This window comes from Sitodiplosis mosellana, unplaced genomic scaffold (genome assembly GCF_009176505.1).
Source record: "Sitodiplosis mosellana isolate CC-2019 unplaced genomic scaffold, AAFC_SMos_1.0 Smas_scaffold_6197, whole genome shotgun sequence".
Taxonomy (NCBI): Eukaryota; Metazoa; Arthropoda; class Insecta; order Diptera; family Cecidomyiidae; genus Sitodiplosis; species Sitodiplosis mosellana.
This window is the reverse complement of record NW_022601438.1, coordinates 5,634,968-5,702,529: the sequence shown is the minus strand read 5'-3', so window position 1 is coordinate 5,702,529 and position 67,562 is coordinate 5,634,968. Positions and strand designations below refer to the sequence as shown.

The 67,562-nt window shown below is 36.5% G+C and overlaps 5 protein-coding genes across 12 annotated transcripts; all 5 read right to left on the bottom strand.

Moving 5' to 3' along the window:
* Positions 1 to 22,619: 22,619 nt before the first annotated feature.
* Positions 22,620 to 28,083, bottom strand: LOC129577654 (uncharacterized). Of its 2 annotated transcripts, XR_008689029.1 has the most exons (4): positions 26,485 to 28,002; positions 26,135 to 26,410; positions 23,464 to 25,938; positions 22,620 to 23,348 (listed from the first exon to the last, which is right to left on the bottom strand). XR_008689029.1 is itself a non-coding variant. In XM_055465069.1 (3 exons), exons 1-3 carry the CDS (start codon positions 27,070 to 27,072, stop codon positions 25,618 to 25,620), a joined length of 1,185 nt encoding a protein of 394 aa, XP_055321044.1. In that variant the 5' UTR covers positions 27,073 to 28,083; the 3' UTR covers positions 22,620 to 25,617. The 2 variants fall into 2 exon arrangements, 1 of the variants encoding a protein (XP_055321044.1); XM_055465069.1 differs by having other exon boundaries at positions 22,620 to 25,938; positions 26,485 to 28,083.
* Positions 28,084 to 28,128: 45 nt separating this feature from the next.
* LOC129577653 (uncharacterized) lies at positions 28,129 to 32,065 on the bottom strand. Its single transcript, XM_055465068.1, has 2 exons — positions 30,213 to 32,065; positions 28,129 to 29,358 (listed from the first exon to the last, which is right to left on the bottom strand). The coding sequence occupies exons 1-2, from the start codon at positions 31,059 to 31,061 to the stop codon at positions 28,828 to 28,830; spliced, it is 1,380 nt and encodes a 459-aa protein (XP_055321043.1). The 5' UTR covers positions 31,062 to 32,065; the 3' UTR covers positions 28,129 to 28,827.
* Positions 32,066 to 32,196: 131 nt separating this feature from the next.
* Positions 32,197 to 33,912, bottom strand: LOC129577652 (antigen 5 like allergen Cul n 1-like). Its single transcript, XM_055465067.1, has 7 exons — positions 33,752 to 33,912; positions 33,584 to 33,681; positions 33,355 to 33,507; positions 33,198 to 33,279; positions 32,866 to 33,019; positions 32,696 to 32,802; positions 32,197 to 32,581 (listed from the first exon to the last, which is right to left on the bottom strand). Exons 1-7 carry the CDS (start codon positions 33,768 to 33,770, stop codon positions 32,433 to 32,435), a joined length of 762 nt encoding a protein of 253 aa, XP_055321042.1. The 5' UTR covers positions 33,771 to 33,912; the 3' UTR covers positions 32,197 to 32,432.
* A 439-nt stretch (positions 33,913 to 34,351) lies between these two features.
* On the bottom strand, positions 34,352 to 55,502 carry LOC129577651 (proton-coupled amino acid transporter-like protein pathetic). Of its 4 annotated transcripts, none has more exons than XM_055465063.1 (6): positions 54,722 to 55,502; positions 38,814 to 38,890; positions 38,586 to 38,726; positions 37,602 to 38,417; positions 37,420 to 37,498; positions 34,352 to 37,348 (listed from the first exon to the last, which is right to left on the bottom strand). In XM_055465063.1, the coding sequence occupies exons 1-6, from the start codon at positions 54,767 to 54,769 to the stop codon at positions 37,004 to 37,006; spliced, it is 1,506 nt and encodes a 501-aa protein (XP_055321038.1). In that variant the 5' UTR covers positions 54,770 to 55,502; the 3' UTR covers positions 34,352 to 37,003. The 4 variants fall into 4 exon arrangements, with proteins under 4 accessions (XP_055321038.1, XP_055321039.1, XP_055321040.1 ...); XM_055465064.1 differs by having other exon boundaries at positions 38,814 to 38,887; XM_055465065.1 differs by lacking the exon at positions 54,722 to 55,502 and adding an exon at positions 41,346 to 41,453.
* Positions 55,503 to 59,963: 4,461 nt separating this feature from the next.
* Positions 59,964 to 64,842, bottom strand: LOC129577135 (uncharacterized). Of its 4 annotated transcripts, XM_055463625.1 has the most exons (6): positions 64,286 to 64,842; positions 62,643 to 64,141; positions 62,246 to 62,545; positions 61,572 to 62,178; positions 61,231 to 61,502; positions 59,964 to 61,024 (listed from the first exon to the last, which is right to left on the bottom strand). In XM_055463625.1, the coding sequence occupies exons 3-5, from the start codon at positions 62,543 to 62,545 to the stop codon at positions 61,405 to 61,407; spliced, it is 1,005 nt and encodes a 334-aa protein (XP_055319600.1). In that variant the 5' UTR covers positions 62,643 to 64,141; positions 64,286 to 64,842; the 3' UTR covers positions 59,964 to 61,024; positions 61,231 to 61,404. The 4 variants fall into 4 exon arrangements, with proteins under 4 accessions (XP_055319600.1, XP_055319596.1, XP_055319597.1 ...); XM_055463621.1 differs by having other exon boundaries at positions 62,246 to 64,842; XM_055463622.1 differs by lacking the exon at positions 59,964 to 61,024 and having other exon boundaries at positions 61,230 to 61,502; positions 62,246 to 64,842.
* Between the last annotated feature and the right edge of the window lie 2,720 nt (positions 64,843 to 67,562).

Genomic DNA, 67,562 nt, shown 5'->3' with positions numbered 1-67,562 from the left:
CTCTCTCTCTCTCTCTCTCTCTCTCTCTCTCTCTCTCTCTCTCTCTCTGTGTGTGTGTGCTGTTGCTGCTTTCTATGCTGTTATGTTGCGTTGTTTGTGTGCTGGCCGCCGTCACTTATCTTTCGAAGAAAAAAAAATGGTTTGAAAGAATCTGCTGAGAGAGAGTCGGCAACAGTCGAGTGAACGAGCGAATGCGAATGGCCCAACCTAAGCAATGTACATTGTACATGGCATGGCAAAATGTGTTTGCGGCGCAAGGGGTGAAGTCATCAAATATGTCGTTTATATGTCGTCAAATGTGTTTCTCTATTGCTGCCATATTACGTCGTTATAATCACTATGGCTTACGACCAATTGATGAACCGTTGAATGAATAAACCAAGCACTTCACGACGTTCATAATTTATAGAAGAAAAATAAAATCGCGTAATTTCTAGTCTCGGATAAGTTTGCTCTAGCGCGCATCGTATCGTTTGTTTAACGGTATTTATTTATTCATTTTGAACCATTTTTTTTTTGTCCGTTCGTTTTGTTTTATTCGGTCGTTGCCGACAACGATGTAGTCGTCGTCGTTATGTTTTTGTTGTTGCTGCTGCTGTTGCCTCATTCTCAAAGCCATACCACTCCTTTGCTAGCGCAACGCACCAAATAAGAGTGGATTTGCCTCATTTCATTAATGAGGCAGAACATCTGACATGTTTTCGACAATGTTTAATGACATATCCAAAGCAACATCAACTCATATTTTAAATATTATTCCTTTATTTCACACTGGATGGGTAAAATCGTAAATTTTCTTGGCAATTTGATTCGCTTCGATCCAAAACCCAAACTTAATCAAGCATCCGATCGACACTGTTTACCATTGCTCACACTCATCCAGGCCCCGAAAATATTCAATGCGTATGTAAACGCGATACAAAATAAACTTGGACTCACGACTAAAAATTCTTCAGTTCATTTTCATTAATTTTGTTTGCATTGCGTTCATTCCACTTAGTTCAACGCGAAACAAAGAAAATGCCAATGAAATGACATCTCTCTTTTTCGATGCGTTGTGCGTTTATTACGTCTTAGCTTTTTGTTTCTTTTTTTTCCGACCCAATCCCATAGCAATGAAAAAAAAATAACCACTAACCAGTTTCTTTTATTGTTTTGATATTTTTTTTTCTCTTCACATTTTGCGTTTCGCTATCGATAATAATTTTGAGATACAGAGAGAGAGAGAGAGAGATAGAGTTTACATTTCATAAATGTTTGTTTACAGATGCCAAGACAAGTTGCACGCAGTTTGTATGGAGAAAAAGAAGAAGAAAAAAACAATCGTAGTATTTTTTGTTGTTTTTTTTTCTCGTGTGAAATATCACGTCATAGCCCATTCTTGGAGTGTTGTATGCGTTTCAAGTGAATCGATGGAATTTATTACGACAGTTTATGCGAATGAATAACAGAGAGCGAGAGCGCTAGATCGATATAGGGAGACTTACGGTACAATTTCACTATACGATGTGTTACATGTTAAAATCGTTGTCAGTTTGCATTATACACAAATATGCGAATCCCCTAAGCGCTCACCAAATTTCGCTGCACCGAAAAAGAAAAAGAGAGCAAAAACTAGCAGCCAGACATTTTCATAAAAACACAAACTATTGTTGGCACACAGTGAGTACTTCTGCAAAATTTCGTATAAATTTTCCCAGTCGTCCGTTATTGCGAACGGTGAGTCTTGGTGTTGCGGATGTCCCGACCGACACACATCCGAAATAGAAAGAACGAACATACGAACGGAAAGAGAGAATGGGAAAAAGAAAGAGCGCACATTTCAGTGCAAATGCTCGCACAATTTTCCGTGAATGGGTTGGCATTTTATATATGTAGCCATCATTTAAATATTTTCACAGTTTTCATAAAGTATCGTGATGAAAGCACAGATCGCGTCGACAGCAATTTAAGCACGAAAAGATTGGGAGAAGCAGTAGCAGCAGCATCAGTAGTAGAGAGCAAAGCAGTAACAGCACAAATACGCTCTGTGCAGCGCACAATGATGAAACAACACACATCCAAACATGTATAAATATTTTAGTAAAAATTTGTGTGCAGATATAGTTTTTCGAGAATCGTTATGAGTCAAAATGACTGAAAGCACGTCAATATTCCAAAAGTTTTTAATATTTAAAAAGGCGAATAGACAATTTATAGTGTGTAGAGAATGCGGGCGAGAAAAGTGCCAGAGCGTCAACGAGATCGAGAGTCAGGGCTGTTTTCTGCATACAGCAAACATATCTAACACACCATGTAGATGTACCAAAAGAGAAGAGCCACGCTTGATGTTTTGTACACACAAAACCGTAAAGTAACAAAATGCAAAACTATATTCGTCGAATGCACACCCGTTGCTTATTTATTCAGCACACTCTCTTTCGACATATCATCCGTTCGGGTGAGCCGAAGGCAACACGCAGTAAAAGAGAGAGAGAGAGAGAGAAATTGAACGAGCATGCAAACAGTACACCGAGGGGCAAATCACTCTTAGGTATTACTTTTACATAAATGGTATTACTTGGTATTACTTGGTATTACTTTCCGTACAAATCAAAAGTAATACCAGGTGTATTACTTCTATTGATCAGTATTACTTGGTATTACTTGGATATTACTTTTTTTCGGTATTACTTTTTTCATAGAAATATCAAAAGTAATACCAGAGGTATTACTAGAAATAACTGAGGTATTACTTTTCTATTTGGTATTACTTTTGAGTGATTTCCCCCTTGCAGTACACACAAAGTGGTATTGCATAAGACCTAATTTTTTTTTATTTCATTTAGTATATTGTTTTTTATAACATTTATTTATTTTTTCTTCTCTCTGTGCTGGCTTTTATACCATTTAAACGATAGCTCTCAGTTTTGCAGGCAACAAACACACTACGTTATGTATGTGTGTGTGTGTGCGTGTATATAAATGTACGCGCTCTGGCGAATATGGCGCAAACGCTCATCGCTCATAATTTTTCACACATGGCGTGTGTAAATTAAATTGAACGGGTAATTATGTTTTCTTTGCTTTTGCTTTTGCTGTTGCTTTGCTTTATGCGCGCGAGTGCTGATTTCCTCGCGCTTTTGGTTTTGCATAATTTCCACACACACCTAAGACGAACATTTTCCAATTGAATGCGTTATTGTGGGCTCGTTCTGTGATTTATGGCTATTTATTTATTTATTTATGATTTTTCGGTTCGTTCGTTCTTGGTCTTTGAATTAAAGAAAGAAAAAAAAAGCAGCAACAACAATAATAATGTAACGAGAACATCGCCGAGTGCTCAAAATAATAATAATAATAATAAAGAGGGAAAAAAACGAATTGAATGACGCAATAAAATTGTATTGCTTGGCATTTCTTCGCATCAAATCGAATGTATTTGTTATGCGGTGTGTTTCTTGAACCCAAAGTCAATTGTTGAATCCACACAATGAATTTCTTCTTCTTCACAACTTTCTGGGCCCGAAAAAAATAACAACAACAACGCGCTTTGTGAATGTAGCATTTGATTGTAAGGGGTGTGTGTGTGTGTGTTCGTTCGAGAAAGAAAGAGTGAGTGAGCCGAGAAATGTATGCATCGTTAATGGACACAGTACGGCATGACACAAGTGTTGAAAACTATTCCAATGCATACATTACATACCGAGCAAACAAACAAAAAGAATAGTGTTACTTGCATGGCCTGGCCTGGCCAACCACAAAACACCACACTATCAACTATGCGATAAGGAACATACACACTTAATTAAAATGATTTACGAGCATTTGAGCCTCAAAATTTGTGCCCATTTGTCCCTCCCCAAAAAAAAACACCAAAATCACCGAACCGGGAGCCACTGAAACGATATCGAGCTGCCAAAGGAACCGAACGCTTGCTAAACACATGGATAATGGAATGCAGCCGTTTTTGTTTTCCCTCCATATATGCCATTTATTTATCTATGACTATTACGCTTAAATAACTTAACACGACACATGACTGACACTCTTCATTCCATTTAGCCATCTTTTTCTCTTTATCTCTCTCTCTCTCTCTCTCTCTCTCTCTCTCTCTGTGTGTGTGTGTGTTTGGTTTTTGGACGATACATTCCGACAAAAACAAAGAGAAAAAAAAGTTGAACTGAAAAATCCCAGATGTGTAACCTGCGCCACATCGAATGTTATATCATTTTTGAAAAATGCCAACAGTTCATATCAATAAAATGCCATTAAGTTTGAGAAAGGAAAAGGGAAAAAAGCCGTTCAGCTGTTGCTACCCAAAATAAATGGGATAATGCCCGATATAAGAACACTCACTTTGCCATTTACTATGGAGCATTCAAATTTACAAAACACCTTCCAATTAATTTGTCAAGAGTTGAGACGTTGTGTTCCCCTTCTCTCTTCCTCTCGCATTCACTTCTCGAAAACGTTTTTTTTTTTTGCCCTCTTGACTTGGCTGATCCATTTTGGGTGGCTGATGGAGGATATCAAAAGGAAGTGCTGGCAAAGGATTGCGACAATCCTTTTAAAGCACATTATTCAAATTGTAAACTTTTGCTTAATTAATTAAGATAAAAAGCAACGCTATTATTTACACGATATACCGGAATATGGTGCAAAATAATTTTGCATAGTAATGAGAGACGGCGCGCTGGAAAATAGAACCGAATACAGAATCATTTGCTGCGAAATGTGGAGATAAAAAGAGCTAAATGAACAAGCTATGGGCGCTAAGTATTTCCGAATGAAAATGAACGTGAAAGATCCCTTCATCTGTCATTTCGACATCAAGCAACAAAGCGAATAAGATAAAATAAACTCGGGGAATTACGGCGTTTCATTCGTTTTTCTTGTTTTTCCTTCCGATTTTCTTTTTTCTCGCTGGCTTGTGCTCGAACACACAAACACAACATAGTCCTTAATCATGTTTTGATACATTTTAACGCGTCGATTGGTTTCAGTGAATTGAACCATACATAGCACAATATTTGGATAGTCATATAGAGAGATACATGTCAATTCAAACCAACCACTTTGTTTAGTTATCATACCAAATTGCATGTTGATACTCTTCTTACTTGCTATCGCATCCACTTTTGTCTAAAGGTAATGATGTTCCCATCGGAAAATGGTCCGGATTTCGAGATGATTTGTTCGTTCGTTCGGCACAGGAAAATAACAACGATGTAGCGGAATCTAGTATACATATCTGTGTAGTGTATTTGTTCCGATTTCGAAGTGATAAACAATTTGAGAGCTGCTCTGAGCACCGTGCTGTCTGTTAAGGATTGTCGAGGCTTGTATGTGTCGCATCGTTCGCAACGACATTCTTTTCTCACTCATCCATCTTTCTCTTTCATACAAACTTGCTCACTCTTGGCCTCAGTTCCTCCCTCTCTCTTTCGCCTTCTCTCTCTCTCTCTCTCTCTCTGCCATGGCCCAAGCACAATTGACAATGAGCTGGCATTCTGACAAACGCAATACAATTTTATCACTCATTTGTGCGTAAATAATTTTATTTTTCGGTAGCAAATATCTCTCTCTCTGTGTGTATAGGAAATTCGTATGCGTTTTTTGTTGTTGTTGCTGTTGATGGTGTAGCGAGCGTATCTAAGGAATGAATTGCGTTGGATCAGTGGGCAAACAGGCGAAAAACGAAACTTCTTGTGCTGCCGAAATGAAAAGTTTTGTTTGCTGTTATGTATTTTGTGTCGATGCCATTCAGTTTTTGCACAGGCAACTCAATGCGAACGCACTTGAATATTTTCGCCACTGATATCAAATTAAATGTAACGGAAAACACCATGAATAAACAATATTTTATCAAAATCCAAAATTGCAGGCAAACTCGGGAAATTGTGCTATCTCACCATGAAACGATCCAAAGGAACATTGCATTACACACATTTCTTGTTCCATCTCTCTCTCTCTCACTCTCTCTCTCTCTCTTCTGCGCACGGAGCATGGGCTCCATACGAGAAATCTTTTTTTTCCTGTTTTTCCTTCTATATAACTAGCGCTGCTGCTTTTGCTGTTTGGAAAATCACTTCAGTTTCGTGCTACCATTCGCATTTTATTACTTTTTTTCTCTTCTTTCTCTTTCAATGATTTCATCCACTGAATTTTCAAGAGTACAATTTATCAAATCTTATTCATCTTAATGGGAGCCACATTCAATTCAAATGCAAAAATGAGTGTATGTTAGTTAGTTGGTGTATGCCTATGTGTGTGTATGCAGGGGTTTCTTTTCTTTCTAGGTCTCAATACGTGAAACTTTAACGACATCAACCACTCTTTTCCTACGAAAATTAAATTAACTGAACTCTTACATTTAATTCGAAATGACGGATTTCAAATGATAGTTCAAATGTATGAAAAAAAACGAATTAAACAAATGGGGAATGCCCACATTCACTGTTATTCAACAGAAATCGAAAAAAAGAACAGTTAGAAAGTCTTTATTTTAAAACAAACCATTATCGTAATGTGTGTGTGTGTGTGTGTGTGTTGATGTATTTTATCGTTTTCTTTTTTTCTCTGCTTTCAGTGTTTTTGGTTTTTTTGGCTTGAATTAATTCAGATTACTGTGTGTTTGATGGTGCGTGGGCTCTGTGGCGCTCAGCGATAATATTTTAGGCAATGTCTTGTTACGATTTCAATGAATGCTGTCGAAAGCACATCATTTGAATCAGCGTTACAATGGCTTTACGTATTCCATAGAAAAGAATTTCAATTATTTCTCTTTTTTGTTGTTATTTCAATTGAATAACATACTAACGAAACATAGAGCTAGCAAATAGGGAGAGAGAGAGAGAGAGAGAGAGAGAGCAAAAACGAGAGAGCGTGAATAAGAACAAAAGAACGGTCCATGTTAAGTTTTGCGTGTGTTGTGTATGTATGCTGAAGAAATCAATGTGAACAGCGAACACACACTGGAAGTCCATTTGGTGCCGGAAAAGAGAACGAAAGCGAATGAACAAGCAAACAAGAGCTTTAAATGGATCTACTTTGTTGAAAATCGGAATACGCATTATGCTTGTCAACTGTTCGTCGTTCATGCCGATTAGCTAAGAGAAAAGAAGAAAAAACAACCAAACGACTCTCCAAACGATTTGAATCTAGAACAACGTTGCAACGCATTCTCAACAACCGTATACGAATGAACGAATGAATGGAACGGAATGGAACGGAACGTGTGCAGCGTGTGCTGCTGGTACATATACTAAAGCTCGGCCATTTTGGAAAATTAGTATTGATTAGATGCGCACGCACAATCTCCCAAAAAGTAGGTCACAAACATACGGTCACATGTTCTCTCTTTCTCTCTCTCTCGCTCGCTCGTTCGCTCGTTTTCTTTTTCTCCATTCCTGTCTCTCTTGTGAATTTGTGCACAAGATACGTTATATCAAAACGGGAGTGTGTCAGCCGTTCGTTCTAAGTTGAATATGGAAAGATATATCCACTGTTTGGTTATACCATTAAAATTGGTGAGTGAGTGTGTACGTGTGTGTGCTTTTTATTTTGTACCTCTGCCATCATTCTCGGCCATCCATATGAAACGCACACACATGTATATATAGATAGATAGATAGATAGATAGATAGAGGAATAGCGAGTGGCTAAACGGTATTACTAAGTCACACACAGCATGGTTAAAGCGAACATTTGACTTATACATCGGTATACATCGGTCACCAGTGTTTTGGCAGCTCCGTCGTTGCTATTATTTTTCCCGATTTCGATGTCGCTTCATATTTATGGTTCATTAAGTCGCCTGTGGCCTGTTCTCTTTGTCGACGATGGATGTCGAATATGTAATTTCATGCGATTGAATGAACATACCTCCACATACTACACCCATGCAGATTTGCCGATCATCTTGAGTCCAGCCACTTACATCACCTCATCCTTCTCCTTTTGCTCCGCTGGACGAGTTGGGGACACTCTGATTGAAATGACTTTCCAACTTTCAAGTACATTGATTTTGTTCATTATAACTCTCTCTCTCTCTCCTTCTCTCTCTCTCCACCCCCTTTATCTCTCCAATCGATGTGAGCTTATCAACTTAACAAAGTGGCCAATTTTTATTTTGATCAGCACACGAGAAAAACAAGTGGAGGTTTTTTTTAGGACGTTGCGATGGAAATGCGTGTGCGAACTCTGGACAATATGTCCATTTAAAATATTTACGACCGAAATTTCATTAATGGCAGAAAAATCAATCGCTCGTGATGGTATTAACGGATTTTTCGTTGAATTCCAGTTTGGCATCGTCTATTTCCAAATACTCTCGCACCCGCTCCGCCATCCGAACGTGTCGCATTCGGATTCAATTCATTCGATGGCCCGTTGTTTTTAGGAGTTGTTGTTGTTGTTGCTGCTGCTGCTGCTGCTGCTGCTGCTTTTTTTCATTCCATGTGCGCACACAATACCAAATAATGGCGTGAGCTGCTGCCATGTATCGACCAGAATGAATGGATTGTGTGTATCAAATTTGTATATATATTGTTGTCTATCGTTCAAATTGACTGTAGTCAGCATAACACTCTGAGTCTCTGACTCGGTCATCGGCGAACGAACAAGCGTGCACACTTGATATGTTCAGTTCGGTTGAATTCTGTTCACGCTTCGACATGTTCATTGTTTATCTCTCGCCAATATGTAGGCTATTACTTCATTAGTGCGATGAACTGACTGATTTATTTTGTTTGACGAATGCCAACCAATTGAATGCAAGATCAATTCCGATGGGGAACAACAGCAAAAAAAAATGAGAAAAAAAAGAAGAATAGAATGTAGCCAATATTCAATGGCTGTACAACCGTAGCGGATCGCGCTAGTGTTTTTGTTTGCGCTGTAACTGTGTTGTTGTTTTTCTGTCTCTTCTGTAAAATGAAAAGAGTGGAAGCGCGTGGTGACGCACTGCGAGATGGAATTGAATTAATTGAAATGGTCAGTGTGTCATCAACACTTCGATGATTATCGCCATTGTTGCCAGCATATATCGATCAAAGCTTTTAAAACAATATTATCCAATTAATTTGAGCACTCAGCGCTTGTCCTCTCTCTCTCTCTCTCTCTTTCTCGCTCTCACACACATACATGTCATCAACTTGCAAAAGAAAACATAGAAAATCTAAAACAAAGTGTCCATTCTCGAATGAATGGCACAGTCAGAGAGAGATAGAAGAAAAAGAGAGGAAGAATAAAATCGTGGGAATGAATACAGCGGAGAGAGAGACAAGAAAAAGAGGCAACGACTACGTGCCTAATTGAGTCAGGAGACCCATTGTTTCGCATAAACTGTTCGAAAACTGGACGAGAGAGAAAAGTGAACGCGACAATTGATTCTAGCATTTGGTTTCCGATCACATATTCAATGCTACAACATTGTAGGCAACTTGATATTTTAACGACGAAAACAACAACAGCAGCACATCATGCTTGAGCTACTCAATAAAATCCATTGTAAATCGCCAAATATATGCTGTAAAATACAATGGATATATGCTATGTGTGTCGTCCTCTCTTACACTCGCTCGCTCTATCTCATTGTATGCGTACATTCGAGTGGATCAATTGAACATTATAATTAAAACAATAGTGTCAAAAAGCTTTAAGTACATGTAGGTTTCCTCATACACTTTCTATCGCTATACTCCGAGTGGTTATACTACTACTGGCTATCTTGTCGTATGAATTTTATGCACACATCGAAAGAGCATCGTCAATTTAAAGATTAATTCAAATTGTTACACTCTCATCTGTAAAGGAAACATTCGGCGAACAATCATTGGATAAAACATATATGCTGCATGCAAATAACCATAGAAATGCTTCAGATGCTTTGCTCCCTTGTACTTTCTCTCTTTCTCTCATTCGTTCTTGCTCTCCATTCGCAATGCCTCCATTTAACTAAGTGCATACAAAAATTTGCACTTTCGCAATCAAAATGCAATCATGTTCAAACAAATTCAGTGAAAGTCGCATCATCTCTTTTGGGACGTACCACTTTTGTTCCAAATTAAATGATGTAATTAACAAAATTAATGCCAGGTTTTGAGTGTATTTTTTTTTCCTTTTTCCGGTCCGGAATTTTAGTTTCATTTCAATTGAATGGATGCTAATGCTTATGTCTGAATGAAGATGGAATGAGAAATTGGAAGTGGTTAAGCACTTGATTAAGCTAAGCGAATTCATTCTTAATTGTCAGTGTTTTCGATAAGAAAAACATGAAGCACACAAAAATAAACACACTTGGAAGTGAGCTAAACAAATGTTAAAATTTTAATTAAGATTAGCCGAAAAAACCGTACTAGCATTTTCTCTTCATTTTTTTTTTCGTTATGTGTTCAAGTAAGCGGCATGAATCTAGTTAACGCCATACATTTTCGAATAGTTTATGCCGCTGCTGGCTTTTTCTTCTTTCGCGCTTACACATTCTATTTTAAAATGGTGTGTGATTGTTGTGTACTTTCTTTTCTTTTTCGTTACAGCCGCTAAACAATACAATTTTTTTTCGGGGCCATAGAAACCGTCGTTGCTTTCGAAATTTGAATAACGGGAACCATACTCGAACAGGAACTACCGAATCATCCGCCAGAAAATGTAACCTCACGAGAGCGAGAGAGATAGACCGAAATTGAAAATAGAAACAACCGGAGAAACCGTCGACTGCGAATGAGAAAGAAACGAATAGTCGAGATTAGTCGAAAGCAATGAACCTTGAGAGGGAGAGAAAATAAAACATTGAACTGGAAATCTCAATACGATCATTAGCCTATTCAAATTGGATTAAATAAAACAAAAAACAACAAATTACCTTCTTTATTCCTACTTTAGCTCAAACCAACAACTATCATTGCCATCCAATTGTTTTTTTTTTTATTGCACTCTTCTTCTTCAAAGTTGGTACCAAATAATCAAATAATCAAACAACGTCCCTGTAACTATTTGTAAATGTTCGCATTGAAAACATAACATTAAAGCACTTTTTAGAGAGAGGGAGAGAGAGAGAGGCAGATCAATTCCACGAGCAATCGAGGTTCGTTAGTGGTAATTTTTATCAAGTTTTATGATAAACTTGGCGGATTTTTTTTCGCCTGATTTTGCCGTTGTTTTTGATTCGTGATTCATGCAAGCTCAAAAGTCGCACAACCTTTAGCTACCATACCAGTCAAAGTACAGATGGTAATGGGTTTTTATGGTGTGATTTCTTTCGACAAACATTGAATTTGATGCGATGAAAATGGCTTGAATGTGCGTTTGGTTTGCAACAAATGGACTTTCAATTGACCCACTTTCATGAGCGTGGCGGCACGTGAATTGTGTCTTGTTTTTACCACCTCTTGAAAAGCGATTCATCGCAAACAAATCCATAATTTTTTTTTCTCTCTTGCTCTTTGTATGTACAGTTTTTGTTATATCGTGTTCATCCATAAATTCTAGTTATCAAAAAGTCACGTATGGTATTGGCATAACTGTACTTGACTATGGATTATTCGTTTCGATTTATGTGGGCACCGAATATTCGTCAATAAAACACAGTGAGCACGCGTTGTTGTCGTCGTTATGGGAATCAATGGGGCAAGAGCTGAAACAGAAAAGCAAACGAACGAACAAGAAAAAAAAATGCTATCGAATTGAGATCCAGAAAGATTACACAGAAAACTCATGAGCAATTCAATTCAAGCGCACTGTTACCATTGCCAAAAATATCAAAAGCGATATCGAATGCATTTATTGTACCTTCGTCAAAGAGCGCGCGCTTCTGTTCTCAAGCATTTGTTCTGTGTGATTCTCTCTGCGTCTGCCTGTGCATTCTCTATTTGTTGGCCTCGGCATAACCGTTTCTTCCGTAAATCGCTTTGATGTGAGAGCAACGGCAAAGTTAGGTTTGACGATGTGTATATGATTGTATGTGTTATATGCTACCTTTGCTGAATATTTGCAATTTGGAAAGCTGCTTAATTTTCGAAATTGCTCTCTGCGATTTCTCACATGAGCTACTCGCATACAAATGAAAAGCATACGGAGCAAAAGAGAAAAACGACAACAGAAGAAGGAAGGAAGGAACAAAAAAAAAACAAGATCCAATCTACTCTGGCAAAGGCGAAAAACGCACATGATTTTCTCCTTTGGATGAAATGAAACTTTTCAAGCAAACGCATTTAGCATGAAAATGAAAATACATTCGACAACGTGCGCGCATACACACACATAGTTGTCATGAAATGGTAATCTGTGTGACTCACGAACACAAAAACCAGTCAACAGAGAAGAAGAAAAATAATCAAACACAAATCACTGACAAATTTGACTTCTGTTCAGCCCTCTCTCCCACCTTCTATCTATTCGTTAATTGTGTGATTTTTTCTCTCTCTTCACGATGCAGTACCGTTGTGCCGATATCTGTTCGCTACAGTGCCAAAAGACCATTGTTGTTTTTTCTCGCTTAATTACTTTGGATAATGTTGGTCATGTGAGTGTGTGCGCTCAAACACTTACAATCATCGCAAATTGAATCCGAGAGTGTCTGTTGTACACAGAATACGAAATTTAGATCAGTAGCCGCGTGTTTTGGGAAACAGTCACGTTGTTCAACAAATTTCGGATCAAATGTCAAGAAAGACGCGGATTTTCAGTCGTTTTTCTCCACGATTGTTCGGAACGAATGCGAACAGTGAACCCGTTACAATAAACCATTCGCGACTAAAATCTTAAATAAATCACGGTGCTTAGTGATTAGTATTCTGTTCAAAAGGTTTTGAAATGAATGGAATTGATGGAAATTTACTGGCATTTCACGAAAGTTAATGTAAAATTTCAAAGAACGAGTATGGATATCAAGTGCATCATTTTTAGTCCAATTAAAATTTGAAGCTCGCTTCCATTTTCATCCCATGAAGAAGAAAACCCAATATGATGGGGGCAACATGAATGTGAATGCGACTGGATGTATTTACAGGAAATTTTCCGAATGCATCACACACAGACTTTTTTTTTTATCGATTTACACGTTTACCGATTTGGAACACTGCGCGCTTTTTCATCGTCCTCGGGCACCAGCGATATACACAACACGAGGAAGAGGGAGAAAGAAAGAGAAGAAAAAAATGGGAACGAGAAAGAAATCCATGTCGGGAAATCATCTGTCACGGCGCGTGACGGTGAAATTGCTTTCATTTTCAGCATTCGGCTGGTGTGTGTGTGTGTTCTCTTTTTATTATTCTTTCACTCAGCCTTGCTTATGTAGTTGATGTTTTGGTTCATAGGATACATAATACGACGCAGACACATTTCATAAATCAAAAATGGAATACGAAAAAAAATACAAGAAAAAAAGAACCGACAAACAGAATTGAAAGAAACAAACAAATAAAAATTGCGACCAGTAACAAATCGATAAGCGAAAGCGTTTGAATCGAACTGAGAATGTAACAATTTTTCGGTGACCTTTGCAATGCACATAATCACAATTTAATGGAAATGGAATTATTTATATTAATTTCCACTTCATGTTGTTATTGAGAGAAGGAGGGCGAGCGAGCGAGCGAGCGATAGTTTATGGGCATGTTAGGAAATTGCCGTCATTTCATCAAGATATATATCATTTAAATTACGGCCAATTAGCCAGAATCAATTGAAAGGAAATAGCAACAACAACAACGGACAATCGAACGCCGAGCTCCACTTTGCAAGGAAAATGTAAAGTTCTCCAAACAAGAATTTTCTAACTAATTTGGTCGCCTTAAACTTTGAACGTTTCAAGCAAAAGTTTTTCATTTTGCACGACTGTTTCGCTCCAATTTTGACGTGATATATATATATATATATATACATTTGCCGACCCAATATTCCGTCTTCCATGAAAGCCATTCCAATCAATTTCAGCTTTAATGATTATGACGGGGAAAAAGTAAGTAAGACCAAGAAGAGGAAAAAAAAAACGTAGCGGTGCCAGTATTATACCAATATTTCTAAACGTTATTTCACATGGATAAAACATTTTCCTCTACTTCTTCTTTTTCTTCTTCTTGGTGGAACCAGAAAGAAAAAAAATAAGGTCGATGGAACCTTCCATTTGCAATAACTATAATTAGAGAGTAATTTTAGTAGCAATTCAAAACAGAGAAGCAAAAACAACTTTTCCGTTCGATCACACAATTAATTTGAACAATGGGGCAAACTTTGTCACTCCAACAAACATAAAATCAAAGTGTCGACCGAACAACAGCAAGGTAAGTCGAAATATTGCTAAATTAAAATATTCCAACAGCTTGAATAAGAAAAAAAACACACACATAACGAAACTAAAATGAAAACAATGGCAATATCCATTATCTATCAGAATAAGTTGACACGACCTTCTTGCTTGAATGAAGCAAGCTTGGAAATTAATTTAATCTCTGTGCTTTTTTTTACTCTCTTGCTCGCTCTTCAAAATCTGCAATTTTCCATTTCAAGTCGGATTCTTTCTTAATGCTCCTCGTGTCGCTCGTGTAAGGGTAAGAGTGTTGGATAATTTTTTTTTCTTACTTCTTCTTTTCAAAAGATTATTTTTTGTCGTCTTTCGCTCGGTGGCATGGCAAATTTTTCAAAAGATGGATTTTAATTCTTTTGTTTCGAATAGTAAATGTTCATTTCCTTTTTAGTCATTTACATAACCATTGGAACGTCGTCCATGCGAATCCTTTTTGCATTAATATTAAAGCCAAGCTTTTACACTACTTCCCTTCATTTTCTTCTTCTTATTCGTGCCAACGTTGACGGCGACAGCATGCGACCGTGAGTTGAATTGAATCCAGGCACTGAATGGCAACTAGTAGATTCCGGGCGGGAGTCGCTTTTTAATGTCTATCAAACACATTTCGAACATGCATAACAATGAAAAGCGCTGAACACAAAACTACGAATAACAAGTAGGTAGTTGATATTACGCTAGAAAACGTTCCACATTTGCTTTGAATTTCGCTCTTCAAACAGATGAAAAGTTGTGGGAATTTTTTTATTTTCAAATGCGAAAAAAATGGTCTTTAATTTGATTTTGTTTTCTTGGCTTTTTATAAATTCCATCAGAACGAAAACTTTATACTCTTTTCGAAGAGAGGCCTATTACGTACATTCGGTACACACATCGAAATGAATTAAGCTGGTGACCTCATTCGATCCGAGAGAGAGAAAAAAAAACAAAAAAAGTGGCTTAATTCGATAATTCAGTTACAGTCGACTCAATTGGATGCTTGATCGAACCTTCTGATGTTGTTGATTTGTTTATTTATCCCAAAAAAAAATAATCTCTCTTCTCTCACACCCGCTGCACGCTTCGTCGTTTGGTCGTTTGAAAATTTAGTTGGCAAATAATTTGCTCTAATAAACGGCATGATTTGCTCTGGCTCAATCAAAAATGCTGATCAATTTTTCGAGAAGAAACACACCAGAAAAAAAAACAACAACAAAGAATCGAAGCGATGCAGTCTACCAACACGATTAACTAATTCATGAGCTGGCACAAATGATTGTTGCCCAATTTTAGTGTGCGCATTTCGGAAACAAGAGAGAGAAAGAACGAGAGATATAGTGAGTGAATGAACCGTTTGCTCGGTCATGCATCACATCACTAAAAGTTCAATAAAATTCACCACAAAAACAGTTAGAGGAAATAAGCTGACAAAAAGTGCGGTAATGTTGTATTGACGAATTTACCGTTTATGGTAAACAATTTCGATTGTTTGCATAGCGCCAATTGCGAATATTGAAACATACAATTCGGCTTCAATTTCACATATTCAGCTCTCCGCATACAAACACACGTACACATAATATTCACATAAAATCATGTCATTCAGAACAAAAGCAATGAAATCATTTGCTCCCGAGCTACGACTGTAAATAATATAAATTTTTCATTGCTGCTACCGTCATCTGTCATATCCTGTTCTTTTATAGCATTGACGATTGAGTCATTCGATTGAATCGAACAAATAAACCATTTGGCCCGATTTTTCGATCGATCTTTCTCGTTCTCCCGCCACTCTCTTCACTCTGTTGCTCGTTCATTAATCGAATAAGCAAGAGTGCAAATGAAGAAGCAACAGCAACGACCAAAAAAAAAACGCACAGTATACACAAATCGTGTAATTGTAGGACTTCCATATACAAAACGCACTCCCCCGGTGTACCGTAATCATTTTCAGTGTTGGTTTTTCCATCACATTTTATGGAAAGTACTTGCTCGCAAAATTTCCGCTTTTCTCAAGAAGTCTCCAGCCACCACCACCGTCCATAAGGCAGCTAACGGAAGAAATTATCGATTGAATTTGGCAAAATTGTAGGAGCACATACTGTCTCCGGAGCCGAAGGAGTGGAGGAAAAAGAGATGTTCAGCAAAAGAGTAGAAGGCAGAGTAAATGAGCGAACGAGAGATAGACAAAGTGTATTTGGGTTAATCGAAAATTAGTCCGTTATATAGAGTTATGGAGTGATGTAAAGTGGTTTGGGCTATGCAACATTCTGAAAAATTGATACAATCCATTTGCAGAACGGATCTTCTGCCACATACGCAGCCCAGTCGTTCATTCAGCAAGCAATGCATTTCGATTTGGTTAAATCCGTAACATTTGATGCTTGCTCTTTCTATCTATCTCTCTCTCTCTCTCTCTCTCTCTCTCTCTCTCTCTCTCTCTCTCTATTTCTCACTCTCTCTCTTCCTCTCCCATACATCGCACATCATTGGACGACGGAAATTTTCAAACGGTTTGCGGTGCACCTTCCATAAGTACACTTTGTGTGCTACCGCACACACTCACGCTTCAGTTCCATCCGGTTATCTACTCGATAATCCTACAAGCAATAGCATCGTAAGATGAAAATGAAAAGAAAGAGAGAAAAAACACATAGAAGAAGATGTTGAGAAAAGAAGGAGCACATCGAAATGTCACTGTGACACAACAACATAAATAGAATATAGCAGTTTCGACGAATATACACTTCAATAGCATACGGGTGCTGTTTTATTCTGAATCGGGTGCGGGCGAATGAGAACAAGGGATCTCCCCATGTATACATTCTTCTATAGAAATGATAATAAGTTTTCTGGAGCATTTTCAATGAATTCGTTTTTCACGACCTAATTTTCAACTTACGTATACTTTGTTGTACCGCTAACGGTGTATTTCCTATCATCCATGTTCCGCACTGTAGTCGTTTTCGGTCTATTGTGTGTGGGTGTGTGTGTGTGTGTGTGGGTATGCTCTCTGCCGCATTCGATGTGTTCGTTTTGTGTATTTGATTTGATTTTACATAGAATGCACGCTAGATGAATACATTATAATGGCTGCCAGCCATTCCTGTACTTTATGAAAAGAAAAGCAAAGCAACGGAAAAAAAAGAATACGGCCAAAACTATCGAATTAATACTTGTGTTCGTTTTCCAAAATAATAAGGAAATACATTTGGCCTGCAGCTACCGCTGCTACCGTTGCTACTGCTACTGTATGCATAATTGAATTAGGTAATCGATAAATGGAAAAGATTTTCGCTTCCTTTTTGGTCGCTTCATTCAGGCGATTTAGCCTGTTGTGTGGCTAAGTAAATGAAAATAACAAGTCGAAAAGTCTCTGAAAATTACAACCAAATAAAGGCAAAACGAACAACAGAGACGACAACCAAAATAAAAACACGCACAGTTTACAAACTTCGAAATGGGACAAATAACCATGTACATGTCGACATCGTCGTCCAATTGGCTTTAGCAAAATACCAACTTCTCGCATTTAATTCATGAAGTTTTTTTTCTTCTTTTTTTTCTCCGCCAAACACAACTCGCTGAAACTTTTCGTCGAGATGGATAATCGAAATCTATTTGGTTTGAATTTCGATTGAAAATTCCGATTGACACAAACTTTTTTTTTTGTTGTATTCCTAGTTTTGTTGTGTGTGCATGTAATTTTGTTTGCTATACAATGCTGGTGAAGTAATCAAATTTAAGTGAATCGTTATAATGTCCCCTAATGTTGAGTTTCATTTTCTGAACAATCGAAAAAAAGAAGAAGAAGAAGAGAGGAAAAATTTAAATGTGTGTAATTAGCTGGGCGCTCATTGAAAATAGACACAGAGATAGAGAAAGAGAGAGCCATGGACATTGGACAAGGCATCAAATTGAATGCGCCCATTATGTCAGATTAATAAGATAAAATCGCCATTTTCCATTGTATGACTCACTGTTAGATTTTTGATTGAGTTTAGTTTGTTCGACTATCAAAATGAAATCTACGTTACTATGCTATCGCTATACGTGTGTGTTTCGAGTGAGCCAGTCCTTTCTCATTCCGGCAGAGAGAAATAAAATTCAAAAAAAAAAACAGCCAGAAAAAGTAAAATTGGAACAAGGCATGGCATGTAATTTTCAGTGAGTCGAAACTAGGTCAGATCTCACTTCGATCACGATTGGACGGCAACAGCAATGACAACAGCAACGATGGCGGCGGCAACGTCGGTACTCGTAAACACATAGTTTCGACGATTTTGTATGCTGATGCGTCATACATAATTACCCATCCGTTGAGCTTGGTGCGGTTAATTGACAAGGACTTTTAAAAAAAAATCCGTTTCGACAGAGATAGTCATTAAAAATGCGTTAAAATATTTGCTATTTGCTAAACAGCACTCAATAACACACATACAATTGCAAACACATGAACACAGCACGAAAAAACAGCACCAACAACAATGGCCAAATCCACATGAAACGAAAAAAGAGAGGAACAAAGAAGAAAAAAATTGTACGCCAACATTTGATGTTATATGATCGAGAAAAAAAAGCGTCGACGTTACAGCTTTAACAATGCATAGAAAAGCGATAAAAAAAACCAACACACAAACAAACAGCATACTAAATGACACCGAAAATATAGGTCATTGCGAGTTGATTGTAACAACATAATTTTGTTAAGCACACTTGATGCTCATTCTATGCTCGCAACACACACACACACACACACCAAATTAACATACAAAATATTTATACGTCAATTGATGGCTTTCCATTATATGGATTGCCGCGCGTCGCTATACATGGGATAGCAAAAATTGCCATTAAAAATTATGTTCTGTGAATTAGATGCATGCTCGAAAATTCACGATGCAGCCCGAAACAACAACGACAACAATGATTGCCACACTTGCTGGAACGAGAGAAAAGTCTCTCTTCACCCCATTTTTCAATGAACTAAACGAATGAGAAGAAGGGAAAACTTTTATAACACTCATAATTAGTCTAATCATTGTATGATTTGTAATCAATTTTCAAGACTATTTACTCTAATTGAATTGCATTTTACCACCCAAAACTTGGTCGTTCGAATGCATCCCATTTATTCTTCCCTTAAAACTCTTTTCTCTCTCTCTCACTTTTGAGAGAACAAATTTCGTTAAAAGATTGTCCTGTTTCTTATTAGCGTTGTGTGTTTGTATGTGTGATCGTGACAAAAAAGCGATGGAGCCATACAGCCCGAAAAACACAAGGGAAATAAAACGAAGAAGAAAAAAACCAAGAAGAAAAGAAACCATTGAGAGATAGAAACGTTTGTTGAAATGCTTATTTCATCGACTATAATTTATTTGCGTTGTTCTAGCTGTGCGCCGCTCTAACCCCAGTCATTTTCTATATGAAAAAGTATGTGGCGTTTTTTTCGGTTGTTATTGTTGTTGTTGTTATTGTTGTCGTTCAGAACGAACGGCATATTAACATGCCTATCGGACGCAGTGGCGCCATTCATTTGTACAGTTTTTGTGTATTTTCTTCTAGTATACATACCAAGTGAGAGAAAAAAATGTGTGCTCGCGCTCGTTCGCGGACCATATACACACAACAAGTAAATTGTATGACTATTTCGTCTGATATTGCTATTTATTTGGCAAGTAGAGCTCAGCAATGGAGCGAGAGAGAGAGAGAAATGGAGGAGCGTGGACAATTGCACGAAAACAAGCAAGAATGGGTCCATCTACTACTATTTCCAGTGCATAAAATGCACTTAGTAATAATTCATAAATTTAATAACAATAATGGGATAGAAAGGCAGAAAAGAGTAAGACGATTTTGAAATTAGAAAGAGAGAGAAAGCGACCAACGGAAAAGAAAGAGACACCAAGAGAAAAAATAACGTGAGTGTACGTAATGAAAATGATAAATGTGTGACATGAACTCTTAAACGAGAACGAACGAATTAAGCTTTTGTTATCGTTGCTTGTATCTCCATTACAGTTTTGTACTCGCTCATATGTGTGTCACTCATTCCGTTCGCAGATGGCAACAGTAACGTCGACAACGAAGAGTAATTTTATTTTCGTCCAATTAAAGAAATATTCGTTTACATATTTAGCTAACGTTCAAACGACAAACCATTTTACTAAATTATTATATGCATAACCATCGGGAAAAAAAGAATTGTGTGAGCGCGAGCGCATTCACCCTCGTCAGTACTCACTGCTCACTCACATTTTATCCACTTTTGAGACACACAAGATCCAATTATGCGACCAACGCATTTGGTGCAGTTGAATTTATTTAGATTTTTCCAAAAAAAAAATTAGCCCATACAAACAAATTCACTGTAATGTCATCAAAAAAAAACTGGAAATAATGTTTTCCAGCCAACGATGCCAAGCTTTATATTAGACAATGCACTTTACATGAATACACAAACGATTTCTGCTGAATTTCTTTTTCAAATTTAAACTTTTAATTCTCTGAACAGCAGATTTTGTCAACTCAATTTTCAGGTTTGAAAAATGTCATTTTCAGATCATTATCATACTTAATCTCTCTTAAAGCCGTTTCCACATGAAAGATTTAATATTCCATCAGTGAGATTGAACGCTGTTTCACATTCAGCATGTGCAAAAAAGCTTATATAGATTTGATTTACTAAATGCAGCGCTCACTTCCGAATCGACCCATCATACATGATTTTTCATGTGAGAAATGTATTACAACTGGCAAAAATATTGCTGTGTGCTTTTTTTCTTTGCTCGATTCAATGCAGAAATGATGGGTACATGAACATAAATGATTACTTTTTCACAGTTGGCATTTCAAATTTTGTGTAGAGAGAAACGGACATCAAACGATATACATACATATATTAAATTTAGGATGTACGCGCTCAATTATATGATTCACAAAATACTATATGCCATGAAGCAACGTCGTACACACACGAAAAAAAAAAATGTAATCAAATTTGACGTTTCACTCCATAAAACTAAAATATCCGAAACGAATGAAGAAAAAATATGAACACACAGAGCTAATGCAAAAAGGAATGAAGGCATAGAGATAGAGAGAGAAGAGAGTAAACGATAGTGAAAAATTTCAGTCGGAATGGATCTATGTGTTTTGCTTTTGCTTCTGCTATAATACCGAGCTTAGCTCGTAAATAATGCAATGCAACACTCGGATTTGAGCTCAATTTTCGCGAAGACAATTTTCGTTCTCTCTTTCTCGCTCTCTCTCTCTCTCTCTCTCTCTCTCTCTCATAGCCCGTCTCACTCTCTATTGTTTCTCTAAGAAACACACATTCGACTGAATGTGCGAATCAACAAATATTACGATGCCAACATAGTATGACATTAACGAAACGTGGCAGGGCGTAAGTTTAAGTTTAAGATAAATGGATTATTGCTTTTAAATTAGATAATTATTTTAGTGCTTGCTTCATTTCAGAAAACAGAAGAAATGGTTTAATTTCATCAAATTGAAACCATTTATAAATTGAGAGCGAGCAAGTAAGAGAAAGGGAAACCGACCGACACACCGACCATCTTATGAACATTTGTCTTAATAAAGTCGACAAATTTCAGTAGCGTTTTGTCTTAGGCCACAATTCTACCAAGCTAGCTTTCTCTCTCTCTCTCTCTCTCTCTCTCTCTCTCTCTCTCTCTCTCTCTTATTCGCACTCGCACTTTGGCCTGCCAACACAATTTATTCTCGAATTAAATGAATTTGAATGCAAAGAAAAAAAGTTTGCCGTTGCGTTTGCTAGTATTATAAAGCCGTCTATTTATCGTCCATTAAATAGCGTATATGCATGAAAAAGGCTGGTAACCACACAATTCTCGCTTACCATATCATTTAAGGCTGGATGAATTGAAGGTGAAAAAAAATAACAAAGCCATCCCTATGAAAGTTTTCCATGGAAGAAAATAAAAGTAGGTCAGTAGTGTTGAGAAATAGAACACCGTCATCCATTCACTTCACATGTATCATCATGTATCGTGTATTATGTATGTCAAATACACTCCCTGTATGCCAAGCTAAACCCAGCTGAAAACGGAAACTATCCGCCGAAAATTAGAACACCTAGATAAGAGTAATTGAGGTACAGAACAATTTTAGAGGCATTTCACTGGATTCTACCGAAAATTGAATCACATCAGCGTGAAATACATAATATTAGTTACAACATCGATTGCACAAGACACAGTGCGCCATCTGTGGAAATGATTTCTAATCTTGGCGCAGCCAAAAGCTTCACACCCTAAAGTTTTCGTTTAAATGAAGCGTCGAATTATGCGTTTATTTAAAGTCGATGAGGTATGGTTACAAAACCTTTAAAAATACCCTTTATTACACACATTCCTAATTTCAAATTCGTTTTCTTCAAAGTAACATAATCAAGAATGATAGCTTCTAGTGAATAAGTAAAAGAACACTCATAAAACTAAATAAAGTAAAGAAGAAATATAGTAGTAGTAGTAGTAGTAGTAAGAATATTTTTGCGATTTGCGTTTCGATCAAAGAGTTAGTTATTAGTTAATGATCATTATTGTTCTAGTAACATGTAACGATAAACTTAAATCTCTTATTTTAATTTAAAATTTTGTCATTTTTGAAGTGAAAACAGCTATCTAAACAAGATTGGCATGGTATCTTTATGTTTGAATTCAAATAAACCAAAATCCGATAATCGCAATGAATTCCGTGCATTTTTTTGGTGAATTATCAACTAAACACCGGAAAGAAACTATTCATTTTCCAATTGGTTAATCTCAAAAGTGGAGATTGTTTGTTGAATGGCTGCTTCGAGGCGTCGACGATTCACATTTTGTGTTTGCAGTTCAAGCCGATGTGCAACGTAATCACCAAATCTAGCCTCTGCTGTTCGGTTCGTATCACTGGTTTGTGCTGACATTGCTGAGAATGTAGGCGATGATGCGCTAGCTGCTCCGCCCAGGCTATAGGCTCGAGATATTCGAATTCCACTTGTGTTTGCGTTCGATTCATTTCGATTCAATTCTTCGTTTGACGATTCAGAATTCGCGCTCTAACGAAACCATATTTGGAGATATGAAGAAAAACCACAAATTATCAGCAGAGACAAAATAGAGAAATTGCAAAACAAAATTAAACAAAAAGGTAGGATTTCCATTGTAGATTACCTCACCATGAGCAGTTCTTCTGTTGTTCGATCGAGTCGATCGTTCGGGTGTAGCGTCATCATTTTGGATTTGTGCTGAGCTCTGTCTAGGTAATGGTCGGCCATAAAATTGCATCCAAACTTGGCTAGCATACCCAACGAGTTTTTCGGTTGAAATTGTTTTCCGGATTTTCCTCTGTCGATAAACCACCTCATAGCTATCACTCGGCGCTCTGGCACTACGTCTAGGAATTGCTTCTGTTCCACCATATGCAGAGCCAGAAAAACTGTGCAAAATTCTTCTCGTATATACGCCAAGATTGATTGCAAGATTTTTCAGAAAACCATAGAAGTCAGTGACAATTTCGGGTGTTAAATTGTCGCTGATCACATCAGCCATATCTGGTTTTCGTAAGTATCTCTCGTAACACGTTTGCATTGTGCCATCGTTGAAATGTTTTTTCAAATCGATTTGATTGCAGTAGGCACATTTCATCAAACCGACATGCTCATCATGATTGATGGTCATGTGTGTCAAAATCAAAACGTACGGACCGAATAGCTCGCAGAATCTACATTTCAAATATTTGCTCTCGAGTTGACCATGCCCCTGATATTCGTACTAAATAAAGGATTTGTACGATCGAAATCCCATCAAATCCAATAGCAATTTCGGGCGGTTCATTTCAGCTATACGCGCGTATAAATTCGTACTTTCCGCTTGAAAATTCAATATACACATGAGTTGAAGTGCAATCATATCAGTTTTGTCGTCATTATTGCGCAAATTGGCGAAAATATGGGCAAATGGTCGCCGCAGTAAATGTGACTTGAACTCTTCCACCATTTTTTAACACAGAAATGGCAATGCAATGGAACACTTTGAAGCCAAAAAATATTTCTCGTTGAAAGAATTCACTTGGATATGGATATTATTCTGTGACACCGTTAGCACTTTGCATGAATTTGACACCGAACTACTCCGATCGCACACTATTCTAACTCTAAATTCGCCAACCACAAAAATCGCTTCAGAACCATTTCGAACGTGATTATTAGTGTGTTTGTAAGGAATAAGAAGCAACCGGAGAATTCATGATTGCACAATGCACAAGCACATGCACTGTATACATCATTCGATTGTTTGCATAAACACTTTAACGCTGAATGACAATTGTGTGCGATGTTTATGCTTATCAACCAAATACTTAAACGCTGAATTGGCAGATAAAACGAATATATATGAATGAGTGAGTCAAAAAGTGAGACTTGGATTTGGAATATTTTCAAGTGTTCCATCTCCAAAACACATATACTTCTGTATGGAGATGTAACACTTCAAAATATTTCGAATTTTAGTCTCATTTTTGCCCTCAATCATTCATACAGTCGATAGGTTTTCATCAATTTCATTACGCTTGCATTTTTAAGTAAGATCTGCTGATTTTTTTCTTTCGTTGTTTGCTTTTTTTTATCAATTCGATATATATACAAAATTTTCTTATTATATAATAAAAATTGAATGATTCAAGTCGGATTCCAATCTTTTCTATAATAGTAGATTCTAATGTTTAAGAATAAAAGTAAATTTAATACACGTATTAATAACAGGCCATATTTCATAAATCAATCAGACAGCACTCGTGTCATAGTGTTGTCTCATGCCATAAGCTAATGCAGATCGGCTGACGTCGCTATTTTAACAAATTATTTCAGAACGATATAAAGTTTGGTCAAGAGTATGCAGAAAGAAAGCAAAGAATTTAAAATTCAATTTCGCTTCGAAACTATTTCATCAGTTGATTTTGTGTCAACTTTTTTTCTTTAACTATATACACTACCATATGATATCAGTAGTCTTCGAATTGAATAGACTTTTTCTCATCCGCTGTGATGCGATTAAAAATTAACTTCAAACATATTCGATAAATTACCCGCAAATTTTCGCTACTTTAAATTATTTTAATTAAAATATTTGAATCTGAAATGAGGCAATGCCTTGATATTAAATTTTGGTAGAGTCGATATAGTAAGTCATGATTTTCTAACAGACGATAAATTTCGTTGAATAAAAACACTAAATTTCCGCTCAGACTCCTAACATTGAGAAAACGGAACAATACGTATAAATTTAGCGGATGTAAGTAAAAAGAGCTACACATTTGTGATAATAAACTTATGTAAGGGCGTCCTTTTCTGCCTTAACTATAGCTTCTTGAATGATAATCTCCAGTTTGCGACGTTTTATATCGTCGGGCAGGCGTTGAAGGCGTTGAGCCACAAAAATGCCAAAATTTTCAGCATCATGTTCGTGTGTCCAACTGGTGCGGGTCGATGCTGTGGCAGTTGAATGTGCAGGTGATGATGCATTTGATGGCAGTCCACTGCTCGACATTTGCTCACGTTTCACCAGATTTTCGGGCATGATTTCATCGGCTGAATTGAATACCATTTCATTTACAATCGGTAATTCGTCGACTTTGTATTGTGATTCATACTGAAATCAAATGAACAAAAAAGAAAATGACGAATTCTTATTTTGATAAAGAAATGTAATTGTTTTTTTTTTGTTTTGTTGGCAAAAGTGATTTCACTGATCTTAAGACGGGAATGAATTGGAATTTATGTAATGACGATCTACATTTTTCATGCGGCTGGAAAGGGGGATTTTATGATGAAATGAAATCACTCACCGACGGTGAAGCTCGATTTTCGTCACCCGGTCGACTGGAAGTATCGTATTCACTGCGTGCATATTCCTCTTCGTCATCACTTATGACAATGATATGTTCACCGTCACCCGTGTCCACATTGTTGTTGTTGTTCATCAAACGCGAAATCCGATTGCCACCGTACATAAAACTTATAACGCGAACAAACTCTTTGCGAAGTGTTTCACCTTTGATTGGCTTTTCAAAGTTTCTCTGCTGGAATATGATGCAATCGGTTGGAAAATCTCTTCCATATTTCTGAAAATTACAAAATTTGGAGAAGAAATTAGAAGGAAAACAATTTAAAAAAAAATTTATTAGAAAACTAATACCTGTGCAATTTTCTCGATGGCAGTGTATCCTGTGCCGGCATACGCATGGTTGCGTACGGTGCAAATGTTCAATTTTTCCGATATTTCCTTCATCAATCCGTAAAATGTGGCCACAATCTCCGATACATTATCATCTTTGACCACTTGATGCTTTCGAATGTAATGATTGTAGCAATAATCGAATGAACCATCATTGAAATGCACTTTTAACTCTTCACGATTGCAGTACGCACACAATTTGAGGCCAATGTGTGCATTGTGATTCACAGCCATGTGTGTTAAGATGTATGTATATGGTCCGACTAAATCACAGAATTTGCATCGCAAAATTTTGTCACCAATCTTGCGACTGGCCCGATAATCATAGTATTTGAACGACACATACGTATGAAATTTCATCAATTGCATAAGTAATTTTGGGCATTGCATTCTAGCGATGCGAGCATACAAACGACGTTCTTCCATATAGTAATCCATGATGCACATCAGTTGCAACGCAACCGAATTAGTTTTTTCACTAGATCGTTCCAAAACTGGTGCTATCGGGCGCTTTGATAAATGTATCGCTATTGCTGTACTCGTATCCATGGCAATTATTCTGCACTTCCGTTATAAAGTCCAATGTTTTTTTTACGTTTTTAGAATTCAATCTTCTTTTTTTAATTCTAACTTGCGTTTTTAGTTCTATTTTTTATAATTAAAATGTTCACTCACTCTTGAAAACCCAAAATCGTTGAAAATTTGACAAAAATTATTTTTTTTTTTTTTCGTCGAAAATTAATATGAAACCAAAATGCAACGACTCTTGTGCAGAACTGACACCAAATATGGACGGTCTGACCGACTGACAACTGATTATTGTTGTAATTATGTATGTATTGACAACAAAAGGCTATTGTTGCTGCCACTGCTGTGTGCTGCTGATAAGTTTTGTCCGATTGAAGTACATGCTTCGCGGAAAAAACAAACGTCTTATACACAAAAAACAGGGCTGTGTAAAAAAAAATATATGCTGAATCACACTCAAAATGTTCAGCCAACTTTTTATTCGTGGTTCATTGAATTGACATTTCTTTAGGATCTGTGTGTGTGTGTGTGTATTCTTCAATGGATAATTCAATTTGAATTAATTGAATTAAGCTATGCAATAAAAAAAAAAAAAAAAAAAAAAAAATAATAATAATTTTTCATAAATTGAACAATACCACTAGCTAGCGCACCGCGTTGAATTGTTTTATTTTTTGGATGGAACTCATTCGATCCCTTGATGTTTTCTAATTGAATGACAAATTTCACAAGCCTGATTTAAACATGACACATATGTTTAGCTGACACACAGAAAGTGTTTGCAAGATATTGTACAACGGTGATCGCACCACATTCACAAAGTGCGAGTGAATAGTGTTTGTGTGTGTGTGTGTGCGTATGAATGGATAAAGCAGGAATAATGCCTAAAATAACGTTGTCGCCGGTTGTGTGCAAGTTTCGGTTTTGATATTGTTTGTTTTGTTTGCCTAGGCTACTTCAGTACATAAACAACTCTTTGCTCTTTTTATCACAATTCGATGTAATCTGTTTTCTCGTGTTTACTTTATCTAAACTGCAATTTAAATGTTTTTAAAGGAAATGAAAAAAAAACTGATCTTTACTCATTACAAAAGTTGCTGATTTACTTTATTCAAAAAGTTGTTTTTGTTTTTTTTTATCTTCATTTAACCGATTTTATTTTTTTCTTCTTCTGAATAATTCGTTTTCAATTCAACAATGTTCATTGTTTGTAGTCGGGGGATTTTTGTTCTATGTAGATGATAAACAATTAAAGGAATTGTTTTTTTTTATCCAACGTCACTTTTTCTTACTGTTTTTTCTTGTCGTTATTCATGTTGTTTGAAGTGCCGGAAAATTTGACAAAATTTCATGGAAATTCAATGTGTTATCAATGTGGTACAGTTTTGTGTTTATCTTAATCATTAGCTAAATTAGAGATGATATTTTTTTTTCGTCGACAATTTAAAATGTAAAACGGAAGTTTATAAAAATTAATGATATGAATATTACTGGTTTTCGGTGCTATTGTTGTTGTTGTTAAGTCTTTCCTCTCGTCGAGTATTCCATAGAAATACAGTGTAAAAATGTGGGAAAAAAAATGTTTGATCCAAATTGTGAGTATTCCATCGAAAATGAAATGTTTGTTTTTGCCACCGGTAATTTGTGTGCAAAGTTGGTGCACATCAGAATAACTGAATGATCTTAATCCTAATCCTAATTCTAAATGGTAATTCATTTCAAATGAATATTAATGAAATCTTAATTTTAATAGGGTAAATTATTTCCTCGATCGATTCATTCGATTGCTTCAATGTCTTCGCGTTCGATGTCAACGATATTCTGTTGAATTCGAAGCTCAAGCTTGCGACGCTTGATTGGGTTCATCAGACCAGATAGTCGATTCGCGACATAACGGCCAAAATCGTCAGCGCCTGGATCCAATTTGATGCGCATTTCGGGCACTTCCATTTTCGGTGGAACTGCGTTTGCTGGTTGTCCGGTGTTTTCTTTCTGAATATCTGCCTCCGTTACCGTGCGTTCAGCGGTGGTCGCATTGTTTGGTGGCGTTCCAATCTGTGGTAGTCCAGTGTGTGGCGTTCCAATCTGTGGTGGTGGTGGTGGTGGTGGTCCAGCTTGTGGTGGCTGTGATTCGTTTTCCAATCGTAATAATTGAGGTGATTGTTCGGCACGACGCGGTGTTTCATCACGAACTTGTACAACTATAGGCCTTATCACTGGCTCGGGCGGCAGATTTGCATCTGTCTCGTTACTTGCCAACGGCTCATTTTCGATGTCCATTTGCTCAGTTTTCACCACAATATTCGGCTATTGAAGTAAAAAAAAAACACACACGAAAAGAATTAATATTTTTCAGTTTGATTTTGACTCTGATTTCAAATATTTTCAATTTATGCTTAATAAATTTCAACAAAATTCCGTTAGAACAATTCAATTTTACAATGGAAACAAGAACGTTTAAATAACAATAACCATACAAGAACCATTGTAGAAGAATTGAACATGCGCACCGGAAGAAAAACGCAGAAGAAAGCCGAAAAAAGAGAACATAACCTCAAATCATCAATGGGTCATCGCAAAGATGGATAATAAATCACAATTGTCATAGGTGAATGGGATAAAATTTATCGCAGAAGAAGATGTCAGCTGGCATCATTGTGTACAAAACGCTATTTTCAATATCAAATAATGCGGCAACGCAAGCAGAAGAAAATCTTGCGATAATTATACGGTACTAAAAAAATGCTCTTTGAGCATATTGGTTGGCATCGAATGTTTTGTTTACCTGCATTTTCGTGTGATGACGTTTCGAGGTTAGGTTTTCGAATTAACAGAATCCTCTTTGCAACTTACTACAAACATTAATTATTCAATTTATTCCCAAACAAAATTGGGAATTGGAAAAATATATCTAAATTTTCGGAAGCTATAGCTTCTACGACTGTTAATAAATGCATTTGCGAAGAGTGCCGCAAATCGTAAAAAATATTGCCCGAATTTCAGCAAACAAAATCGTGTCCAAAGTCTCGGATTACAGTTTGTATTTGTTTACTCTTTCATTTAGATGATTACAGACGCTGATTGGTTGATAAAAATTCATTTATTTATGCATGCGAATGAATGAACTTAAGGATAAAAACCCAAACAAAATTCAAACATACCAGGATTGTATTGACAGCATGATTTGTTGGCCGTTGTGGATTGTTTCCATTTTCCTGGTTGTCGTCATCGTCATCGCTGAGAATGACAATTGTGTCATCAGCGGTGTCACCTTGGTTGCTTGTGGTATTCTGAATCAGGCGCGATATCCCGTTGCCACCGAGCATAAAACCCATCACCATTTCGAAATATTCGTCGAGTTGATCGTTATCCATAACTTTTGAGCTGTTTTTCGGCGAAAAAACTTTGCAAGTTCTTGGGAAATTTGGAATTTTTCGAATAACCGGCTCGATTCGAGCGTATCCAATGCCAGCGAATGTGTCATTTCGAGCAACAATCACGCCGAGACTTTTCGCAAGGTCTCTCAACAATTTGTAGAATTCGACGGTGACTTCGGTGATGATGGTTTCTGGTCGTAAGCCGAATGTCTTCAAATACTTGTTGTAGCAATTTTGCAGCGATTCATCTTTAACATGGGCAACAATATCTAGGCGATTGCAATACGCACAGGTTTTTGTGCTGATGTGATTATTGTGATTGATCGCCATGTGGATCAACACCAAAGCGTACGGTGCGACGAGTTCACAAAATTTACATTGTAGTAAGCGTTTGCCAATGGCGCTGTTCACTTGACAATCATAATATTTGAAGTTGGCATACGAATGAAAATCCTGTAGATGATGTTGTAATTTCGGTTGATGCGTCATTTTTGCGTACAACGTTCGCTGTTCGGTGTAATAATCGATGACACTCATCAATTTCAGCGCCCTCAAATCATCTTTTTCCGCTGAGCTTTGCAAAATCGGCGCAATCGGACGTTTGCTCAGATATCCGATCAAATTGTCAATCATTTTCACACACAACACACATTCACCGTGTTTTATTGCAGTATTTTGTTATTGCCACTACGTCAACCGAAATGATTATGGTTATTGCAACGAATTATTCACTTTAAATTTGGCATTGGTTCAATGTACAATCCGATCGAAATGTTGTATTGTCAACGAAAAGCGTTGCAAACACATGTGTATAGCGATGGAGAAGAGCGACACTGTGTCAATCGATTTTTTGGTCTGACTAACATTTCACAACAGCAACGAAATGCGATCGATTGTTGATAGCCACACAAATACATTCACGCTAACTGAGTTTTTGGAGCGTTTGTCTATCATACGGTAATCCAAAACAGCAAAAAAATCTGAACGAGACTGTGTTTGAAATGAAAAAGTGTGCGTTACTTGAATATACAAGGAGGCTTTGCGCTTGTCACACTGATTTTATAGTTGGAAGCGAAAAAAAACACAACAATATTTAGTTTTCCGTGCGGTTTATCTCACATAGAGTTCGTCTTACACAGAGCACGCAGCAGTACACGCTGAATTGAATACACAGCACAGGCACAATCACAAAATCAAAGTCAATGTTCTTGTGCGCATTTGAAATGGGACTTGAAATCTACATCGTTGATTAGCTACCAAAGAGCACACTCTCCAAATTCTCTCTCTCCCTTTCTCCCTCTTGCCCTCAATACATAATCTCATTCAATCCTTTGCTGTCTACGCTTGTATGGCCCGTAGTTTGCTGTGTTTCAAATGCACATCACAGTTAGCTACAAATTCAAAGTGTCAACTGTCTGCACATATTCTGCTGCTTGTTTTGAAACACATTCACATGGACGGACACACTTTGACGAGCAGTGAACATCGATTATGTGTTGAATGTATTGGGTCATAAAGTGTGACAAGAAATGTATGAGCAATCGAAAACGTAAAATGGAACGCAACCCAATCATAATTCGCAAGTCAAATTGTTGTGAGTGGAGGATGCATAATCAGAGACGTACACTTCGTACTGTATTACGGCTGCGCGTTTCTACTTACTCTATGAAGTCGCGCCAATATTATGGTCTACTATGATGAACTGCGTGTGTGTGTGGAATTTGCAAGTAAATTCGCGCTTTGGAATCAGAAAGCAACAGGTCAAATATCGGTTTTTTATTCAATTTATTACTCAATTTGTATTTTACTTCTTCAAAATGAATTTTGTATGCACAAATTTTGCGCAAGATTTTTTTTTAAATGAAACTAAATTTTGATGTAAGAAATTTTGAAAAAAAAAACTTCAACAAATTCTACTGCTATATTTAAATTCAATCAAAACATAGGAGAGATCTTTTTTTAGACTATTTTCATTGATTATTGCCATTTAAACCATTTTCCGAATCAATTGTAAAACAAATTATTGTTGAAAACTTCTTTGGCACTGCAAAGTCCACGGAATTCTTTGTGGGTTCCAGTTTTGCATCCCGATGCGGTTTTCGATGATTTTTCATAAATGGGATAGCCATTGATGTTTGTCAACGTATAATCGCCTGTGGTGAGGAAAAAACGGAATTTCGATTTTTAATTTTTTTTTGGAAAGATGTATGAGGAAAAAGAGTTTTTTTTCTACAGAAAAAAAAAATCAAAGTGAATCGAATAATCACAGGCATAAATGGTAGTGTGCCATCGGCCCTTTTTGAATTGCACCATTGCACATCCGACTGCATACGCTTCATCTCGTACAACTTGCGTGAAGTGTCCAATCATTTTACTAATTGAAAAAGAAAACATTAATGTTCATTGGATTAATTGTGGATTTTCTTAGGCTTTTTACTCCAAATGGCGAAATTTATCGATGACATTCATGTTGCCGTCTTTAAACTCATCGAACCAGCCCTTGGTGATGGTTTCAATGGCATCTTCTGGCGTTGGGAGTTTTTTTGAGTTTTTAATTAGGCCCAAATTCTGACCAGCATACATGAACACGGCTAGAGGTTCAAGCAACAATCACGAGGAAAAATGAAATTAAGTATAAAAACAAGCGATAGGTACTACGTTTAAAATCTTCATCAATAAAAAAACGATTGATGAAAATGAAATTCCTTGTTGTTTTGAAATGAGAGTTAATTTTGTACGAATATTTCCTTAAAAATTTCAATAATTTACCAGTATTACGACATTCATCGTGTCCAAAAATGCATCTTTTTACATTGTACTCGGCGAGCTTGGCCAATTCATCATTCCATACCTTCAACCAAGGTGTAAATGCGAAAAATGGTAAGAAAACTCTGTGGATCGAGAAAAAGAATCATAAAATACTTACAAGAGCTGCCATTCGTGCAGCCTTTTTGTAGCCGTCAATCTTTCCTCTGGCAATTTGGTCACGGTAAATATTGTGTGATCTTACAGCAAAGTCTTTTAATTTGCCATTGAAGTCGATGAGAACCGTATTTGATGGACACTCTGGGGCGAATTTCTGTTAAATCGATGAAAACAATTTGTTTTGTTTTTTTTTTGGTCAAATTTCAATATTTTTTAAATGAACCAAATACCCCTGTATTTTTGCAGGCAATGTGTGATGAGCCGTCACAGAGTGATTCGGAGCAATAATCGATGGAATACGTTGCCGCCACCATCATTAGGAGGACGACTATGATATCAAATCGACTAATCAATAGGAATGCATTAAATCAGCAAAAATTTTAGTTGAGAAACCTTACCACCAAATGTTTTTATCATCGTTTTCTTCTTGGTTTATTGCGTGAGCTCTTACAAGATACTTGCTAAACAGCTGATTTACAAGTTCCGAGTGGGCTAAACTGTCGCTTCCACAACTAATTGCCATCAGCCGTGTGAGCTGGCTTTTATAGCGAAAAAAAAACGCATGAACATTTGTGCAATTTAAACGACAACAATTAGAATAGCTTGCACGACCTCAGTGATTTAATGGCCAATTGTTCATTTTCCGCTAAATTTCTGCTCACTTCCATATGTGAACATTTTGCCATCAAATACAGCGGCTGTTGTTCACCACATTTATTTACGAGAATTTCGTTATTTTTATGCACTATATTCGCGATAAGACTTGATAATGACGTCTGGACGTGGATCAAATGTTTTCGGTCGATAAATCAACAAAAACGCGCGCAAGAGAATTAGGTTTGGATTTTTGGTAAGTAATAAAACTTTTCCAGTGAGAAATGCGCCGAATTTTGAATTCGAACCACCTTGGGCATTAAAACAAGAACTGAAATATGTAACTATTGTTATTGACGTCGATCGATTCAACAGTTTGTGGAGAGTAATTGAAAACAAAGCCATTTTTCATATTATTCAAATTTTTATTGTTTTTTTTTTTTGTGTTTGTTGGTTTGTTCAAATCAATGCAATTGTACACAATGTCTGGATCTTACATATAATTTATTGATTTTAATAATTCCACAAGAAAAAACAAAAAAATAAAAATATTCACAATAAATTCCTCGCGGTCTTGATACAATTTATTGAGCATGCAATGCATCCATTGGCAAATTTTCAAATAAAGAACAATGTCCAGAATGAGAAATAAAAATTCGTTTGTTCTGGGGATTGAAATTGTTAAATAGAAAGAAAAAAACAGAGATTGTTTGTATTTTTCCGTTTGTGTGTATGTGAGAGAGTGTTAAGGCACTTGTTTGCGGGTTGATTCACATCGTTACTTTGAAAATGACTCCAAAATAAAAATGATTTATCGTAAAAAAAAACAATACAATTTGATATATTCTTATGACACGACAAAAACAATGTCTATCTAAAAAGAAACCTGTTTCGATTCGAACTTGAGTAGTAAAATCACAATGAAAGTTTGAATTATTCGATTCTAATCGAAATTTATCATCCAGTTTCCGATTCCATGTTCGAAAACATGTTCATACAATATTCAATATTTTGTGTGTGTTTTTCTTGGATTTGTTCTCATCCATTGTACATATGCTTTGCAATTGGTTCTTTTCTCCATTTCAAATCAATCAAAGGAAATAAATTCATTTGCGTTTTTTAAATACCCCGAATTTTCATTTGAAAAAAAAGGAAGAAAAATCAACAATTGTTGAAAAATAAAAAATTAATAATTGAATTTGGACTTAGCTAAGGCACACATATATCCGTACGCTCATCAGAGGAAAACAGCTATAGAATTGGCACAAAAAAATTGCAATGTTTTTTTTTTCTTTTTTTCATTTTAATTAAACGATAAAAATGTTCTAAAAACTAAATTTAAAAAAAAAAACGAAGAAATTATGTGTGGTACAGAGGTAAGCGGAGCTAATATTTTTTCCTTATGTATTTATTTAACAAAGTCGGATCTCTTTTTCTCTCTCTTTCTCAAAAAAATATCCGCGGATAACTCAATTGATGTTCGCTGTTATCTCAGACCCGATACAAATATCTGGCATATTCACTAATTTAATTGATTCATTTGGAATAGTATCACAACGGTTCATTTCACTAATTCTCACAGTTTTATTTTCTAATCGATTGAAACCACATTTTGGACCTGTGTGTATATGTATGTTGAAAAAAGAATTGACATTAATTCGGATGTGCTATGTTTGCTTGGTTTCATTTAGTGCAAATTCAAGAGGAAAAAAGAAAAAAAAACATTCTTCTATTGTTTGACTTGTGTATAATGCACACTATGTATGCGCCTATGGCATTTGAACGGTAAAAATTGAAACAGTTGTATCGGATAAAAACACAACAACAACAAAAAACAAATTGCATTCACAAAATAGACTAATTGTGTGTTATAGCTTCAGTGTGTTACTTAATTGTTCTAATCTTTTGTTGTTTATTCTTTTTCTTTAATTACCATCTAGATAAAAATTGATCTGTTATAAATCACTTTAAGTTGCTTTAGCTTTTATTAGTTGCATAAACTTTGGTTCTATTGTAATTGGGTTGCCTGTGTGTCTGTGTAAATTAGTCCTTTTGCAAAGTCTATGAAAGACTTGCCAATTTGATTGACATACAATTTTGATATGGAACTATTTTTGTTCATAAATTTCGTAATTCTTTGATAAATTATCGTAACTATTTGCATCTGAAATGATTTTATGGTGAATTTTGTTTTATCGCATCCGAAATATTGTGTTTCATAATGATGATAACATCAATCGGCAAGAATTTGTGTGAATTTATTTAAATATTCATCACCTAAGTCAAATTGCAAGCAAATCTAGCTCATGCGTCAAACTAACTTTTGTTGTTGTTTTTTCATTCAATTTATTAGACACGACCTAAGGAATCTAATCCCTAATGAAATGTTATACTAAATATAGATTTTAAAAATACTAAATTTAATGTTGATTTTTTTATTATTATTATTTCTGTTCATTTAATTTTGAGCACGTTTAATTGAAATAGAAATGACACAGTCATTTGCTTTCCATTTAATCGCCTATCAATAAAAGCTCACAAATTGTGCATATTCAATCCAAACGAAAACGCTAACTACAGAAAATGTGTGTACAAATTCGATAAATTGTCTCTAAATTGATGGTGTTGTTTCACTTCTTTTGTCGTTCAATTTATCTTTTCTATTCATTTGTCAATCAAATGCTGTGTGCGGACAGGCCGTCGTTTGATTTTGCACTAAATTCTAAATAATAAACAAACAAAATCGAACATTTGTAAAATACAGTTTGATTTACAATTAGGAATCATTAAAATGAAGAATAATGGTCATCATCATCATGTGTGTATGTGTTTTTTGTGGTTAATTTCTCTCATTTTTTGTTTGTTTGTTTTCAAAGTTAAAATCTAAGAAAAAAAAAATGAATTGATTAGCATTTTCAATACTAAAAACTAGTGCTTTGAACATTTGTCTTTGCGTCCGCTCTATTCTCTCTGTATCGATTGATGATATATAATATATATATATATATATATATATAGGTGTGTATGTATATTTATGAATACAATGGCAAAATGAATCACACTTTCTTAAAAATTTCATCATAAATTTCGTGTAAACTAACATAGGTGCCGGTGAGAAAACCGGTGATACCGAAGCATATCAGCAGAATGTTTTTCCATAGGACCCAATTGAATTTACCGTAGCCGGGCCGTTCGTAGTATGTGATAATTTCGATGATTGATGGGAACATTAGACCCAATGTGCTTAGACATACGGCACCAATCAACGAAATGAATGGGCCAATATTTGGTATGGCAACGGTTGTTGCCACCGTTCCAAGCACCAATACAGCCCGTATCGCGTATTCGGCCCAGTTTTTATTGCTTTCCGAGAAATGGCCACGTACATTCTTCCAGATAATCTATGAATAAAATGAAGTTGTTCGTTTAGCCCGAAAGTCAAAATGATTTTTTTTTTATTATAAAGACTTACCTCCATTGGCACGTAGAATTGCAGTGCATAGGTGAAGAAAATAGCAACCGCAATGGCCAACTTGACGGATTGAGCAAGCCTGTTGTGGGGCAAAAAAACGGGGTTTTGATTGGTAAAATTTCGAAATTAGGAAATTTGTGAATAAAAACAAGTTGTTTGGCTACGAAAAAGTAAACACTTACAATTCATCCACCGGTAAATCCAGTGTGATACTAACGGAAGTCGAATCGCCATACTTCAAATAGCCCAAAAATCCAACGGAAGCATACAAAATGACAACGAACGCCATACCAAAGTTAAGTACACCAGGGCATCCAAGGAAATGTGATGGATTTTTCATGTTATTCTCCAATGACATAACCACACCGATTCCTTCAAGTGCAAAAATCACCGTGCCAAAGAACATGGGCAATTTATGCCATTCAGCAATGGCTGGCCGTTCGGTAACCGATGGTAGGTCCCGGAATATATAATACATGGTAATTGTAACGCCGATGGCCATCAGTAAATTTGCCACCACTGAAAATGGTGCTAAATGCTTGAGATTTCGAATCATATTGATTGGAAGCAATAACGGTAACAGACACAGTATATACAATCGTTGATCCATTATAAATTCCGGATAGTATTGTTCGACCACCTGTTTGACATTCGTTGCAACGAATGCATTGTATACACAGCAACAGCCAATTAAGTCGACCACCAGAAATGCATTGATTATGAAACGGGCGAAGCGTGACCATTTGTGCAACTCAGGTGGACCAGCCAAAAATGCAGTCTCAGCAATATCAGCAAACGCTAACGATGGCACTTGAGCACGACGACACAATATATGTGAACATTTCACCAGAATATGCACACAGTATGTACAAATGATACCAACTAAAAAGGTTGACACAAGTCCAAACCACAGTCCACCATTTGCGAATGCCAATGGCATTGACAAGATTCCCGAACCCAATGATCCCTTCAATAAATGGATCAATGTCTCACCATCACTGTGTGAAGAAAAAATAAATAGAGAAAAAACAGAACAAGAACAAACACGATTATGAAATTATCGATTATTTTCAAATTGTTGATTATAATTTGTTGTTGTTTTTTTTTGGAGAATTTCAAGAGGGAAAAAAAATGAAGGGAAAAAAGTGGGTTATCAATGCACTTACGTTGTTGGATGTGACACCTTTCGATGATGGAAAGGATTGTAATCGCATGACTCTTCATCACGCGGCAATTTGACCAAAGGAAAAGTTGAACCCAACGTTGACCCAGTCACCGTTTGTACATCATTCATCTCGAGCTTGTAACTGAAAAGAAGAACCAATTGAATTGTTGTTATCAATTTGATCGATTTGCATAGAATTTCGATTAGCGTTTTATTGGATTCAACTTACTTAGTAAATACGATACTCGATAGTTCAGATCTTGATAGGCCTTTCCGTTCACCGTTCGTAATAACGGGCTTAAACTTCTGAAACAAACAAAAATTACACTTGTTAGCGATACTTGAAAGAAAAGAGAAAAACTATTTCAAGTGGAAAAATAAATGTGTACACACAAGAAAACAACTGAAAATAAATCGATGCTGAAATGTGTGTGTGTGTGTGTGGCAAAAAATTCAATTGAATTTAGTATTAGCTACATGTCAAAACAAGAGGCAGGCGTATTGTGAAATGATTGACATGTGATGTTTCAATGCCATCGAATGTACAATGTTTGGCAATAAATATTACGGAAAATTCACACTTTTTCTCTTCATCTTAGATAACTGCTATCTTCTCTTCATTTAAGATAAATACTATACTTAGATAAGTGCTATCGGTCAATTAAGATAAAAATTTGATTTCTCATCGTTTATTTTTTTTCTCTCGCGCGATCGTTAAACGAAATAGTAATTTAAAAATGAAATCGTAATTGACGATTAATGAACGCGTCAATTTTAATCGTCATCACAGATTATCAAAAACCTCGTATATCATTTTTATCATTTTTGTTCTACTACAAATGACTCATTCCACCATTCAGAAACATCGTACGTCACTTTATTTTAGCCTAGTTTGATACTTTCTTGGCAACAAATCATTATTTTTGACGTCACCACCTTATTCCATATCAATCGAATAAACAAAACAAAATAACATGTTTCTACATTTACTCTCAAAATGTAGTTATCTAAAGGGGCTGGTGAGAGGTGTTCCGTTCATTTTCAAATTAAAAATTAACGGAAAAATACTTTTGAAACCAATTAAATGCCATCTGAAGATGTTATAAGATGTCAGAACGCAGGCCCGTACCGTGCTTTTTTGCCAGAAAATGGTGATTCTAGTTTACCAAGTAATAGCTTGCCCCAAGAAAACACTTATTTTGAAAAAAAAATCTAGGGGTGCTTTTGGAAGTTTGCGGAGTTATGGGGCAAAAATGCCAAAAATCACGAAAAATCACCAGTTTTAGTGCCAAATTTCTTCTATTTTCTCACTTATCCCGTGTACCAATTTTCATCGAAATCGGACCACTTTGATTTTTCGTGATTTTTGGCATTTTTGCCCCATAACTCCGTAAACTTCCAAAAGCACCCCTAGATTTTTTTTCAAAATAAGTGTTTTTTTCGGGCAAATTATCACTTGGTAAACTAGAATCACTATTTTCTGGCAAAAAAGCACGGTACGGGCCTGTCAAAACGTGAATAAATGAAAAACACGTTTTTCTTGTTGGTTTTTATGATTTCATGATTAGTTCAACGGATTTGAACTAAATGTTTTTTTTTTAATAAGAAGCATGGTTGAAGGTTAATTCAAATGATTTCAATACTCGATGAGACGGTATTGAGAATGGCTTACAACCATTTTTTTTTTAAAATCGATACGAGAACTTTCTTTCCCATTGGAATCGTATAGACAAAGTAGGTATTATTTGTCAACGAAACCGGCAGAAAACAAGAGCACAGATTTGATTTTGCATATTTCCTTTTCTTATCAAACAGACTTTTAGGTGTTTGACAACATAAACGGAACGCAAATATAAATAACGTTAATTGGTTCGCATTCGTTTATGTGTTTGGGTTCTTTTTCATTCAAATTTGAAGAATGCTCCATATCTTACTAAAGATTTCGTATAGATAACGCTTAAATTGCAGCAATTGATTAAATCGAAATTACAATTTGTTTTGCGAAAATATTTGGTTCTTTTTTTTATTTATTCGGGGTTGGTGACAAGTGGTTACGATGTATACGAGTGACGATGAACAATTTATAGCGGAACCGTTTAAAATAAAATTCGACAACAAATTTGCCGTTTAGTTATTTGCGCGAAAATAAAAAAAAATATGTTCCTTGTTTTTGTTCTTTCGATGAGAATTGCGCCATTGGGCTGAACCCATTCGGTACATCCGATAGTCAAAATGTAAATAAACAACAGTTCTTTTTTTATTCGCTCTCTATTCACATATCGAAAACAAAAAATTTCAACTAAAACGCAAAGACATAAGGTTTATATTTCCGTTTGCTTTCCGAAAAGAGTTGTTTTGTGTTTTCCATTTTAAAAATAGATCGTGGGTTCTTATATTTCGTGTTGATTGAGAAGATCGTCCGTTTTATTTTCGCTCGTCGATTATTTTCTTCTAAGTCCGTGGGTAAAAAAATTGTTTGTACCGCACCGAGTCGTCGCTTTGTCGACGACGTCATCGTTTTTTCATCGGCTACGTCATTGTTTCACTTCTATTTTTATGATATACACACTTCGGTTGTCTGACGATCTCACATTTCACGTGAGAAAGTTAAAAAAAAATGCGAAGAACATATCTGAGTCGTCGCAATTTGCGTCAAACGGTGAGCAATGCAACAATACACTAGCCTTATATATGCATACTATTTATCGAATGATTTATGTGCACATGATGATGATCAAAGTCGAAAAATTTAAACAATTACATTGTCACGTTGAAATTGAATGCCGTTTCTAAATTGAATAGATCGTTTTTTTTTAACTTTTCAATCGATGAATAGATATAACGATCAGCCAAAATATCAGGTGCTACTGTTCATTGCAAAGGACTTGATTCGACTTATAGGCAATGAGGGGCTCATCATTTGATAAGCGATTCGTTTTTTTTTGTTATCAATTCAAGGAACTGCATGCTGATAATAAACGTTTTATCAACTCAAATATGTTATCGATTTGTATCAATCGAATTGCAATCAATCAAAGTATCTCAATACTATGTGACAGACGAAGGAAAGCGGACACTTAGTGGAAAAGAAAAAAGCAGCTGATCGTCAATGCCATGCGTAACTATCTTTGAATTGAGGCAGAAGAACGAGGGAGTTGGAGAGAAAATCATAGCGAGAGTGAAGGAGACAGCAGAGGGAGTCAAAGTCAACAACAGAGACAGAGACAAAACCAATGAGAGACTTATTGAAAAAGAGAAAAGATTCCAATGAGAGTGAGTAAATGGAAAGAGAAAATTACAACCAGAATTATCCAAAACGGCGCTTGTGTTGTCCAGTTGCTTGTTTTATAGATAGCTCAATTGCTAATTTTTTTTTTCTAAATTGGGCACTTGAAATGAATTGATCATTATAGATTTACTATTGATTAGGTCTTGATTGTTCCTATTGTTTGCTGCTTTTTGTCAAGTGTTTCAATCAAAATACATGTGAAAATTGTGGTTTACATTTTGATTTAATGTCGAACACATTTAAATTTAATTTTAATTAAATTAATCGATCGGATGATGTTCAGTGATATTTTGAGTGTTTCCATGGGAATGACGTACCGAAAATCGATGAAGTCATACGATACAATAAATTCTTTTGATCTTCAAAATTAAATGGCCACATTTTTATTTTTTCATAGAAATCACACCTTCATTCTATGAAAAAGAGACACCATTCGATGTGTATAGCGGTCAAACGGTCACGGTCGAATAAAATTCTGTCGAAACACTTACTAGAAGAACGAACGTTCAATATTTTGCCTCTATCAGCGAAAAGGTATCAATTCGGCCATTGAATCAAAGTCATTGAACATCTTACGATCAAAGATTCAACACATATTTTATCTGATACTCGAAGAGATGTTGAAAAAAGTGCCCGTGTTTTCATATCTTATCAATCAAAGAATACAATAAATAAAGTGCTGAATTTGTAATGAGATTGTTTCTTCTTGTGCCTTTTTTTCTTTATCTCCATCTGTGCACAGTACACACACTCAATTAGCGAATGCACAGTCGACGCGTTTGATAGTTACTAATTAAATGACGTGACATTTGACGTGATTATAACATTTCCTCGAACAGGCGAAAATAATGGAGTTGTTTCGAAACACGGGCAACCTGGCACACACAATGTCAATCACAATAAATAGCCGGTTGTCATAGAGCGTGTTACTGTCAATGTCGCCGTTGTATCTACATCTATATATGGAATGGATATTACAATAGAGAGAAAAGAGATAGTTGCGTCAAGACGCGAATTTACAATGTGCAATCGCCTGTGGCTATACATTGAGTTGAATGTAATTGATTGTGACAACGGAAATTTAGCCTGGTTTTTTTTTTTATCGCTTGAAAGGAGCATACAATGACGACAACTAAAGACCAAATCATTAACGAAATATATTCTACCAATTATGGATGGCGTGTAACCACCGATTCGATTCTCCAATATCTATTTTTATACAGCCCTAATTTTTGACGTGTATTTATCTAAGAAGAAAATTATTTTTTATTAATTTCACTGCATGCCATATTTACTGTAATAATATTGAATTTAAATCAATGCGGCATCCAAGTAACAGTTCATCCAATTATTATTGCGTTGCTCATTTAATTCCTTACATTTCTACTTTCTACTTCAGAAGAGAATTTTTACTTTGATTTGTCTTCTAAAAAGCGACCAAAATAGATCTATTAAAAAGTGTGTATTGGTGGAATATGTGTAATAGGAATCACATGCGCAATAATATTTTGGATGCCAAAAATGAACGAGAGAAGGAAAAACCACATCGAATTATATTTGAGGAGAGAAAAAAGCAGGCTTATTCTTTAGAAGTGTCGTGGCCACATGCCAAAAACACACAATATTTATGCACAGAGCATGAGAAATGCGAAGCAAATTGACATGGCTCGAATCAGTGGCAGAGCATGAAAGAGATAGAGCAGTGTCATGTCCGTGTCAGTGTATCCTTTCTCTCTCGCTCTTTCTCACGCTCGCAGTCCATTTGAAATGGAATACAACTTTTGGATCGAGATACTTTTGGTTCGGTTCGGTTTGAAACACAACCAAAACGATGACTGGCCCATTGCCAAAAATTTCAAGCCATAACTCAAACGTATGTATTCCATCATTCGGTTGCAATTTTATATTATTTTTTTGCTCATGGTTTGTCGATTTGTTTTAATATTTTTTTTTTTTTGCTTCTGTTTTTGGTTGCATGCGTTCAATTGAAAGAAGAAGAAAAAGAAAGAAAGAAAAAAAACTGGCAAGCAGCGGTTGCCATTCATAGAAATTCACGTGCCATGAAATATGTGCGTATTTATTTCGAAAGACGCACGCCGCACACTCATTGTGCCAATAACTTGTTGAGCTAAGTGGAAAGAACATCTAAACTGAGTTTACTGCGAACAACATCTCTTTCACGCTAACAGCAATTCGTGCACGAACGAGTCAGTGTGACAGTTGGTGTGAGCGGGACAAAGTTCGACAGCAAACAATTTGGTTGTGTCAGTTTAAATGTTCTTTATTAATAGTCGGCAATGTCGTGCCTTTTGTTTTGGAACAGAACCGGGTTTTTTTGTAACCCCCGAAATTGATATCGTCGCATTAAATCATTTACTTGAGAAACTGACCAGTTGGTCATTTGGGTTCAATTGATTTCGTACAGTTGTTGGCGGCAATCAAAATGTCTTGCGTTTCATTTTATTGCTTATCTTTTTTTAGATCTACAATTTGGATCGCATATTTGTAGGCTATTTAAGTCACTCAGACGTTGTATATTGCAGTAGGTGTAAATAGAATGTGATATGATATCAAGAGAAATGTTTTGATATCCTTTTTCTTTTTGTTTTTATTTCAATTTTCGCCTTTTCATCTTTTCTCCTATTTTAATGATATCTTTTTGTCAGGAAATCTGCTATATTGAATCGTCCTCACCGAATGAAGTTCACAACAAGTGTCACGAACATTGAATCGAATATGTTTTTATGTGGACTCCAAATCGATTGAGGCCAATGGCAGTTCGAAAGGAAATGGGAACAATTTGGGTATAAACAAACGAAAACGCATTAAGGAAGTCGTAAAACTATTTCTTTTTCATTTTTAGAACATTCGTGAAGAAAACAATTTCATTTGCAAGCCGTAATTTTTTCCTAGGATCATAACAAGCAAAGATGTGATTCAAACATAAGATCTATGCATCATCTGATGTTAAATATACTCCCTTCCTTCCCTTTCGCTCTTCTCAGTGCACGATGTGCGTTTTCCTTTTCTCTCCCCTTCCAACGCTCTTTTGCTCTCGCTATGGCTGTTCCTTTTTGCGCATGTGGTCGGGCGTAAAAATAGCGGTATATTCATTGTGTGCCAGGCAAATAAATCAAATCAACTGTCGCAAGTCTCAAGGTCATTTGGAGTGCATGGACTAATGCGCACGCGTTTACATGTTTAAAAAGTCGCATCGACCGAAAAGAAAACAACGACTACCGAAGAAAAAAAAAGAGGCAACAAGCAAAACAAATTTTCCCACAAGTGTTCGATTGTATCAATTTACATGTATGATGCGACGCCAAAAAGTTCGTGTGTGATTGATATCCAATTGGCAAAGTTAGCCAGAGCAGCTGGTTTGCAGCCCGCTGATTCAAAGTTTGAATTTCAAACATCAACACCGACGCCATCGCTTTTCAATCTTTTTATACTTCTTCCTGCTTGAGTGAAATGTATCTAATTTGATCGTCGCTAGAAAACTAAACATTTGCGGTTCCAAAGTTTATTTTTAAATAGTGCGCAACTTATAAAAATGATAATCATTCAATTGGTAGTTTTCCGTATGCAAATTTGTCCCTGACTTGAACAATTTGTCACTCACACACATACACATACATCAAGTGCTGCAATCATCGAAAATAGAAAGAGACACATCAAATTCAATTGTCACTCTTAATGGGTTTTGATTGATTTTTGCGTGGTTTTTCGTTCGTGTGATTTGTTTGTCGCGCGCGTTTACCCGAATAGAAACGGAGTTGTTTGCATCGTTGATTTTGACTTTGAGCACACTTGAATTTCGATCAATTGGTTCAGCGCGTTTGACGTGTGCACGATTCGTGAGACTTTGAAATGCATCGATGCATAGTTGTCATGCTTTCTCATTCGCTTCGGTAGTTTTAGTGGTTGTCATCTGGCGTTGGTCCAACTCGCAGAAAAAAAGACGCATGCACTCTATTACGATACATGCATCGATGTTTTTGTGATCGCAAATGTGACGCTGACTTTGGGAACACGTGCAATTACTTCCTATTTCCATCGAACATAATGTGGGTACGTGTGGATATGATTCAACCGCATACAATGTTGATCAATTCAGAAAACGGCCAATGATTTCTGCTTATATTTGAACGAAGTTTGCAAATCACCACCCAACAATCTAATCTACGAAGACAATTTCCGATCGTGTACAAGAAACAAGTGTGCAACAACGAGAAATATTTCAGTAAATTATTCCGGATACGTTATGCCGATTGTTTGCCTTCTCATTCCAAAATGTACACTTTCGAACCCGATCGATTGTGCCTTGTAAAAGCAACAACCGAACACAAATTGATTTGTTTGAGTTGTTTGAATCAAAAAGCGTCAATTTATTTAGTTCGCTTGATTTGCGATAACAAAACACACGACACGGTCGCACATTTTGTTTGCTGGAAACGTTTCTTGTACGGTATGCGGCGAGTATAGTATTGACCAATCAACGTGACAAAAATTGCATATCATAATGATGTGCACGCGCGATTCAAAGCTTTTCCCTTTAAATTCGCGTTTTTTCCTCTCCCAATTTTAACTTTTCTTTTCTTTTGCTCCCTTACTCATGACTCAATCGAAAATCAGCAAAACATTTTCAAGTGTACAATCGGATCTCTCGCTTTGAATGAGGGTTTTTTTTTTCATTCAAGAAATTGGTTTTCATTCAAGAGTGAATATGAGTGAATAAAATGGAAATCATCGGAAAACGAGATAGGCAATGAACCCTTTTTAGTTGATGGTAAATGAAACGGCATGCTCAGCTTCAATTGACTGTTAATGGTCGGCTGGTTTTATTAATTTGATCCTTTTTCTTGCATCAAATCGAACACACATAGATTCTCTCTCTTACAAACACAGAGTCAGATAGAGAGGAAGAGAGACGAATACACACACTTGCTCCAGTTAAAGACTGGCGGCTGCAAACAAATGCCAAATTGGTATTAATTGTGGAATATTTTCGTGGTGCAACGTCCAATTTCATTTATTCTACAGTTGGCTAATTTCAAAGTGAGGTTGCACATTAATTGAACACGTTGCGTTGCCGTTGCTGCCGCCGCCATCGTCTTCGTCAATTTATGAGATTGATAAGCCGTGATGCTAAAAATAAAACGCTAAGTCAATCAATGCAAAATGATTGTCTGAATTCGGAGTAGAACGCAGCTTTTTTTCTTCCATTATTTTATGCTTCTTCTGAATTCTGATCCATATTGATGCCAAAATAATTGGAGTTTTTTTTCGGTGAAATTCATCGCATTATAACGGCAATGATTGAATGTAATTTTAAAGCGATTTTTATACTTGATTTCAATGAAAAAATATCGGTATGAACATTACTCTTAATATCATTGAGCATGCTTTCATGACAAATCTGTTGGAAACGAATATAAAATGACATTTTATCGTATAAAATTAGCTGAGAATTTTTCATAATGCAAATGCAAACTTTAGTTGATTGCAGTGAACTTCACTATCGATTGGATTGAATATATTTCATTTCTCGTTGATTTTTCTACAAAAAATGTTCGATACCAATCAAAGTTCTGAAAATTCATCAATTTTTCCATTTATCTCGTCGTCACGGAATCAATACCAGACCGTGAAATAAAAGTAATTGCAAAAATTTTCCGTCGAATTTCCCTTTAATTTTAGTCTATTTTCAGTTCAAGTTTTTAATTGAGACTTGAGAGTTTCATGGAATTACATGCAATTGAAATATCAATTTTATGTTCTTGTGACGAAAAAAATACTAGCGCAAAAAGCTTGAGATGAATGAAAAAATCAATCTATGATTCGAATGAATGCGAGTACATGATTCGATACAGAATGAATGTGAGTGTAAAGATGGAAATATCTTGAATCGTTTGATTCGAGTGGAAAACCCGTGCGCCAAGATCAAAGTCAATTTCAGATAATTATACGGTTGGTGTGCATCAGTGTGATTTCATACATATGTATGCCCATATAGCCAGTGTCTATTGTGTTTGCACTGAAACAATTATAACATCGGGCAAACAGCGAATGAGGCAAGCGTGTGTTGATTGTGCAAGTGTCACTTGTGGTGAGACACGAGATTTATGTGGAAGTTTTGAATGCAACTGAAACGAACTTGACGCGATCAATGAACGCGCCACGAGAAATGTAACCATCAAATTGGCTCTGTCTACATTGTAGACTATAGAACAAAAGCGATTGAAATAAAAAAAAAATATCATCAAATTGAGTGCAAATCGCGTGTGGCGCACAATGCGTAATTATGCAATTTATGCTTATTCCCCGTTCATACTTCCAATTGTTTGAAAGCAAAAGTATCTCCCTCTCTCATTGCATGTTCGCCGTTAGAACACCTGCCAATGTATTGAAATCGTTTAAATATGAAGAAAAAAAACTTAAACGGCAGACAAGTATATTAATACACCGACAATATACAATCGGATATAGACCTGTTCACATTATGGGTATCGATCCGATCAGAGACTCAATCAATCCGACCACCAAAATCAATGGAATGCGTTGCCTGTCACCGATAATTTTCTAACATTCAATTACAAATATCGCATAATCACACGATAAAAACTGTGCCAGACGCCGTAATTGTTTGTACAAGCGTACGACAACCACAATAACGAAAAGAGGGTTAAACAAATCAATGCAAAAAAAAAACGTTTCGCAATGAAATTCATACTACTTCGGATTATTTTTTTTCCGTCGTTCTCAGCTCTTTTTTCTGTTCCTCTTCTACTGTATCGATGTGGTGCTAGTGTAATAAAAACACTTTGTAAAAAATTATGATTGGGAATTTTCCACAGTTTACAGTCCATTTTTGATGTATAGCACATTAATGGACTTGTCTCGATCATCGAAAATTGACATAAACATTCGGTTTCTCACACTCACACACACACACACACACACTCACACATCTCGTGTGCACTCGGTGTCAATCATTCATTGCGAACAGCGTGAACAAAGCGCAACGAGAGAGAGAAAAGAAACATTAACATCCAAATGCTTTTAAATGGAGAAACTGGCCAACTAATTGGCAATTGGCTGGATGAAAGAAATCAATGTATAGCACGTTTTCAATGTGTCAGTGGAATTTTCCATTGACCATTACTTCTTGTCACCACTTCGTCTTTCCTTTTTAACGCTCACCGTCCCGTTATTTTTTTTTTGCATGTCGTCGGTTTTTTTCTCTTCGCTCTTTCTTGCGGTTATTTGATTACGGGTTTGAGTATCTTTTTTCATGCGATCGTTTGTTTATTTATTGAATGTTATGCATGTTCTCCGTAAACATAGCGTTGAAAACATTCAAGAATATGCAGTGGAAAAAGACCAAGAATGCTACACAAATAGCGAGAAGAAGGCGGAGAGGGAGAGATAGAGAAAAGGAAGGAGAGACAGGAAGAGTGAGGGAGAAAGGAGCAGAGCGTTTGAAGCACAAACCATTGAAAAATGCGACAAAAAAATTAATTTAGGATAATTTAACGCAAAAGAATGCTTTTAGAATCGATAGAGAATTTTCAAACCAACTAATTTTGGATCCTATGCATTGGTTAATGTGATGGTTTCGTTTTTTTTGTGTGGCATCAACACGTTTTTAATGCATGCGAAAAAAAAAACGAATTCGTTGTTTTGACAAATTCACTTTTCTTCAACACAAAAGCATTTTTCTGTTGACGACTGTACGCGGATCGAATTTGTCTTTGGTATCATTATACAATTTCGAATGAAAACACGCTGTGCTCGATTTTGTTCGGAGAAATATTTTTTCCAAAAAAACTATTGTGTTCCACAGCAGAACTTAATTCTATTCAAAAGTTGAGTGAATCAATTTTCTCCGCAAATAATGGGCAATACACCCGAGTGGTGAGCTGAATCGCAAGCATCGCTCTGTTTTGTTGCGTGCAATTCCACGTTTATTATTGTTATATTTCAAAATTCGAATAGAATAAAAAAAAATGCAAATAAAATGTTGAGTGCTTATATCATCATCATCATCATCGCAGGAATCATCATATACATTCACTGTGTTTGTTCCTTTTTCATTGGCTCCGAACAACAACGATACATGACGTGTGATTGAATGTGTGAGAGATCGAGAGCCGTGAATAGATGATGCCTAATCTAATTTTGGCTGAATTCATTCACCGCGCGCTTGCGCGCGCATACACAGTCAACGCAGTCGATCGTGTGTATGTCTCGTGCGTCGTCGTGTGTCCAACCAGCAAATGTATCTCGAACAAAAGAGCAATTATTTAATAACTGTGAATGAATGTGTGTCGAGTCGCATAAATTTCATTGAATGATATGTACAATCTATGTTGTGAATCGCGTTGAATTTGTTAATTTGCACAAATTATCAAAACGAATTTATACGCTCACACACATCCATTCACATAGATATTTATAGAGTTGGTTGTTAGCTAGTACCTACATTTTGATTTTTTACCATTGGACTATGAACTTTGCAAATTGATTTGCATGAAAATGTATGCTTACATAAAATGCGACGACAACAACAACAACAACAAAAAAACAATAATTCGTGCAGTACAATAACCGAAGCGGCTCCCCCGCTTTGATTCGGTGCGCTTTTTTGCGTTTTAGTGGAATGTAAGCGATTTTGTAGTGTAGGGTGAACAATTGAAGGGTATAAAAAAAATTGCAACAACTTTATCGTGATTATAAAAATAGCTTGGCATTTTCAATCATATTTTCTTTGACGCTATCAATTCCGAAACGAATCCAATCTTACTGGCACACAAGGGTACTGCGTTTTTTTTTCTTCTTCTTTATCGTAAATTGTTATTACCACGAATCGGGTTTGAGTTTGGTTTTGGAGTGGAATATTTCGAATCAACTCGATTTGAATGGTAAAGAGATTTTTCAAAGTAAAAGAGATTGCACAGTCTTTTCTTCACAGATACCTTCTATAGAAACCGTATAAGGTCCACACAATTGGGAATAGAGAAAGTGAAAAAAGAAGGTTCAAAGAGAACGAATGATGAAGCTGTCATACTCATCGAGAGTATTATTTTTTCATTTTTTCTGCTTTCCTCTCTCTCTCTCTCTCTCTCTCTCTCTCTCCATTTCTCTATTTCTTCTGAATGGCAGCTCTTTGATACTTGACCAATGTAGAAGAAGAAGAGGAATGAATAATTGAAGATAAAAAAAAGAATATCAAAAAAGAAGTTGAAAGGAAAAGAGATTAAAAATGACGTTAAAATGAATGTATTCAATTGTTTGGTTCAGGCGAATTCAAAGCAAGCCAATTGCTGCTAGCAAAATGTAATAGCTAAAAATATCCAAAAGCTTGTGAATGGTCAAAGTAGCGAAATCATTGGAGAAAACAGATGAACATATTAGTTCATATCATATAATTGTTGTTATGAATTGAACGGATAATTCCTACGGCGCACATTTGCCAAACCATTTTTGGTTTGATTTGACGAACCGAAATCATTCATTCGATGAATATTAAATGACACACAAACTAAATAGTTTATTAATAATTAGAAAAAATGAATTATGAACTTTGTGAATAAACGACGTTCCGTGGCACGCGATGAAATCCACGACACATATCTATTTTTTTCGTTCGTTCGTTCGTTTGTCCATTGGTTGTACACTTTCTATCCAATTTAGCTAATTTTTATGCCGACAGAGAGTTTATTGATTCGGTTGCATGTGAGTGTGTGTGTGTGTGTGTGTGTTTGGTCTGAGCTGTGAGTAAGCAACAAATAGAGCTGCTATACATTTTGTTTAATTTGCATTTATTTGATGGCAATTTCTGGCAAACCATATCTAATACACACATATGGAATCCTCGGGCCACGAGACCCGTGCACACATGATAAAACCTTAATGACTATGGATTTGTGTTGACGAGTGTGTGAGTTGTGTTTAATTTAGCAGTGAACTTGAACTGTTTGTACGATTTTGTCATCTGACACATAGCGCATGATGTCGATATTTACCGACTTAAAAAGAATATCAACGGTGCCAAACGTTAAAACAATGAAACGCATTGTAACTATTTTTTGCAAATTTCATCAATATTACCCTTGTCATATTTGTGTGCTTTGCTCTCGACTGAGACGAATCGATGAATGAAAGACGTAACACTGTCGAATAATTGCGATTATTTGCGCATATTTTCATTGTTCTGTGTTTAGTTATCAATCTTCCTGTGTGTGTGTGTGTGTGTGTGTGTGTGTGTGTGTGTGATCGAAGACATGAATCGAATGCCCTTCATCACTTTCGATTAAATAGAGTCCATTTTTTTCTCTTTGAATTCGTATTGTGCTGGTCGCTACAAAAATGTACATACAACAAACACACGAGTTGTAAATAGTTTTGTCGACAACGTCTCGTGACCAATACACTTGAGAGAAGCAAGAAAAAAAAGAACGTCCATCGGAACGATAACGTTTGTGCAAATGGCATGGCATTGTGTAGTAATGAAATGTGAAAATGCGCATTTATAGTTTGCCGAATGTGTGTGCCTGATAAATATTTGGACTTTTATTAGTTCCGCCACAAAAATGCAAAACAACAACAGCCCGCCCGCGGAAATGAGACAGTGTAAAAGAAAACATAGGCATTTTATGGTTCTATTTTTTTGATCGCATGGAAAACTTTCGACTGTATTTTTGCCTTCTTCATTCAACATGGAGACGGAGTGGTAATGAATAGGGGGAGCGCGAATGATTGAGTCAGAGAGAAGAAAAAGAAGAAGAAAAAAGAAACAGTGTCAACGCTCATTCGATTGAGTCATAGACGACGAATACAGTGGAAACGAAAATGAAGTTCAAGTTCTAGCGCAAACACGGGCAGCACCCGACACACTGGTCCCCATTCAATTTCGCCGAATTACTACTATATTTATTCAAATTAACGAAGCGACAACAAGTATGCCTCTGTATGAATCATTTGGCTCTTAAACCATTGTACAAAAGCATGCGCACTCACGCGTTGCCGACACACCATTTCGAGGGAAAAAAGGAGTAAGCGGAAAAAGTATGGAAAAAAACCATACTAATGGTGTGATTAAGGATAATCAAACGCGCATACATATCAATATTTGTTTTCAGCGAATACAGTGCACAAGTTTTCAGTGTTTTTGTTTTCATTTGCAAATACACAATTAACATGAAAATCGAGCAGTTGCTTAGTTGGCTACTTGAGATATTGTCAAACGAATTCAAATTCGATTGGAATTTCATCGAACATTGATTGCAATGATTAATTGGTTTCGATAACTCCATGTGAATCATTTTCACGAGAAAGCCAAGCGAAGCAGAGGAAAAGAAGAGTCAAAAAGAGGCAGTTTGTACACGCGATTCGAATTGATGATATAACTGATAATCGGTTCGACTAATTGTTGTTATTTGTGAGTCAATCGCCGATTGATTCACTTCGTATTTGAGCCGCTCACATTGGACATATGACGTAAACTATGACTAAATTTTTTATCATTTGTTGCGTTTAACACCTTTTATTCCTCTCCCTATCTATCTGTTAATGCAGAATTTCTTATCAGATTCTATTTGTTTTGCCTTGAAGTTTGGGCCGCCCGCTTATTCAACGTAATTCAGTCGGTTGATAAGCTTTTGTAAACAAACCCCGTTCGTTTGTTTTTCGTGATGGGAATAGAATAGAATGACGATATCGAGAGAAAAAATGGACACAGTGGCACGATAAGGTGGTGAGAAGAGTGAGAAAAGTCCCAATGCGAAAATTTTACCATTTATTATCAGTAATTCGGCCACAATATGTCACCCTCAAAAATCATTTTATTGATTTGTCTATCGTTGAACTTGAAAACACACATATGACGTCAATTTCCGTTTCGTTAGACACAGCCAGAAGTGGAAAAAAAGATCATTAATTAAAATCATCATATCGAAAATGAAGCGAAATTGAATGTGATTAGAATGTTTGTCAATCGATTTGATGGCGTTGAATCGGGGTCCGAATGTTACGCTGCTCGTAATGATCTCATTCGCTCTCGTCGAGCGAAATATGCGTCAATTGCATTCACAACGTAGATGTAAACAAATCGGTGACGGTGATCGAAAAAAATCTGATTATGACGACTAGGTATAATTGGAGAATGCAATTGACAAAAGCTAACGTTTATCGAGCGGCCAGCTCGCTCGACCCATTCTTTACAGCGGAAATATTCATGAAACGGATTTTGGGTGCACGATAGATAGTGAAACGAAAGCAGCGAAGAGAGAGAAAAATAAATAAATATGCAGTGATTGATACGTTTTGTTGTTGTTCAGAGAGCGGGTGTATTCAACAAATTGCTGTGTACACGGTGATATTTAATTTTGTTTTTGCTGTGCCGTGGCTATTGTTGTTCGCGTATACATAATATTGAGTTCCTAATTTAACGAATGTTGCCTTATTGCATCATGCACGAAGTCATTCGGTGAAAGTGCGCTTGCGCTCAACTTTCATCCAAGGCAAAGTCCGAAAAAAAATCACAAGAAAAATTCAACGAGTATGCTCTGCGCACGCCGATCGGTACACTCATTCGCATATGCACTAGCTATTTTGTGGTTGTTGTTGCGCGGAAAACGAAAAATAGAACTAATTGACCAACACACAGAGTAATGGCCTGTAATGATCGAACATGTGCCAAGTTTGAATGCAAAAGAGAATGACTTTTCTCATTTTGTCATGGGTTAATTTGGGGACAATGAGCACGGATTGATCCATTTACATGCGATTTTATGTTGTATTGTGTGCTTAAAATGAACAAGATATAAAAAAGAAATGGTACTTACCGTTGACGCGAGTGGCGTCTTCCCATTTTGAATATGATGCAAGCTCATTTTGAGGTCGATGTGCAGACGCGCTACGTTGACTGAATTCCCCGCGTTTCCGTTTTCGTAATTTTCTTCTGCTTTACTTTTCTTTGATCAAAAACACAGCAATTTGGACGTTATCAAAATTCGGTACTGCCTTAAGTTTCACCTGGTGCAATGTCAGGCGTTATTGTACTCTGAGTTATCGATGGATATGATCGACCAGCGATCTGCTTTCCATGAATTATTGTCACTTGGTATTGGTATTGAATTTCACACTTAATCCGAAATTTCCAATCGTCGGTTTTTCTTTCTTCGCTCTCAGTTAAAATGAAAAAAAAGGACACAATCAAATTCAAAAAGTTTATTCTAATCCAGTGGATATGACTTGAGTCGATATAGAATCGATGATTTTTTTCGCAAAAACAAATGAAATTTTTCTAAAAAATTTCCCACTGTATTTTAATGTACGAATTCCAAACTTTGGTGCATTATTTATGAGTGGTTGATTCTTCTTTATTCCATTAATGTAGCGTTTTGATTTGTTTCTTCTTCTGTTATTTCACAACAATCGACAGACGTGTTGAAATCATTTAAACCGAAAGAACTTTCGACAGAAAATTGAAAAGGGATCGAAAATTCGTTTTGTTTATTTTTTTTTTTTGGTTTCGGCTTTGGGTTCTGTTTGATTTTAGCGTCCGTTGTTGTTGCCAGTCAAATACTGAATGTGCACAACTGTGCCAACCGAGTAGCGATTCAATGTGGATATATGCTTTTCGTGTGTAGCGTTCGCGCGTTAGGTTTATATATATTTTTTTGTTCTGCTACTATTCCTTCACTCTCTCGTCGTCGGTGTATGAAATTTGTCGTGCGAAAAAAAAGCACGCACACATTGAAACGGGCCACAACGCGCCACCGTTTCAAATACGAAACAACAATTTTCCCGATGCTTTTGCTTTGGCAACCGCACCGTTTACACTTGCTTATTTATTTATTTTTTCTCATTCGTTCTCTGTCTTTCTCTATATGAACGTAATTGTCTATAGTCACGACAAATACACATATGGCGTTGATTGTTGGGCTGTTCTAGCCCGAACTATGTGGTTATTTCTATAACACACCGACGCTTTGTGCTATGCTCTCACATGCTCTTGCTCTTGCTCTCTCACTCACTTTGGCGGAGTGCGCACTGTCACTGGCTCCCTTGCACCCACGCATTCACTTCCCGTACGTTAGGCGTTGTGGTTACATTCGATATAGCCTGACTTACACGCGTGCAAGTGGTAAAATCGGGCCAAATCACGTGTAAACGGAAAAGAATAAATATAAACAGATTATCTTGGAAATGTGTACACAATAATAAGTGAGCACAGTGTGTTCGCACTCTAGAACCCGTTCTGATTTGAGTAAACAAAATTCCGTCGCAGCGGCATGGAGTGTGTGTGTGTGTGTGTGCAAAAGAGCATCCATGCCCTTGAGTGAACGGCACAAAAAATCCATTTTCATGATCAAGTATCACAAAACAAGACAACACGCTTACTCCTACTTGGCCGCAAAATGTCGACTCACCGATTACCTTCCACGAATTCGGTTGTTGCATTTTCGCTCCATTGGCTGTGTTGTAACTAACTTATGTACGGTCATTTGATACATCACCACCGCAGACAAATCGCATGAAATGACACCAAGTGGGAGCAAGCAATGTGATCGATTCAGCACCTTAACTAATCGTTAGAATATGGCATTTGTTTACACATAATCGCATATGATCGAATTGTTTGGCTTTTGCATGGCCTTTAGCATCGTTTCCTTGCATCAACGTTATTGTGTTCAAACAATTTTCACTGATATTTTTAGTGCATTAATTGCTTTTTGTGTTTTTCAACTTCTTGATGTGCCATTTTATTCTTCGAACCAGTGCTGCTAGGAATAAAAAAGGAAATATCGCTTGAAACGAATCGTTTCAGCAAATGAAAAACAAAACAAAAAATGCAAAAAAATTGGAACCATAAACGAATTCCATGAATAAAAAAATTCGTTTGCATGAAAGAAATTTATCATCAATTATCCGGTACCAACAGGTAACGGAAACGCGCAAAATTCTACAGTGTTCCGTTTCATGTAACGGCAAAAAATTGCCCTCTGCTATTTATATATATATTTGTCATTTGAAAGTGTATTTGCTAAATGAGGCGATGATTGGTTTTGTGTGCATTTGTACTTTCTTGAACTTGACTCAGCTTGAAATTAGCAATCCGCTAGAAAAAAAAGTCGATTCAATTGGAAAATAACAACAATCCTCGTGCCGAACATTCGCAAAACGGAAACAACAACAAAATTCCATTGTCTGACGTATTTAAACGGAGTGCGGACGGAAGTTGTGTTTTCCATCAAATGCCTCAAAATAATACGAATAATCAAAATAGTTTGTCCCGAATGGGGAGATGTGCCGTTCACGGAACAACGGTACACGTGCGGATATAGATATATTGCATGGAAATCGAGTACGATGGTTATGTTGATTCGACATTGGCATTTGTACGGAACAAAAAAGGAGGAGAAGAAGAAGAAGAAAAAATTCCATGCCATTTGCACAATGGCCCATAGAGGCCACAATACACGAACCGAACAGAAAAAAGAAACACCACCACACACAAAACCGTATCAGTCATCGTATTATATTTCTTAATGCAATAAATAAAAGCTAATGAGAACATTTTTACATATTGAATTTCTCTCAAGTCATCAGGAAATTGGATAAACATTAACGTTGTATGTGATGGGTGTCTGTGTGGCCGCATTGGTCGTGCTGTTTTATGCACTATGGCAATGCTGCTGCTACTGTATTGGGCTTGGTAATTTGTTGTTGTTAGCCTGCCAAAGCATGATGTTTAATCGATTTCCAACGATTTTTCGGTTCGCATTGACTGAATGTTGATATTGAAATTATGCCGAGAGACATTGCAAGGATACACGGCTACAACGACGTTTGTTTTCTTTGTTATTATTACTTTAGTTTTCGTTATTCTTCTTCTTCTTGTCACATTTATGCTGTATACACGCTTTTCGTATACATTGTTTGCATTGTTTCGTCATGCAATACAGATGATCGAGTTGACTGTGCAATAATTTCCAGAATGAAAAGAATAAAAAAAAAGCGCACACACATTTTCACGTAGTCAGCCGGTCCGGTGGAATTGTGGCGCATATTTTCGCGCGTATACTATTTAATCATTGTGTTAGCATAATTCCAGTAGTAGTACTCGAATAATTATTGGCATTGTGTCCGCACCAATTCCTCATCAGTCTTGACTTATTGCCTATTTTTAGCGTGCGATTTTCTTTTCAATTCGTTTCATTTCGGAGACGACATTAGTTTCTCGTGTGAAACGCTGACGTATGCGCGCCTCCAACTCTAATTGTTACGTCAATATCTCTGTCCGCGCCATTCAAGGGAGCGGAATCGTAAGAAGAAAAAAAAACAGAAGAAACGAATAGCAAATCAGATGACTTGATTGTTTATTCGTTCGGATAGTCATGCTTTTGTGTTGATTGCTTCTTCTTTATTTTCGTTCATACTTTCTGTCGCCTCTTATCATTTCTTCCTTTTCGTTTCGGATCTCGCGTCGTTCACAGTGCACATGCACACACTGTCAAATGCTATTGATTTTCTTCCATTCAGCTACTTCAAAATCGTCGGTTGATGCTCAATTTTTTATTTCTCTCCATCTCTTTTGCACGCGTGTCGTTCCTGGAATCGATCTATTTTGCACACGTTCGCGCTCGATTCTGATTGTTGAGAATGAATTAGTCGCATGTGCCGTGCACATTGTTCCAAACGCTCGGCTCGATTCATCCGCTACATGTAGATTCGATTAACGCAAACTGAATCAATTGAGTAAATATATTCATCAATATTTTTGCATATATTTATGCAGATGCTATGTACGATGTGCTACGACCCATTTCTTAGTAATACGTAATACTCAATTTTCTTCGTTTCATCGTGACAACGGAAAATCGCTTATTTCCAGTTGTGACAAAGTGGACGGGATAAATCATAGAAATTATTAGTTGAACAATGCGACGTAGAATAGTGACTATTGAAAGGAAACTATTCGCTTAGCGCATAAGGATAAACCGAATGATAACAGTAACTTGCGGCGGATCCATTTTCAATTACAGCGACAGCGAGTAGAAAAGAGAATAATTGCCGTTCATTTCTTGTTAATAGTAGCAAACACAACTGCTATTTGAATTGCAAATGAATGGAAGATTATTTGTCAGCATTGCACATTACCATTGTCAATTCATTGATCACAATTTATTCAATGTGTCGTTGTTTTTTTACTCCTCTTTCAAATGACCATTGTTATTCATCTTTTGCCAGATATCATCCATAGTTTGCTCTTGACTTTCCATGCGTCATCTCAAGGTGCGAGATGGTTATTACAATGCAATGTTTACGTTTTTATTTTAGAAAAAACAAAATTAGACGCATTTCTTCTTCAAAACATCGAACTACGCCAAAATTTGAGCCAAAAATAAATTCGATCATCACCGAAATTTCCATTCAAATTCAAATCAAATAGTCTATTGTTAGCACGCCATAAAAGTCGCTAGAAAAAAAAAACAATCCACAAAGCTAACAATTGCTTTGTAATAATTGGAAGATCCGAAACAAAACAAAATTAGTCGGTTGTTTTTCATTGAAAATGTTGTTTTTATTTTTGAGTTTGTTCTTTTTTTACGTTTTTCCCATTTTTTTATCGCCACTTTTTCTCTTTCTTTCTTACGTCCAATTTTCTTCGCTTGAATATATGAAATCCGATAAGAGCTGAAAAAAAAGAAAAAAAAGCCGCTGTTGTGATTTTAAAAAAAAAACGCAATTTGAGCTTAATTTCATTCCTTGTTTGCAACTTTTCTTTGTATATGTGTGTGTGTTTGTGTGCAAGAGTTTTTTTTTTCAGTTCAGTGGTGATTTGGAATATGATTTCATAGTATGGATTCATGATATAGGGGCTTCTGTTTGGAACACACCAAACCGTACAGCGATAATTTGCGACTATGAAATCGGTTAACTTTTCAATTCTATGGGCGCTGCCATATTGAAAATTTACGTGCGATATGGTGCACGCACTCAATAGTTCCACTTGAGCGCTGCCACATCGTCATTGACATCGAGTCAAATATTGTCAAATATAATAACATTGTTTATATAGGCTTTTATCGCAGTACGCACCAAACACATCGTGTGTAGTTTCGCAAAAGTAACAGCTTATTTGCATGTATTCATTTCCATTGCATCACCGTTTGTTGACAATAGCAACTCGTGCATACCGTATATACTCAACAGCACATTTTAGTGCACATTCTTAATATTACATTCTCATTTCTGTTCTATATTATTCGCAAACGACTGCGTCCCTCTCCCCGTTTGCCCGTCGAACGTTCGAACAACGTTCTGATGGTGCACGCAAACGGAAGCCCATTATCGATCCATATGCAGAAAATTTCGCAAACTCACTGATTAAACACGATTAAATCGCATATTTTCCGTGTAGATTGGCGATATTACATAAGAAGTCTGTATTGGAAAACAATTTGCTTCTGCAACAGCTGATCCAAATTGGTATTTGCATTGTTTCGTCTTTTTGAGGATGATGGAAATGACGCATTGCTTTGTGTGTGTGTGTGTGTGTGTGTGTGTGTGTGTGTGTGTATGCTTTTGGTTTCAGAAAAATCAATGCATTTCAATTTCCAAGACCCATCTATTTCAATTTGTATGATGGATTTTCAATGCAGGAAAATCTAATTGTTTCTAGCTTCATTCGACAATCGCAATGGAAATGATCTGTAAATAATAGACTAATTCGCATACATGTGGAATTTTCTTATTTGCCTAACATGTATTTTATTAATATTTCAAAATATTCATGCAAATGCACGTTTGAACCAGTACAAAGAGGTTCATTCCTCTCTTCTCACATTATTCATACCGTGCCGATTCAATCAACTTTATTTCTTTTCCCTCCAATTGCAATTGTTTATTTATTCGACCTTTGCAATGAAATTTTTTTAGAAATCTATCGAACATTTTTCTTTTGTTTCTTTTCGTTTCCATTCGAATCAATCATTCACAGTTTTCCCATCGTTATGATTGATTTTTAAAGAAACCTAGTTGTTTGAAGCGGTATATTTTGATCGTACACATTTTATGACTTCCATGAAACTGCACTTTAGCACATACAACAAATTGCGAATTAACGCTAATTTCTTACGCTACCCAACGAACAATTGTTAACGCAAATACATCCATTACCAAGCGTATGTAAACGGTTGAATTTGGGCCCGCATTTGGGTGTAGTTTCAGTCATTTTTAACGTCACAATGGAAGTAGAAAAAGAGCAGTAAAAACAAATCAATTAGAATGATATAAAAACGATTATGAATCAATATTCAATATTTTTATAAATAGTGATACTCACCTACAGGAATTATCCTGTACTCTACCTACATCTATATAGACTATAGACTATAGATAGCCATCGATATCTGGTATCGATGATGTCTGGGAGACTAAGACCTCAACCAACTCCAAATAACATACTGTTACATAAATTCTTTTGAAAAATAAAACATAAATTGCGGCTCTATTGATATTAATGAATGTTGAAGTTGACTCGGAATCGAGTTGGATACACGAGGTGTTGACGTGTGAACGCATCATGCAGCCGATGTCCAAAGAGTTCGCAATGCCCTGAAACAAAGAGAAAAAAAACACACACACATTACTATTGCATCAATTTCAATTCAATGAATAACATACCTCTGTACAAGATCAATTTTGCAGCTGAAATGTCACGTTGCCAAACTGTCTTCAGTACTGGAGAGTCGTCAACGGGGTCTTCGGGCACAAATTCATCTGTGTACTCGATGATACCGAGTTCAGCGTCGTGAATGATTACACCTCTGCGCTCTTCAACATTGTCATCCATACCGTTTGCCGCGTTTTGTTGCCAGTTTTTACGGTAGCAAATCACCTTAGACACAAAACCACGGGGTTGATTTGGATTCTGCACTGCTGCTTGTCGCATTGCTCGTCGCTCTGATCGCAACTTCCGCTTGCTCTTTGCCGCTACAATTTTCTCTGGTAGCTTCATTCCATCAGGCCAATCATCTTGATCGGGCATACACCATTCACACACCTTGACACGATCGTTCAATGTACTCAATGGAAATGGTTCGGAACATCTGGCACACAATCGTGATGATCTGGCTTCGTTCACAAATCGTATGACATTGCCTTCCATTTTCTTGAAACTCTTCATCAATTTCCGCACGCCCGGGCATCGAACGTGTTTCTTGATCTGTATTGGTGAATTTGCAGCTGGTTGGGAAGCTCCAATGTTAATGATGCATCGTTTGCGATTTGTCTGTTGAGCAACAACAAAAACATTCAATTTTTTCAAAAGAAACAAAAATTCAATCACAAATTCTTACCAGCATTGCGGCCACCTTGTCACTGACCCGATTGGACTCGATGTAATGATCAAAACTTAAACGTGTGTACTTTTCGGTTGTGTACACTGCAATGGCTTTCTTCATGATGGTGAATCGATGCCGTATGTAGTCACGCCAATTACTTCCTTTTGGTGATGGCATTCGGTCATATCGCGCTCGGTTGTTTCGATCACTCTCTTCGAACTGCCCAAAGGCACGAGTCCATCGCTCTCTCTTTTCCTTACGCACTCCTTCTCCGGTGCAATAATGATACTTCTTGCTGTTGATTGTGAAATTCATCTGTGAGATGGAAACAAAAATCGAACAATAAAAATTAAACAATGAAATGGATTCACATGACACAATCACAATAGAATGCATTCAATCGCTAACATACCTCTTTGCCATTATGAATTCGCTCTTTGTCATTATTAATTCATACCCCAATCAATGCCCAATTCATAGACATAGAAGCCATCAGAGTACCGTTTACGCACCAAACCATCTTCCACTAACTTGTCGACTACGGTTTTCTTCACTGAGTACAGAATCGATGCCGATACACCATCGCTGAGAATATGTTCGAATTTTTTGTTTGCTTTCAACACTCGATTGATTTTCTCCATGTTCAAAATCATATTGAAATAATACGCTTGATTTGATTTTAACGTGACGTCGCTTCCTGAGTGTTGCCGACCATATTCATCACGAGGAATGGTACCGGTTCCGCACATCATATGATACAAAACATCAGCGTCTATTCTCACTGCCTTTCGCGTGTGATGACAGATTGGGATGACCACCAAATTCTTGATGTTTGGTAACGCAATGACTTGCACGATGTTGTCGTGGTGTTGTTCAACCCAGTTGAGGTGTGTTTCGATTTCTGATTGCATGATCAACCACATTGGCAATGATGCAAACCATGTATCTTCGTCTTTGGTGAATTTGGCGATATCATCGTCAGTCGGTCCGCGAATATCTCGAACATAAAGCAGCAATCGATCTCGTTTGGCCAAGCGATCCGCATCACCTCTTGTTGCGTCATATCGTTTCATTGCCCATGACACTGCATTTGCCACATCTCGTTCATCGTATGTGTCCGGTAGGCGGTGGCGTACAAAGCAAATGTGCCGCCCGACGCAGATGCTGTGCCGCCCGACGCAGATGCCCAAAATGTCGCCCCAAAAATTACCTTTATTACTAAAATACAACATTTTTGCTCGCTTCGCTCGCAATTTTGCCGCCCCACGGCAAGTGCCGCCCGACGCAATTGCGTCGTTCGCGTCGTACTTTGCACGCCACCGCCGGTAGGCCACGAATCCGGTTAGTGTAGTTCTGTCTGAATGCCTTCAATCTCAAGAAATACCGCAATCGTTTCTGTGCATGTGTATCCAAATTCGTCTTCACATTACGGCCATATTGTTGGAACAAATATTTCATCATGTTGCCGAAGTAATCATTGTTTGGCCATGCGGAGCGATTCTCGGTGTCCACATTCTCAAAGCAATGCCGGAACCATGGATCCATAATGAAATTTTCTTCCTTGTAGCGCCGCAACACAGCAAAGAAGCAATTTTCGATGATGTGCATTCCATCGCCATCGTCGAAATATTCCCAATTGCCGGTGATGATGGCCTGTTCAGTGGCATCTCTGACTTTGTTGAGGAATAAAAGCGACGCCAATTCAGATATTTCGGTGCATTTTATGCTCGTTTTTGTGATCCATGGCAGAATACGATCACGATATTCCGGTCGAACGATACTAGCGGCGGCCAACTTGATTGCAAAGTATGCTTTCTCCTCCTTTTGCTTGCCATCTTCAACTTTCCGCGGTTTCGACCTATTGCCACGAATGGCATGTGCCCCAATCCTTTTTCTGCCCATTATTGAACCCTGAAAAAATAGAATGAAAACACAAAAATTACTTTAGAACGCACTAGAAATGATTTTTTGTTGCTTCTAAATTACTTAATTTGAATGAAAAACGAAAAAAAACGATCACTGTAAATCGAACAGTATTCACAACAAATGACTTGCCTTTCCAAATGCTCAAATCAATGTGAATGTGCAACCGGCATCAGTTTGACACATCAAGCTGAATTTGGTTGTGACATAAATACTGCACACACGTATCTGCACACTGTGTGTATGTGACAACTCTCTTCAACGCGCTAATTTTCGTGACGAAATTCGGATTTGACTGGTGTCGATGCAGAAACTCATGCGAAATATAATCTCATAACGGAACCAAAATAAACAAATACAACACCAAGCCATAGTAGCGAATGAGTCTGTTGTGTTGTGTGAAATGGAAGAGATGTGTCGGTTCTGCTGTTTCTTTCTAATTCACGCGCCCAAAACGAAATCAATACACAAATCGAATTTTTGTAAGATGTTTATTCAGTTCGTTCGGAACAGAGTTGTTTGGAATGGTTGTCATTTCAAATGTTTGAATTTGAAAGATGCTGGGTAGCGTTCCGAATATTCATACAGTTGGTTTACACTGAAATTTCAGTCGATTTTGACGGAAAAAAAAGACTAAAAACGTTACATCTTTTAACGTTAAAAATGACTAAATTGCGTTACATGAATGTTTCTTACGCTACTTAACCTATTATTTACCAGGTGCTAGAAAATTTGAATATTTTTTTATAAAAAATCGAACGCATGGTAAGTATAAGTTAAGAGCAATCTTAAGCTTAACGTAAGATTCCAAGCAAATCAGCTTCTAGTTGTGCATTCTCTGAGGAATAGAATTCTTTTTAGTTACGCAAAAATATTCATGAGTGAAAATTCATCGGCTCCGATAATATTCTCCGTATCAATCTCAATTTGTAATATCCAATTTTGATTGAAGCATTGATTGTTTTTGCATTTTTCTTTGATCTTCTATTTGAAATAAATAAAAAAAAAATGGAAGAGAAATGGAATTAGACTATTTCCCAGGCGTGTGAAATATGTTCGCGTATGGAAAAATACCAAAAAGAATTAAACACTAGAAAAAATGAAATTTCACTTTGAGTGATAAGAAATATCGTGATATGTTCGAACATTTCTTCTTTCTAGCATTCTAATAAAGGAAGATGTAGAGGACGGTGAAATATTATTGCGGAACTGGAATCTAATATTTCAAAATTGTTGAAGACTTTATGTCAATGATGGTTTGTCCACATATACCAATTTTTCATTATTAAAATAAGGAACAACATGATAAGATGATGTTGTTGATTCGAATTTCAATTTGTAATCATTGTACTGTAACGTATGATCATAAATCGTTATTCAAGTTTCAGTTGATTACGCAGATGAAAAAAGTTTGCCCATAAAAAAGCTTCAACGAATATGAAAATAAGCTTCATTCATACTGTATTTCATTCGATCGGTTACGAACATTGCTTAGCTTGTTTTCGTATTTGACAATCTTTACATGTCTAATGCTGGTGATTGGCCCTAACTGATTGAATCAATTTAGCACTTATCCCATTATTGATGACTATCAAATGGAATAACAGTAAGTAATTGTGTGTCACAAAGTTGGACTACAAGTGACTTTTCGGGTTGATGCTTCCACATACTTTTTTCAGAATGGGAAAGAATTGGATTAGACTTTTTTTCGGCATTTGAAAACAAAAAATTTATTTTGCGGCAAACAGTATTAAATGTTCTGTATGCAACTATACTCGCAAAACTCAGTGGGAGTTGCATTCAACTATGTTACTACTTCCATCACATCGTAGTCAATTCTGTATAGAAACTAAACCAAATTTGTTGACCTACCATGTAATCAACATGTTATTCGGAAAATTGTGAGAGTTAATACACTCGGAGATAATACATACGTGTTCAATCACAAAATGATATGCCATCTATTTGAACGGCTCGTATGCTTAGAGTTTGGAGCATTCAGTGCTTTGATCGATTAGAAACTTTGCTAAGTAGACGTTGAATCAATGTGTTTTTGTTTGTGCTTTTCTATAAGTTTAAAAAGCTTTAAGCTCTTGATTCGAATGCCTCAATTCATTTTGAAAATTGGTGTGATAAAACTTGGACAATTGCAAGACACAACTAGAATTGATCGTCACTTTGAATATGGATCAACGACATGTGCGGCACATGATGTGCCGTCTACTGAAATGGAAAATAATGGCCAACTATCTTAATTTTTGGAGGAGTTAAATTGCCCGTTACTCAATGACACTTCACTTAGTATCATCTAGTGTTCATCAATCATATCAATGTGTGTGTGTGTGTGTTGATCGGATACAGTAAGTGAATTGGTCAATGAGCGAATTTTATTGATCTCAAAACATTAAACTACACTTGAAGTGACACTTCAACTGATGTACGTAATTACAAACTGGATTTTAAAACAATATATTCATGAAAATCCAACGAATGGCATATCCATCACACGAATACACTTTAATGATTCAAGTTCAATCTGATGGATTCGTTGAAATGCTTTCAAATTCATTTCGTTTTCTACGAATTTCGCGAATTCCTATGAAGTGTACAAATTTGATTTCATTCGCGAAGAAAAACCGGAGAAAATAAAAAAAAATCGTTCTCAAGAGATATTAACAAGTTAATTTTGTTCCAAAGTTAGTATCGACAAAGTGGAAAATTTTTCAATTATTTCATTTGTATTAAAAACTGATCATTACGAAAATTGCTTGAATTCAATTCATTGAACTCGTATTCAATACATGTGTACGTCACTTAGATTTCAGACGACTAACTTGTTTCGTGCAAGTCGTTAAATGTGTGATATTTTAAAAAATGTTCGTTTTCATTTGAATGAATTCATTATAATATGATAAAACCGATAGCGATCAGTGGGATCATTTGTAACAAAACCGGTTGTAAATTGAATTCAAAAGCAATCTGTGAATAAATCAGAACTATTTCGATCGTCTCGTGAGTTTCTATCTAAAAACGGATACATGATGTACTAGTGCGAATTGAACCGAAATCATTATGGTATTATTACTTGAGGGGGAAAAAACGATTGCCTTGATCTTACAAGTATGTCTTGAAGAAGCTGTCTTTCTACTCTCATCTCTGGAAATTGACGAATGCAGAAAGTACATTCAGATTAATCAATTCAAAGTGATTCAATCACCCCGTCAAAATGCAATCGAGTGTTGTGCCCACCGTGTTTTCAATGAGTATTGTTGTTCTGCTTAGAGCACTTATGCAAAAAGCCTTCGCGTTGAAGTCCACTCTACAATGTAGGGATTAGCAGGAAATTGGCAAGCGAGAGAGAGAGAGAGAGAGAGAGAGAGAGAGAGAGAGAGAGAGAGAGAGAGAGAGA

Coding starts and splice junctions, on each gene's coding strand:
- LOC129577654 (XM_055465069.1), bottom strand. CDS start 27,072: ATGGATACGAGTACAGCAATAGCGATACATTTATCAAAGCGCCCGATA. Junction 26,411..26,484: donor CCATCGAGAAAATTGCACAG/GTATTAGTTTTC, acceptor TGTAATTTTCAG/AAATATGGAAGAGATTTTCC. Junction 25,939..26,134: donor AAAATCGAGCTTCACCGTCG/GTGAGTGATTTC, acceptor ATTTGATTTCAG/TATGAATCACAATACAAAGT.
- LOC129577135 (XM_055463621.1), bottom strand. CDS start 62,626: ATGCATTCTATTGTGATTGTGTCATGTGAATCCATTTCATTGTTTAAT. Junction 62,179..62,245: donor ACAAGGTGGCCGCAATGCTG/GTAAGAATTTGT, acceptor GTTGCTCAACAG/ACAAATCGCAAACGATGCAT. Junction 61,503..61,571: donor AAAATTGATCTTGTACAGAG/GTATGTTATTCA, acceptor TCTTTGTTTCAG/GGCATTGCGAACTCTTTGGA.
- LOC129577651 (XM_055465063.1), bottom strand. CDS start 54,769: ATGAGCTTGCATCATATTCAAAATGGGAAGACGCCACTCGCGTCAACG. Junction 38,891..54,721: donor AGACGCCACTCGCGTCAACG/GTAAGTACCATT, acceptor TGTTTGTTTCAG/AAGTTTAAGCCCGTTATTAC. Junction 38,727..38,813: donor TCGAGTATCGTATTTACTAA/GTAAGTTGAATC, acceptor TCTTCTTTTCAG/TTACAAGCTCGAGATGAATG.
- LOC129577652 (XM_055465067.1), bottom strand. Junction 33,020..33,197: donor CGATGAATGTCGTAATACTG/GTAAATTATTGA, acceptor TTGAACCTCTAG/CCGTGTTCATGTATGCTGGT. Junction 32,582..32,695: donor GCACACTACCATTTATGCCT/GTGATTATTCGA, acceptor TCCTCACCACAG/GCGATTATACGTTGACAAAC.
- LOC129577653 (XM_055465068.1), bottom strand. CDS start 31,061: ATGATTGACAATTTGATCGGATATCTGAGCAAACGTCCGATTGCGCCG. Junction 29,359..30,212: donor ATGCTGTCAATACAATCCTG/GTATGTTTGAAT, acceptor TTACTTCAATAG/CCGAATATTGTGGTGAAAAC.